The sequence below is a fragment of the Amblyomma mixtum genome, chromosome 10 (genome assembly GCF_055824585.1).
Source record: "Amblyomma mixtum isolate Tamu chromosome 10, ASM5582458v1, whole genome shotgun sequence".
NCBI lineage: Eukaryota > Metazoa > Arthropoda > Arachnida > Ixodida > Ixodidae > Amblyomma > Amblyomma mixtum.
In genome coordinates this window covers 77,649,796-77,721,884 of record NC_143021.1, presented here as the reverse complement: position 1 = coordinate 77,721,884, position 72,089 = coordinate 77,649,796, and the positions used below count along the sequence as shown (strand labels likewise).

General features: G+C 47.4%; 1 protein-coding gene, 1 long non-coding RNA gene and 1 pseudogene across 3 annotated transcripts; 1 reads left to right on the top strand and 2 right to left on the bottom strand.

Moving 5' to 3' along the window:
- Window positions 1-10,305: 10,305 nt before the first annotated feature.
- Window positions 10,306-11,595, bottom strand: LOC149326209 (zinc finger matrin-type protein 5-like). The gene is made up of 2 exons (XM_089563097.1): window positions 11,449-11,595; window positions 10,306-11,219 (listed from the first exon to the last, which is right to left on the bottom strand). Exons 1-2 carry the CDS (start codon window positions 11,593-11,595, stop codon window positions 10,866-10,868), a joined length of 501 nt encoding a protein of 166 aa, XP_089419223.1. The 3' UTR covers window positions 10,306-10,865.
- Window positions 11,596-13,164: 1,569 nt separating this feature from the next.
- Window positions 13,165-13,976, bottom strand: LOC149326208 (uncharacterized). Its single transcript, XR_016286437.1, has 2 exons — window positions 13,839-13,976; window positions 13,165-13,308 (listed from the first exon to the last, which is right to left on the bottom strand). It is a non-coding gene; the product is annotated as an uncharacterized LOC149326208 (long non-coding RNA).
- Window positions 13,977-43,190: 29,214 nt separating this feature from the next.
- On the top strand, window positions 43,191-71,576 carry LOC149326207 (uncharacterized; annotated as a pseudogene). The gene is made up of 12 exons (XR_016286528.1): window positions 43,191-43,209; window positions 48,176-48,498; window positions 49,792-49,935; window positions 55,777-55,835; window positions 58,560-58,597; window positions 58,706-58,860; window positions 62,502-62,674; window positions 64,494-64,709; window positions 64,986-65,063; window positions 69,426-69,545; window positions 70,573-70,870; window positions 71,398-71,576. The product of XR_016286528.1 is annotated as an uncharacterized LOC149326207 (transcript).
- The last annotated feature ends 513 nt before the right edge of the window (window positions 71,577-72,089 follow it).

Genomic DNA, 72,089 nt, shown 5'->3' with positions numbered 1-72,089 from the left:
TTAAGCATGACTGAGACTTGATAGTTCTTAAGCCTGTGTCGGTGGACTTGAACTGACCTTCCCATGAATCCAGAAAATTGTGCAAGTTCGTCAGTGCAATAATGGCCGTTGGCTCAGTTCCAATACGTCTATAAATTTGTAGCTATTTGCCCGTTTTTCTGGAGGGTAAGTGTAGTAGTCATCTGCATGCAGAATTAAAAGTCGGGAAATTTTACTTTAAAACTCACTTCTATTCAGACTCGCCCCACTGATTATACACGACCTGAAAACGCTTTTTTACGAGTGTGTATTCCATAATCACCGCCTTATGCAAATAACACCATGTGAGCTTTTGCACTCTTAATCTTTTGTCCTAATGGATACAATCTGGCTTTCACATGCAGGTTCGAGCTGCGGGGACCACAAACATGGTGTACTTTCATGGCAGAACTCACCAGGTTAGAATGTGCACTACTTCTCCTTATATGCTTTCCTGAAGGCTGTTTTTCAAAGAGCAGTTTGTAGGATACGGAAGCTTTAGTTTACTGAACTGTGGTGAAGGATGTGCCTTCGATATTCTGGAAAGTTGTTTTCTCTGATATGTGAACTATACTCGCTGAACTATGATCGATGTGAGTTCTGTTCATTGCCGCAAGAAATCATACAGGAGAATAAGGCCTCGTATGGCTTTTAGCCTTTTCCTCCTATTGGACACGGTCTGAGGAGCAAATAAAAGGGAAAAAAAATGGCATTGTGCATTGGGCTAAGCATAGCTGACTGCCACTTGTTTTGCTGCGAAGCCCACCAGTGACTGGAGAGACATCTTGACTCTAGAGACATTTTGTTTTAGGCCTGAGTTCCCTGTTGCAGTTCTGTTGAATAAAACTTCATAGACATCTACAGCTTTTGATGAATGTGTCCTATGCATTCAACTTTTCTTCCTAGTTCCAAGTGAACTGTGGATTGTTCGTTCATGCATTTTATTTGAATTACTCTGCCTGTGCAACACAGGTTCAGTCGCCACACAGAGCGACCATGGCGCACCTGCTGTGCAAGATTCAACCAGTGAAAGGCACCGTGCGAGCCACTCCATGGAGTCTACTCCTTCTGGCATGGGTAACCACCGGGGTAATCCCACAGGAGATAAGCTGCACAAATGCACCCACTGCAGCAAGTTATTCACAAGAAGATACCATCTAGTGCAGCATCTTCGACTCCATACAGGCGACGGCCTATACTATTGTAACGACTGTGGAAATAGCTTTGCACAAAAGCACCATCTGAAGAGACACCAGCACACTCACACAGGCGAGCGACCTTACCATTGGGACAGCTGTAATCGCAGCTTTGTACAGAAGGTCCATCTGGAGGCACACCAGCGGACTCATACAGGCGAGCGTCCTTACCGTTGTGACCATTGTGGTAGCAGCTTTGCACAAAAGACCCATCTGGAGGCACACATCCGTACCCACACGGGTGAAAAGCCGTTTCACTGCCATCTGTGCCCCATGACTTTTTCGACACAGTCAACTCTTGCAGGGCATATTAGATCTCATAAGGGCGAAAAGCCTTTCCAATGTGACTTGTGCCCAAAGGCATTCAGTAAAAGGCAATATTTGAACCACCACAAGGAGGCTATTCACCAAAAATAGCAGTGGTGCGTGATGCCCTTAGTCGATATGTTTTGCTAGCTACCATTTTGTATGCAAGCTAACGAGATTCTAGCTGTGTACCCGATGAAAGGCATTGGTTGCTAGGCTACGTCATTACCTATATCTAAGTTTTGTTCACTTTGAGGAAGCTTTCTGAAAACAACGTTTGCTGTTCCCTTAGACTCCACATTCACGTTCGGTATTTCCTGAACACTGAGACTGAGCCTGCTATGCTCGTAAACTTGCATGAATGTAAATAAAATCACTGTCATACCTTTGTGGCATCACTTCTTTTTGGGGAGAGACACTTTCTAAAACTTGATATCCAATGTTCATCGCTACTGGCAGTTTTCAGCCTGCCTCACTGAAGAAATTTTGTAGAGTAAAAGTGCACAAAATGATTATTTTTAATCCTTAAGCCTGAGTAAGCTCATTTTTGTGACAATCAATATAAATCAATCATTTATGTCACTGAACACATAGATGTTGGTATGACAGCCGAGGAAAACTTGTTCTTGTGTAAATCTTTGTGTGTTTATTCCAGCAATGTTAGTGGCAGGAATGAGTGAGGACAAGCAGGTGTCCAGCCTCAAAATGATGTGTCTTGCGTTAGTTTGGTGGTTTGAAGAGTTCTCTTGTTTGGATCGAGAACTAACGAAAGGGTTCACTAACATCTACTTTACCATTACTCAGAGCACTGCCTGTGCTGGATATAAATGGTACAATATTTGTGGATCATTGTGTCCGCACCATTTTTAATCTTTATTAATTGTCAGAATATCAGCGGTTTGTGACCATTTCACATTGTGCTAGCTTCTTTGTTGTTTTGTGTTATTTGAAAAGAGCTTTCTCTATTTACATAAGGTGTTTATTATAACACGCTGCAAGAGTTGTGGCTGCTGAAACGAATAATACTGTGATTAGTGCCTATGAAAAACTGTAATCTTGTAATGTATTGTAAACCTCGTAATTTGGCTCCATTGTGTTAAATTCCATAGTGCACATGAGTAGTATTTTATAGCAGTTTCCATTAAAAAATGTTGAATACATTCTGGCTGTTTGTAAAACTAACTTGCTTAACATATTGTGCATTAAAATTCAAAAGCAGTGCAGTTCTTCGAAAAGCTGCTGTTCATTTTTTTTTATTGTTATACTTCGAGCATACTTAGACATCACTGTGCCTTGCATCCCGGTAAGAACTATCACTTACAGATGACGGCACTAGTAGCATCATTAACTGATAGCAGTAACTTATAGATTGCAGCAGTGAAGAATACCGCAAACACAGGTAGTGTTTTTTCAGAAGCTTCTCCAAGTTTTTGTCCCGTACTACAAATGGGTCATATCTTGAAAGAAGCCGAACACAGTATTGGATGGTAATGAGCTGGATTACCAGATGAGATTTGGACGTTTTTTGGGATGAGGTTGCTCGATCTGTCTGGAAGAGCGCAGGGTGTATTTGGGGTGAGCGAGAGAGACTTTTGTTGTGATGTGGATTTAGTTCGGTTCACAGAATTGAAGAGAAAATGTTTGTCAGTAATTATACCAGTTGCCTTGTTTCCATGAAGCTACACTGAAGCCGCCATTCCAGCAGAGTGGAACACTGCCGTTTTCTTCGTAGACCTTTGACCGTATAAGGTTCAGGCTAGAAGCATATCATCCGGTGCACTTAATTTATTCTTTTACCCTCTCTTCTGAGTGCAAAGTACGAAGAAGAGCAACATAACAGCTCCTATTGGACAATTCAAACTGGCTGGAGTAAATGGACACTGAAAGGGCGAGTCTACCTCCGCTTGGGCTCCAGGAACCACTGAGTCCCGGTTTGTCAGTCTACGCACATCCCCCTTACGCATGGCTAAATCTACGAGCCTCGTGATGACGAAGGCTCCAATTCAAAAAAAAGGAAACTAAAGTGGTTGTGATGCATCACTGTATGCAACAGTGAATAGAAAAAGCAGAATGTTGAGAAGTAGGGGTATGAATGCTTCTATAGTCTGAGCTTAGGTCAGTGTTACACTCCTATAGTTATGTGCTGCTGTCGGCTTGTGACTGAAGAACGATCATAAAAGAACAGTGGAAGAAAAGAAGGAACCCAAGACGCTTCCCACTAACAAGCCAGCAATGCGTGTTGTTTCAGGAGGAGCATCCATCTTGCGAATGTTGCTTTCAAAACTTTAGTGCGATCAAATAGAGAGAAAATACTGATAGGGGAGGTATGGGAAACTTCCAGTTAATCTTCAAAAGATGTGAGAAAGACGATGCTACAGCAGAAAAAATTTGTGCTTTGAAACCACGAAGAGTTGAATGCATCAGAGGGAGTGCATAGTCATGAGTATGCACCGACAGGTGATGTGATGGCTCAACAGAAGTGGTGGCTCTTCCTTTGGTTTTGGGGAAAAGTGGTCTTAAAAAAAATTTATGCTAATAAAGAAATGATTATGGAATCTTCATGGAAGATGTTTTCTTGCCTACTGATTCCAAATATGTAATTTAATTTTTTGTGGGAAAAACTTCTTGTACACTTTGTTTTGCCGAGAGCTTTCAAGACATTTTTCTGTACAGAACTTGCTAGAATGCGTGCTATTCGATTCTCTTGACATTAAGCTTTGCAAAAAGGGTAAAATTATTATCCTGCCTATCATAGAAGTTAAAATGTTTTTAAGTTGCCACTTGCTTCGTGAACGGGAAGAGAAATGTGTATTCCTGTTTCTGAAGTGTGAACTTCAAAATCCTATAATTTAACTTGTATGACAGGCAGGACGAGAATTGTACCCTTGTGGCATAGCTTGTTGTCAAGAGAGCAATGGCTTGCGTTCTAGCAAGTTCCTCGCAGCAAAATTTCTATAAACGACGCAGGAAATAATAAATAAAATATTGCATTAGTTCAGAAAGACTTATTGTGCACAAAATTAAACACAGGAGTGCAGGGAAAAAAAACTGCAGTGAAGCAGCCACAAAGGTCGAAACCCACACCAGGCAACGCGTGCATAGTGCATGTAATGGCCTTTCATAGACTATCGGCCAGAGGGTCTCCGAAAGCACGATGGCCGCGTGCAGCACGCTGCATTGCTTCATCATCGGTCAGGATAGCTAAGGTGTACGGCCGTTGCATACGCTTATACTACCGGCAGTTTTGTCACACTGAAATAAGGGATTTTGACCGGACCGTAGTGCCAGTTTGTAAATACGGCAGGTTTGAATTAGGCGGTTTTCATGTGCGTACAGTACAAACCCTCTCTGGCAATATTGGACCTTAGCAGCTGAAAAACGTCCGAACAAGAAAAAATTAATCTGACATTATTAGGTGATGCAAATTCAATCAGCCACTGTTCTGCTTGAGGAAAGATAGGTCAAACGGTAAGACAAGACTGTCAAATTTACCTGTCATCATTTAGGGCCGTTTGTTAACAGGTAAAACCCGATATTACCCAGTTTGTGCAGCTGAAGCATACATCATGAAAACCAGGATAAACCCAATTCCTGCTCAAAAAATTGCTGATGGTTTATCTTTAGTGAAGCCTGGCGTGTAAGCAAAAGCTTCATTCCCCTGGCTATGCTAAGAGTGCTGCTTGTGGTTGAAGCAATGACGAGACTCATAGTTTGGCTTAGGGGAGACACATTGATTCTTTGCTTTTGGATATTCCGATGAAGGCACTCCGATGGTCAGTGAAGAAGTGAGACTTGGTGGTTAAGTGAGCAACCTCTCATGATCAACCATTCAACTCTCATCAGGGTGGGCGCGCCGACTATCCAGTGTGTGCAATGCACTCAGTGTTAGGTGGCAAGCCACGTCTAGTTGCCCGATGCACCACAGCTTTTGCTCCCTGACCAGACTGAGCAGCAGTTAAACCATAGGTAATTTACTACAAGTAATTATGAGCAATGAGGCTCTTGCGTGAACCACAAAGCTAAACCACCAGTAATTTTTTTTTGACCTTACGGCCACCTTGGTGTTGCACCAAAGCAACACACCATGGCTCTACTATGGTTTGAGCTCTCAATCGCTTGAGGGTGAAAACCACAAGCGCCGCAAAGAAAGCCCGAGGTGCCGTAGTGAAGCTTTCGCTTCAAAAGTGCGTTCAGGAGAAATGTAGTTTGCCAGTGCAACGGGCTGAAGCTACCATATAGAAATTGGCAGACGTCTAGAACATTGATAAACTTGCCACATGATGATTTCCATTTCATGTTACGTGGTATGAATTACTGTGGAACACTGTTCTCTTTATGCTCTTTTAGAGTGCAGTTTAGGGTGATGCCAATTTCACAAACTGCCAGCGAGAGCCAAGTGCTAGAGAATCCACCTCATTTGCAGTGGGTTGGAATCCCAGTAGTGCTAGGACGGCTGCCTTGCCTTTTTCGAATACCTACAAAGACCATTCAATTCAAAGCACACAGATTACAATATTCAGCAAGAGCTTCCCAAGCACTGTCAGCACTCAAATGCTGAATAAGGTGGCTGTATATGTAGAAGCATCCCACACCAAGGGATGGTGTAATTAGAAAAGGCGCTACCTACCTCTAAAAAAGTTGAAATTGGCCCCTCATATGCATTAAAAGTAGACATGTGCAGTGCTCACAAACATCCTGTTCATTACCTGATTTACATTTTCACTCGGCTTCAGTACCCTTTTAGCAGTGGTCTGAGAGCAACTTGTTGGTGAAATTTCTTGTCCTGAATAACTTTGAGCAGCATTTTCTGCTGCAAGGGCATAAAGAGGAAGGCAATATGCGGCTCTACACAGGAAACAATGTGTTGGCTGGGTATGGCCTCAAAAAACCCATTGTTTTGTAACTTGGTTTTTCTATAGGGCCAAAGAAGTTGTTATAATCTAGTTATGCACTTCATTAATTACTGAAGAGACATGTTGGTAGGAATACTTTATTTGGCACAGAACTGGCCGACATGGGTCCACTGTCACTCTGCTTGTGGGCCAAGGTGCAGACCTGTGAGCACGTTCTTGAGCCAGCAGCCTGGATCGATGAATAAGTGCCTAGGACCAGAGAATGACGCGCCCTGCAAGGTCTGTTGCTGCAGTCCATCCACTAGTGTCAGTCATATGCAGGGCTGGATACCATGAAAAGAGAAAACAAGTGTGCAAGCTCTGAAAAGTATGATGCAACTAATAAAGAGAAGTTGACAACGAAATACCGAATGTCGGATAACTGGTAATCACTCAATCCGTGCACACCAAAAGACAGAACAGAAAAAATGCTCACAGCAGCTGCCACAGACCGTCCAGACTATCCAGAGTGCTACCTAGAAAGCAATGCTCGGCTCGGCTCAAAGATGACTCAAACAAAAAAATTACCGAACGTGACGTCATTTTGAAAATAACGCTTCTTTTGCACAAGCCAAAATTTTCAGCGTCAATAATACTTAATTCAAGTTCTCTGCATGGTTTTATTAAGTTTTTTTGTTGTATTTAAACTTGCCCACTCCAACCATGCAGGTGATTGCCCGATTGCGCAAGCTGCATCGCGGTTAGTATCAACAATCGCACGACGCCACGACCATGACCACGACGCACCGCGGTGTAATTCCTGTGGAAATGATTTGTTGTTTTTGTAACTCGATTATCGAGATGTCAAGGAATAGCAGTGATGCATGTAATGCATACCTTCACCGTCCATGACGTGTGCAAAGGCGCAAGAGATTAGCGGGACAGTTCGCGTTACTCTATTGTTCAGAGAAAATTATTGCTCTCAAGTGCTGGCACTGGGCCCCCAAAATAGCAGATGCGCTAGGATGTATATTTGCCTCGCAGCTCACTGCTGCAGCACTTTATGCACACTGGAGGCGAAATTTTAGATGCCCGTGTACTGTGCAATGTCAGCGTAGTACGTTAAAGAACCCCAGGTTACCCAGGTGGTCGAAATTTCTGGAGCTCTTCACTACGGCGTCTCTCAATGTCTCTCATAGCCTGAGTCGCTTTGGGACGTTGCACTGACATCGCACAGTACACGGGCCTAGAATTTTGCCTCCATCGAAATTCGACTGGCCTGTATGATGCAAAGGCGTGCATAGTTTTGCAGCAAGCAGCTGTGTTTTTTTTAATGCGATGTTGATTGCCTCAGGGCACAAAACTGTTACACCAGCTGGTTACACAGAGCTCCATATGATGATGATGATCACATACCCACAATTTCTTCCTCACTTATTGTTTGTGCACTCGTCTCATTCCTCTGACCCAATCCCAGAGATGAGCACGGATTTGTCCAGTTGATAAAAAAAATCTGCAAGACATGTTTGCGAATGCCGTCGGACACGTATACATATGCCTTTCCTCTCCTCTTCCGCACGACGCTAAGCACAGTCAATCTAGCACGAATGCACAGTTAGCACTTAGCATGGCAGTTGCCATACCTCTCCTAATAACCTCCTCCTCACCATGCTAAGCACGTGTCCAATTGCACCTTTTAATTCAGTATCTCTTCAAATGTGCACATTAAATGCAATCCTGCATTAATAGGGAAGTTTACATGTGCATTAGAATGAGATTCCATAGGCAGCCTTCTTTTCTATTGAGGCTAATTTTTTCTTACAGTTCCCGCATATTTTATCGTTAACTTCTTTGTTTACTGATACTTCTAAGCACACCTGAATAACATGTACAGTACTCTTCTCCCAGGCCCATATGAGCCCAGTCGGTGCTTGTGTTCTGACAAAAAACTGTAGTGTGACAGACACCAAAGCCCATGAATGCAGATGTCAAGTCCATTGCTTCATTAAGAGACATTGTGTCATTAAAAGATTTAATTGACAGAGTACAGACATGTCAGCCGCAACAGAAACAGTAAAAGCAGCAAAGCATACCAGCACTGTAACTCCTGTAACTAAGTTTTGCAAAGTAGGGGCAAAATTTGGGAACAATTTTCACGTGAAATGTTCCAAGCACTGCAGTTAAGAGGTCTCAACACATCATACTCTTAATCCTGTGCTGCCCAGTGTCGCAAATTGGCAACATACCATCTGCACACTGTGTACTCATTACTACATAATTGGCTTGGTTTATGGAGGTTTAATGTCCTAAAGATAATCAGGCTATGAGGGACACCGTAGTGAAGGGCTCCGGAAATTTCGACCACCTGGGGTTCTTTAGTGTGCACTGACATTGTACAGTACACGGGACATTGTACATTGTACAGTACCGCGGCGGCTTCATTACTACATGAAGCTTCAATACAAATTCTGATGTTATGTTCTGACGAGCCAGCACTTTTCAGTAAAAATGTTTGGCTTTAATGTCAGTAAGCTTTCTGCAGGTGTGAATGTGAGACTTCCACCCAGCATCCAAAAATTACTCTGCTCATTTTCTGACAGAAGTTCAGAGTAAATTACAAAAACATTTGTTCGATAGCAAATTGTACTGTCTCTGGGCCACTGAGTTGGTTTGAGGCCTTTGAATTGGTCTTTCACACAACACAAGACTAGCAGCACCAAGAGGACCGAATGCTAATGGTTGCTAATTGACAATGTGTAGATTCCTGTAATTCACTAACAATGTTTTGATATTGGCTTTTAAGTATCGGCACATTAGCTGGCATAATATGGCGGTAATGGTTTTTTCCACTGATTCCTTCATAATTTAGGCATTCAAAGGTTAACACTATTCATTCATGACAACTACAATAATATCACCATTCGGCATACCACCACCATCATCATCAGCCTGATTACGTCCACTGCAGGGTAAAGGCCTTTCCCTTGCCTTTCCAGTTAACCCTGGTCCTTTGCCAGCTGCAGCCACCGTATACAGGCAAAACTTCATAATCTCATCTGCCCACCTAACTTTCAGACCCCTTCCCCCCCCTCGCTACACCTGCCTTCTCTTGGAATCCACTCCGCTAACCTTAAGGACTAGCGGTTATCTTGCCTTCGCATTACATGCCCTGCCCAAGCCCATTTCTTCCTCTTGATTTCAACTAGGATGTAGTTGACCCATGTTTTTTCCCTAACCCACTCTTCCCTCTTCCTGTCCCTTAACGTTACACCTATCATTTTTTCCCATAGCTAGCGGCGTTTTCCTTAGCATAAGCTGAACCCTTTTCGTTAGCCTCCACAATTCTGCCCCATAGGTGAGTAATGGCAAAATATAGCTGCTGTACTTTGATCTTGAGGGACATTGGTAAACTGCCATATGTGCTCCACCCCATTCTTACTCCTAGTGATTTCCTTCTCATGATCCAGATCAGCGGCCACTACCTGCCCTAAGTAGACGTATTCCCTTACCACTTCCAGTACCTCACTACCAATTATGAATTGCTTGCTGTTCCCTTGAGAGACTGTTGAACATTACTTTGGTTTTTCTGCACGTTAATTTCTAGGCTCACCGTTCTGCTCTGCCTGTCCAAATCACTGACCACATTTTGCAGTTCTCCTGAGGGGTTAGCAAGACAATGTCATCAGCGAATTGCAGATTACTTAGGCATTCTCGATTAACTCTTATCCCCAACTGTTCCTAATCCAGGCCTCAGAAAACCTCGTGTAAACAGGCGGTGAGTAGCATCGGCGAGACCGTGTCTCCCTACCTGACATCCCTCCTCACTGGAATTTTATTGCTGACTTTTTGAAGGACTATGGCAGCTGTGCAGTTCTTATATCTGAGTATTTTCACATAAGACTCTTCTACACCCTGATTGTGCAATGCCTGCATGACTGCTGACATTTACACTGAGTCAAATGCTTTCTCGTTCTATTAGTTGAGCGCTTATAACATCATGAGGAGAATACATTTTTGCCACAAACTTGTCACTGGAAGCTGAAACTTATGCTGTACAACTTCTCTTTCAGTAGGCCTGGCTGTACTGTACACTGATTCAGTAGATTAGAATTTGTTGCTCTTCATCAAGGCTAAAGCAACAGTCCTCTGAACTTCCATTCTGCCATGTAAGTGATCACTCCATTCTGCCATGTAAGTGATCACCTACGTTTGGATGCATTGTTTTCTTGTAACAAAACTGATCAGTCTCCCTTTTTAAGATAACATACTCCGCATTTCATCATGTGGTACAATGCAGGAAAAAGTGACAGAACAGCTTAACCTCTGAAGAAATGTTCAATGATCATTTGCAGTTCATTTTAGGAAATGGGAGCATCACCCTCTGCCTGAGATTCAACCTATGAACAAGAAATGCACGTTTTGACAGCCACTTCGCAGGATTATGCAGCAATAGTCAGATGTTCTGATGACTACATTACATACAGCTGTTCTACCCTAGTACTAGTCGAGCAGTTCAGCCCCAGTGATTTGGCTTGCATGCCAACAAATCGTCAAGGGAAGGAGCACGCACAGAACCACGAGCACTTTTGTCCACACCAACACTACCTTCGGCAATTATGAATTTGTATGCAAATGGCTCTGGTAGCTTTTCCTGGGCTTTCAGTCGCTTCCTAGTCCACTCCATCACTGTCACGTCCGCTGGAAGGGGTGTGGAAATACTCTGCTTCGAAGCATGCTTTTCGGCTTCCGCACGGGCTGCCAGCTCTGCTAATTCACCAGGACTTAGGTGCGAAAACTTGCACGTAGTGCCATAATCACAACCTCCTGCTTGCTGAAACCGCCGGCACGGTTTCTTCGTCGACTCAGCCTGCACCAAGAAAAGCAGTAAATGCCACAATTAAATGCAATTTGAAAACCGTGAGAACGGAACAGTGCAAAAGGAAAACAAGCACACCCTGCAGGCAGCGATAAAACGCAGCCATTGAACATATGGTTGGCGCAGAAGCCTGCACAGCAGCTAACACAGAGTTAGCTACTGTGCACCGATTATTGCAAAGCACCGTCATGACTATCAGATCAAATAATGATTAACAAACCTTGAACACAGTTTCGGCATCGCGAAATGAGTCGTAGTGAAGCCGTTTCATTCGCGTGTGAAACGCGCCCTGCAAATGCTTTATGCGGTTGTTCGCACTGTCAGGAAACGTCTTGTCACAGTAGTCACAATGGTAACGCTTGCCCATGTCTATCTGACGCTCTCCTTACGGATGGGACCACAAAAGCAGCGGCGAAGCCAAGGCGGATGGCCAAGCCGACACATCTGCCGCGGCAGGTAAACATCGATCAACTACTACACCTTTGCATATGACCGCACCAACTGATTATTAAAGGGCCACTTTTTTACCTACACCAGCTACACTAGCATGGCTACATTTTTTTTTTTTTGCCAGCGTCAAAAAAGTGCACACGAACGCATTTCTTTTACGCATAGCGTAGCACAAGAAATCTTTCTACACCACTTATTTTGGAGGTGTAGGCTAGCAGACGAAAAAAGAAGGCGCATAGGAAGGTGTTTCAATTTGGAGGAAGGAAATCATAAGTAAATAAGGCAATTTCTGTGCGAAATTTGAGAGAGAGAGAGAGAAAGGAATTTTAATGAGGGAAAGGTGGAGAGGTCGGCCGGTGGTAACATGGCCCTGCTACTCCACACAGGGGAAAGGGGAGAGGAGGAAAAGGAAAGTGCGAATGAATTTTCATATGGTGAAGAAGAAGGCTGATGGCTGGCACTCGCATCACGGTTAGTAGACGAAATTTGAGCTCGAACAATGCAGCTGGGAGAAGCACTCTACGGCGTGCGCATGGCGTACGTTTATTCCTGCAACACGCGATCATGCATGCGATCATGATGCTATCCATGCGTACACTTTTCCTGTGTTGCCGGTCGTGCCAGATCCTCAGTCTGTTGCTTTATATATATTATTTTTGTGTGTTGTCAGTCTGTGAGAAGAAGAAGCTCTGCAGAAGGAAATCTATGTGCCTACAGAGCAAGGATTACTTCGTGCAACCAGGTGAACGTCACTATTGCAGCGTGCGCATGTGAAGACATGGTCCGTCTTTGTGCGCGTGTTCCCAAATGTCACTGCGCAGTCACCAAAAGGTTCGGGCTTGTTAACGCCTTTACCAGTATGATGAAAGCCGCAGAACTGTGTAGCCACAATGTAGACAAATATGCTTCAGTGAAGCCTGCCGGAGTTACTCCTTTAAACCTGCTACAACACTTGCATCTGCGGGGAAGGAGAAGCAGTAGGCTGCAAAGCTGTAATTGGCGTTAATTTATGAAAAGAGTGATTGTATACGCACGACGTCGTGTTCGCCGACCGCAAGTTTGTAAACGCACGACGTGGGTCGCTTGCGCCGTCTAGCGACGAAAATTGGCGTTTGCTCTCGCCGCGCGTAGTCCCGTGTGGGTGTTTTTTTTTTCTCCCCCATCCTTGCTCGACGGCCTCTACCATGGACGACAGCCGTTTCGGCGTTGCTGTGATGGAGATCTGCTTAGGGAAGACCCAAGCAACCACCGATATCCTTCGCACGGCCGACAGAGGTCTATTTCGGATGTTCTGTACGTCCTCTGAACATCCACAAACAGCCGGTAGACGTCCGTCGGCCGTCCGAAAGGTGGCCAAAGGTATACGGTTCGCCCGCCGACGGACGTCCAGTTGAGTACGTCCATTGGCGGATCTTTCTCGAATATTCGCATATATGGTGCATGCGTGCTTTTTTCACTCCGCGCAATGCAATAAAACCAAAAACAATTTGATGCATAGCACGCATATTTTATTGTGGTTGATGATACATCAGCAGAGCAATGGGTTACATTCGGAAAATTTCTTAAATGTGACTCTTCAAATGTGGCAAGCTTGGGACACACATCCGTAATCTTCCCACCCACAGGATTTCTGAAATAAAAAAGAACGCGGCAAACATCAGTCATGTGAAACAAATGGCACAATTCAGTAGCCCAAGTAAAAACATTGGAACCAATTAATAGAAATGTTTGACAATGTATCTGTTCTTTATTTATTTTCGTGGGCCTTAGGGCACTAACTTGCGCAGCACTGTACGCGACTGTGCACAGAAAGCCGCAAAGCTTCCGTTGCGAACCACTGCGACCTCACGTGCTTCCTATGGTCTGCCTTTCGCGCGTTGTCACTCTTTATATAGGCACAGTGAACATAGCGATGCCTTAAAAATTAACAAGATGCGAAAACACTCCGTCCCGCAACTTTGAAGAGGAGTGGGAATTAGTCGCGCGAGTTGAGGGCTCCCGCTGCTGTGTGATGTAGGCTCCCGAAAGTGTGAGAACAGCACACACTTGGGGAAGCCATCTCCTCGCGCTTACTGCTCCCACTGTCCTGTGAACGAATGTTATACGAGCATGCTGCATTGTCCTAGAAGCGAAGTTCCAAGAAGTGTACTGGATACATACCTTCGTAGGCAATCACATGTGCACTAAGCCTTCTTTACACCAAGGTCGACGCAGTACGGGATTCCGGTGTTCCAGAAGAGCTTCAGGCGCTTCCCGTATCTTTCGAATTGCTTAAGTTACATACAACTTTCGCCCACAGACCGAACAAAGCCACATTTTATAATAACAGAGCTATAAAGATCTGCGCGACACTACGCGACATATCAACAACAGCGCTACGGAGCCGTACTAATGGATTGGATTGGTCTGACCGCGAACTGACATCTATGATGATGGTGATAGCAGAATGCACGGGAGTTTTGATGCTTACGAATGGTTTCAATGGCAAGTTTAGCTAGCAATACAGTGGAGATGTCTCGCAACTCCTCTAATTTGAAGAAGTTTTATAAATATAAAACTAGTCATTGAGTTCTTGCAAAATTCTGCAACACCTGCTTCTCCTCTTAGATAAATTTAGCTCGTTGGCGGCTCTTGCACTGCAGGTAGGAGTGGAATCGTACCAATTTACAAACGTCTTCGCGTCAAACCCTCCAACTGATGCAAATAAAACAGTATACATACACGAAAGACTCGAGTTTTCTGTGAAATAAAAAACGTCCATACTCATGGCCTGGGAAAATACTCGACCTTACATCCTTCGGAAGTCCACCTCGTCTCTCATGCGGATATACAAAAGTGGACACTGTCCGTACGTCCGGCGGATGTACGAATACGGATATCCGAAATCGGATTGTGTTCGTACGTCCGATCTCGGCAAAGGACGTTCGGATCTAGCTCGTACGTCCGACGGATATCCGTGGTTGCTTGGGGAAGTATGACAGCTTTGCGCAGTTTGCGAAACAAGCGTTCAGAGATTTTCCGAGTCAGAACGAATACACTGTTCGTGATAACCACAGCGTTGTGAACGAGCACTTTTTCGGCTTGCCTGCATGACGCGAATCTCAAGTTCGGAAATTTCTAACGAGTGGTTTTCACTAGTGCGAGACGTCAGAGTTATAACGTATGTTGTTTGAACCATTCCTCTTCCCTCACCGCCACCTCCCGTCTTTCGCTTCCTTCGAGGCGCGCCCTAGGCGCTCTCTAATGGTACACCGCTTGCCTCTTTCAAACTATTCTGTTAGATACCGCGCGACATTCGGCAGCGTAGTCCACCCTGCCATCGACGTGCATCGCCTTTGGGAGCAAGGCCAACTGTGTAGGGGAGCATAAATGCACGCTTGCTTGCTTTCTTTCTGTTTCGTATTTCGCCCATCATTGAAACTTCTAAAACGAAGCCGCGCGCGGGCGCTCGCGGTCGCGCCTGCCGCCAAATGCGCCTGCGTCTAGGCGGCCAATAACGATTATTAGCGGCTTTGTTTTATGGAACACGCCTCTGTACAGGCGAGCGCGCGCGCGCGCGCGCGCACACACACACACACACACACACACACACACACACACACACACACACACACACATTTTGCTCGCGACGCAGCAAGGCTGTAGCAGCATAGGAAACATTGGACTGACAATTTTGTGAACAAACAAGTTCAAACGCGCTGCGTAGAAGCGGACGACTTTTCACCACTCCCTCCGCCTTTCCTCTCGGGCCCGCAGTTAGGAAAAATAAAAGTACAAAAATACAAAAATGCGAGCGCAGGGACGTTACGTAATTGCAAAGTGTGTGGAGTGTCGTATTACTGGCCGGGTCGGAGCGGTGGGACCATGGAGGCCATGGAGGAAGGAAAAATTTTCCTTCCTCCAAGGGTGGGACCGTGGCCTCCGCGATAGAGCAGAGAGCAGCGGCGCGCCGCCGGAGCCGATCACGGAGGCCACGCAGAAACAAAGTTGATATTGGTTTTTCTCGTCAGACGGCGCAAGCGACTCAAGTCGTGTGTGTACAAACTTCCGGTCGGCGAACACGATGTCGTGCGTATACAATCACTCTTTTGGCAAAGGGGATGCGACCGTGCGTGCGCTAGCTTTGCATGATTTTGGTATGCGCATGTTTGCGCGTTTTTTTTCTTGTTGAGCACAGATTTGTGCTCATATATGCCTCGTTCTACGCGTTTCTGCCCATGCTTCTTCACACCACCGCGCACGTTTCAAGGACCGGCACTTTGGCTGTGCGTAAAATGTATCATTGTCTTTCAAGATAGCGTTAGCACTTTGGGAGGGATTGAAACACTTTTTATTCGCCGCGGTTTTTGCTTGGCCCTAGACTGTTGAACCTTAGGTCGTGGGGTCGATCCTGATGGCAGTAGCCGCATTTCGATTTAGGTGAAATGAAAAAAAGAATGCCCCTGTGCTGTGCGATGTCAGCTCACGTTAAGAAATTCTAGGTGGTCTAAATTAATCCGGAACCCTCCAATACGATCAGTGCCCATTTTCCTCATCTGAATTCAAACCCCACTATAAAGAAAGCACTGTCTCAGGTTGCAGTTACCAACGAAAGTTAATTTCCGGCCATCAGGATTTAATTTTTAAATCAGTATGTGAACATTTTTTTATGATGCCGATAGCGTTTCTGGCTACCCAGAGTATAGGATCTTGCATTTCGGTCACTCTGCTTTGTTTGAAAATTGGTTTCTGAGGAAAAGAAGTGCCGCAATAATTGTCTCAGTTATTACTATGTTTATCTACGCTTTAGAACGCAGATTTGTTTTGCTCATAGCAAGATTCCTTTACTAGTGCTAGGGGAACTGATGAATTTTAAACAGGGTAGTTTTCTTTGTATTGAGGCGTATACTTGGGCAAGTATATTTTTCCTGATCTTTTTACATTCATGTGATATTCACTGTTGGACCGAGTTCGCATGCTAGTTTTTGTTCTCCTGTCAAAGTGATAATGGGAAATTGGTATCCGCAGGTGGCACATCTGTCTTCCAGTACGAGTCAATGGCATGGATTTTGTGGCCGCCATAGGGAGTCAAAAGCTGTGTTGTAAGTTGTTACTGCATTGTGCTTTGTTTTTGTGGTTGCCATGAAATGTTCTCTTACTTTCATTGCTTTTTATGCGAAGCATATTGCTAGAGCTACCACTCACGCTGTCGGCGTGGGACCCCTAGACGTCACACCACGTGACACCGTGACGTCACACCGCGTGCCGCCACACCACGTGACACCGTGACGTCACACCACGTGACATCGGATGAGAGGCGGCCTCCACCTCGCGCCGTCGCCATGGGACCCCTAGCCGTCACGCCACGTGACACCGTGACGTCGTCGTGATGATGCCATCGCACAGACGCCGGAATGTCCTCGAACGGCATTCCAGCGCATTTCGAACGCGCGTTCACACTCGGTGTAGGTGAAACGCTCGCTCCACCGGGCAGGCAGACGCTGCTTTCGTAGCAATCCAAGCGCTCACCCAACGCGCGTCTCGTGGTTAGTCGGCGTTCCGCTGTAGCCATGCCGTTGTGACGACCCCACATAATGCGCAGGTCCGCACGGGACGGAGAGGCAAGAAGACACCGTATGGCTCAGTTTAAACAAAATGATGTAATCAATAATTATACATTGTACATCAGAGGCTGGGGTGTCCGAGCTTACGTGGCGACGCCGTCATGGGGGCGATGGAGGGGCTCCGGAGTTGCGATCCGTCGGTGGCTGGCAGAAACCGCGCGCCGTCCGGCTTCGGCGCTCAAGGACCCTTTTTTGTGTACGATGTCGTCCCTGAGCGTGCCTTTCGTCCGCACTGGCCAGCTAAATCTGCTGCGCCCGCCACGTCCTATCTCCTCCCTTCCAGGCTGGATTGTTTCTTTCTTCCTCCTTTCCACGGCGGCGCCCTGCGGCATCCCCGACCTCCCTCGTTGGAATGTCGTTTGTCTCCCGCCGGCAGCTTTCTTCTCTTGTCGGGTTGTCAGCCTCTCCTGTGCCCTTGTACGGCCAGGCAGCCTAATTGGGCTGGCTTTCCCTCCCGCCGGCGCCTTTGTACCATTGTACCCCTTCAGTGGCTTGCCGCCGCTGGGGGCTCCGTCAACGCGGCGCCGCCGAACGCGGACCGTTTAAGGGGAGACAAGGGAGTAGGACGGTTGAGCACAGAGGAGATTCCGCCGAAGATATGGGCCCTGGTAGGTCACGCACGGAACGTCACACTCGCTCACCCTCCAGAAGAATGTTCTCCGAACATTTGAGTCCAGGCAGCTCCCCTTCTTTTTCTGAATCGCCTCGCACATTCCGTCCGACAAAACACTTTTCGCTGCACACAACACCACTGCACTGCACCATATGCTGCAGCTGTCATAACTGGCGTCTCCAGGGGCAGCACTGATCTTCTTTCACAGACAAACATGAAACTCAGCACCCAAGCCTCTCCTTGCTAGTCCAAACTGGACGAAATAAATTTACCACAGTTACAAAGGAGCAGCCACTTCCAGCACAATCACGGCACAGACAAAAAAATATATAGATAACGAAAGGAAGTCGGGCATGTTCTGCATCCTGTGTAAAAGTGTTACTTAATGACAGAAAGGCTTAACTAGCAACTCCGATATTTTAACACATAAGCACATAGCAATGTTATGAGCTGCAGCATTACACAGTCTTAACCAGTCCCCAACTCCGCTCTGTTTACGCCATTAGTCCGACTTAGCTTTCCGATTTCGAAGCGGATATCGGCGTTCATGAGTCGTACCAAGTAATTCTGTGACCCCTTGTCTGCTCTGAGACTCGCGAGGGCTCGTGGCAGGAGCCTCTCTTGGCGTTATCTGCGCGGCAACCTCGCGCGCTCCTTCCTCCAGCAATGCATGAAGTAAATCCGGTGGCATTCCTGCCGTAACCTCTGGCGCTTGCCGAACAAATGCAGGAGAGGGCGTTTCTTGCGAACAATCTGCGCGCTCCGCTTCACTTCGGTCCCGCTCAAAATCTGCGCTTTCCCCCTCCTCATTTCGTGAATACTGAACCGGTGCCGACTTGAGGCGATTTGCGTGTATCCTTATCAAGCGGCGGTTCACGTCTCGGACCCTGAAGTTTACCGGAGAAAGCTTCTCGACAACCTCGCACGGTCCTCTCCACCTCGTCTGGAACTTACGAGCCAACCCAATCTGTCTTTGGCAGTTTTCGATGTACACGCTGTCCCCCACGTCAAACGGCGCGTCTCTAGCACCGCGATCGTGCACCTCCTTCCTGCGCTTCGCCGCTTTCTTTAGGGCCTCCTTTGCGATGTCCCTCGCCACTTGCAAGCGCGATTCTAGCTCAACCTTATAGTCGTCCAGTGAAGCGTATGGGTCACGACGGGGGCCCTCTGGCACTTCACTAGGCTGGTCCGGGTCTCGGCCGTAGAGAAGAAAGAATGGCGATTCGCCCGTGCTCTCGTGTGCTGCGGAATTGTAGGCAAACATTGCATACGGGAGCCACAAGTCCCAGTCCCAGTCCAAAATGCGACAGGAACCCGGCCACGGTTTGGTTCAGTCGCTCCACCGCGCCGTTGCAAGCCGGATGGTACGGTGTTGTCTGCTTCTTAGTGATCTTAAGCAGCTCGCAAACTCTCCTCATTAGCTGCGACACGGAGTTCGTTCCCCGATCTGTCAAGAGTTGCCTCGGAGATCCATGTCGGAGCACGATCTGCTCGACAAATGCTCTTGCAGGCGTGTCTGCTTTCTGATCTGGGAGTGCTACCGCTTCCGCGTATTTTGAAAGGTGATCGACAAATACTAAAATGTACCTGTTTCCAGAAGTGGTCGTGGGCAATGGGCCCATTATATCCATACCTGTCCGCTCGAAAGGAGCCGAAACCTCAGGGAACGGCTGAATTGGTGCTGACCTGCGTCCCTTGGGTGTTTTTCTTTCGAGACAGGAATGACACTTCGCACAGTAGTCTCTAACATCCTGTCGCATGCCACTCCAAAAGTACAAACGCTCGAGCGCCTGCGTGTCTTCGCTACGCCAAAATGACCGGCGCATGGTGCATCGTGGAACGCGCGAAGAACCCTTTCTGTCCACGACCGAGGTATGACGACTCTCTCCCAAGCGGTTTTCTCTGGTCTCCCTTTCCTGGTTGGCCTCGTGCGCCGACACAGGGTGCCGTCTTTGCCAATGAAATAACCTAGCTGTTCGGGGTGAGATGGTGCGCCCTCTAAGCTTTCGATTATTCGCTTCAGGTCAGGATCTTTGCACTGCTCTGTGCGTAATTCGGCGGGGTCGACTACGGGGACAAACTCATCTATAGTTGACACGGCAGCTGTGCGGCTGAGCGCATCAGCATTCAGATGTGTCTTTCCTGACTTGTGCTCCACCTCAAAGCAGTATTCCTGCAGCTGTAGATTCCATCTAGCGAGTCGCGAGCTAGGGTCCCTGACACTCATCACCCATTTCAGAGGATGGCAGTCTGTGACTAGCTTGAATTGGCGGCCGTAAAGGTAGCATCTGAAGTGCTTTACTGCCCAGACAACGGCGAGGCACTCCCTTTCTGTAGCTCCGTACTTCTGCTCTGTGGGGCTCAGCTGTCGGCTAGCAAAAGCCACGGGATGTTCTTTGCCCTCGATAACCTGAGATAACACAGCACCAACTGCGAACTTTGACGCATTTGTGGCCAAAACGAAGGGCAAATTAAAATCCGGGTGGCGCAACAGCCGTGCACTCATTAGCTTCCTCTTCAGGGCCCCAATAGCATCCTCCTCGTTTTTGCACCAGCGAAAGGCGACATTTTTGGCTGTTAAGGCAGTGAGCGGCTTAGCGAGCTTGGCGAACTCCTCTATGTGCCTTCGGTAGTAACCGATCAGGCCGAGAAACTGCCGGACCTGGCGGACACTAGTCGGGGATGGAAAATCCGAGACACATCTTAGTTTCTCAGGGTCCGGTCGCACGCCGTCAGCTGAAACAACGTGCCCGAGGTATTTCACCTCGTTTTTGAGGAATTGGCACTTAGAAGGCTTCAGCTTGAGACCAGCTCCTCTTAGTCGCACCAAAGCCTGCTCAATATCGCGCAAGTGTTTCTCAAAACTGTCACTGTATATGATTATGTCATCCATATACACGAAGCACAGCTTCCCCAGAAGACCCGCCAGGATAACATCAGCGGTTCTCTGCCAGACAGCAGGGCTGTTGACCAGACCCATCGGCATTCTTTTCCATTCATAGTGCCCTGAGGGCGTGTTGAATTCCGTTTTCTCAGCATCTGCCGGATCCATTGCTATCTGCCAGAATCCCGCCGCCATGTCCACTACCGTGAAGTACCTGGCAGAGCCCAGCTGAGAAAGCGTCTCCTGTATATTGGGAATGGGGTATGGATCGATGCGAGTTACGGCATTTAGTTTGCGGTAGTCCACCACCAATCGATACGAGCCATCTGGCTTTTCCACCAATAGTGCCGGTGCTCCCCATGGTGACTTTGAGTGTTCGACAATGCCGCGATCAATAAGGTCCTGCACCTGCCGCTCCATCTCCTCACGTTGGGAGTAAGGAATCCTGTACGCACGTTGGTAAACGGGCGATGAAGTGCCGGTTTCTATCCTGTGCTTTATAACGCCACAGCAGCCCAAATCCAGGTTGGACGCGGCGAATACCTCTGAGTAGTCGTTCAGCAAACCAGCCAGAGCCTCCCTCTCCCTGGATTTTACGTGGGAAAGATCGAACAACGCATTTAGAGGAGCCGAAGGACTACCATGCTCCACAGTTGCGAGTACCGTATCGGTGGGCTCACGTTTCTCTATCGCAGATGTGAAGAAAGCCAATGTTTTGTTCTTGGGAAGGCTCAGTGGCTGCTGGCTACAGTTAACCACCCGTAGGGGCACTCTGTGGGCGTCATTAACAGTCACGAGGCACGCGGCTGCCTTCAGGCCATTACTAAGAGAGTCGACCGGTTCAAGCACTCCCACGGCGCCGCTCTCTACATCTGCAGGCACATAAGCGTACAAAATGTGCTCCGACCACGGAAGGACGACCGCCTCATCGACCAGCTTCACGGCAACCCGCGAATATACCTTCTCTAATGATTCCACTGTTTGACGTGTGTCAATATCGGTACTGCGAATCTCAGCCCTGCTCCTGTTCAAAAACGGAACTTTTGAGCCCCCCGCATTAACTTCTTCCTCAGAGAATGAGACTACTACCTTCCCTTTTCTCAAAAAATCCTGCCCTAATATACCTGACACTCCGTTTGGCAGAGACACCGTGTCCGGGCATACGTAGCAGGGGTGCTCCAATGCAATTCCGCCGAGAGTGAAGTGTAACCGGTAGAGCCCACTTATGCCAAGAGGATCCCCCGTTATGCCTGCAAATTTGGTTGCCATACCACCAGACGCTTCCAACACCTCGCGATCCCCTTTCCTTCGAAGCGTGTTAAAGCTGCTTTCCTTAAGCAAGGTCACCTTTGACCCCGTGTCTATCAACAATTCCATGCAACAACCATTTAACTTGCAACGCACAACAGGGCATGCCTCGTCGGCCACACAAACCACCACCACCTCATTACCCACTGCTCCCTCCCCACACTCATCAGGATGGGGAGGACAACCTAGTTTTTTGTCCCTGTATCTGGAGCCTCGCTGTAGGCTTGCTTAGGACGTGTCTCGCCTGCTTCTCTTTGTGGCTCCCCACGGCGCACGTTTGGGCAGAACCTTGCGATGTGTCCGCGACCCTGGCACGCGAAGCACGCGATTTCTTCAAAATCTCGCATACCGCGCCTGTAGCTTTGTGGCGGTCTCCGGTTTCCAGCGAATGGGCGCCGTTGAGCGCCCGCTTCAACCTGGCGTTCCACCTGCTGAGATAGCAGCTGCTCTAAGCGATCTAACCGCTCTGTCAAGAGAGCAACCTCAGGGTTGGGCACCGCTCTCTCTATGACGCGTACTCTCGCTGCGGCCGCCGTTAGCGCCTCATTTCGTTCCTCATCCAATGCGGCCGCCACGGCTTGGTCGAAATTGCTCGGCTTGCGCGAGAGCACGAACCGGCGCACGGGGTCTTGCAGACCAGCCACAAACAAAGCGATCATTTCCTCTTTAAGTAGTTCCTCCGCGTATTTCTTCTTTAGCTGGTCTCCTTCCTCCTCCCTACTCAGCGTATCGCGCGCTAGGCGCTGAAGCCGCGACGCAAACGTTCGCACGTCCTCCCCTACCATCTGTCCGGCGTCACGGAACCTCTGTACCCGCACATGACGTGGTTCAGTGTCGAAATGCTCGAACGCGAGCTTCTTAAATTCCGCAAATGATTTTGTGGATTTTACTTTTTCGTCTCGCCAAGCAAAATCATGAGCAGCTCCTGCCATCTTACACCTCGCCATTCCCAGCATTTGAGCATCGGACCATCCCCCCATTTTCCCAATCTCTCCTAGCATGGAAAAGAAATCGCAGACTGGAACCCCTGTCTTATCTCCCGTAAACGTCGGAATGACGCTTCCTAATGCCAGCATGCTTGCTCCGAGCGACGGCTGTGGAGTGGGAGCTCCGTCAGTTACAGACATTTTTTTTCTGCTCCAGCCTTCCGGTGCCTCAATCCTCTCAAATGGGGGTCAAAGTCCCACAATCAGTCCCGTGATTCCCCTTTGATTACAATTTTGAAGTCATGAATGTCGCAGCATTCAGAGGACATTTGCTTTTGAGACCCCACTTCTGACACCAGTGTGACGACCCCACATAATGCGCAGGTCCGCACGGGACGGAGAGGCAAGAAGACACCGTATGGCTCAGTTTAAACAAAATGATGTAATCAATAATTATACATTGTACATCAGAGGCTGGGGTGTCCGAGCTTACGTGGCGACGCCGTCATGGGGGCGATGGAGGGGCTCCGGAGTTGCGATCCGTCGGTGGCTGGCAGAAACCGCGCGCCGTCCGGCTTCGGCGCTCAAGGACCCTTTTTTGTGTACGATGTCGTCCCTGAGCGTGCCTTTCGTCCGCACTGGCCAGCTAAATCTGCTGCGCCCGCCACGTCCTATCTCCTCCCTTCCAGGCTGGATTGTTTCTTTCTTCCTCCTTTCCACGGCGGCGCCCTGCGGCATCCCCGACCTCCCTCGTTGGAATGTCGTTTGTTTCCCGCCGGCAGCTTTCTTCTCTTGTCGGGTTGTCAGCCTCTCCTGTGCCCTTGTACGGCCAGGCAGCCTAATTGGGCTGGCTTTCCCTCCCGCCGGCGCCTTTGTACCATTGTACCCCTTCAGTGGTTTGCCGCCGCTGGGGGCTCCGTCAACGCGGCGCCGCCGAACGCGGACCGTTTAAGGGGAGACAAGGGAGTAGGACGGTTGAGCACAGAGGAGATTCCGCCGAAGATATGGGCCCTGGTAGCTCACGCACGGAACGTCACACCGTTGTCTTCCCCCACGACGAAGGCTTCTAGTGGTTGTATTAAAATGACCAAGTATGCAACCAAGGAAAGCCATGTATTACCAAGCCTAGCCACCAATATGCTTCGCATCTGACTAGGCTTAACCTTAGCTAAGCCTCAGCCATAATGTTTTCCTTAATGCTACTGCTTGGAGGAGTTTGGATAGCTCTGGCCTGGTATGTTTACATGTTTATATGAGTAATATTAGTTGGCTGTCAGAATGGGCCGGTTGCAGGCCATTTGAAGTTTTACATTCAATATTGCTCGTCTTTTAACCGTTGCATTCTATGCATGAAGTGCGAAATGTCTGCATGTTTTTGACTACGAATATTAACATTATGATGCATGTGTGTTAACTTAAATATGTGTTTTTATGCCACTCATCGCAGGTCACAGATGTAAAAGAAAAAGTGCACACATGAGAACTGGTTTCATTACTGCTGCCTTGTTTTTGCTAAGCATGGAGAGCTGAGCTAATTGGTTCTGGGTAGAATTATGAGACATCATTCCAGTGTACAAAAAACACATGAACGAAGAGAGTAGACTCCATGGACCCCAGACTTCAACTGAGGTTGATTCCACAACATGAGCTTTTTACATGCAAAGTGGTACTAGTGACCCCTGTGGCTGAAAAGTGTTTCCTCGACCAGGTAACAATTATTCAAGGTTGCAAAAACAAAAACATAGGCGTAAGGTTATCTTGTCACTCAAGTTGAATGCATTGGCGTGACTAAAAATTGCCTACCTGGCTGACCCAACACACATTTGCATTGAGATAATCTATTTCTTTTTCTGCCTGCCTGCTCCAGTCGCCTTACTTCGGCATTGACGCTGTCACGCCTCCGTGACAGCATCAATGCGCAAGTAAGGAGACTGGAGCAGGCAGTTTTCACAGGAGAAATTGTAGCCTTAGTGGTAGAAAGCCAGGTTCGAGAGATGAAGTGTGCTGGGCAGCGCAAGCCGGAAGACAACGCACATTCGCAACAGTGACCTGTCATTGTGCCGTATTGCCATCAGGTGTCACACCGCCTCAAGAAGGCCAGTGACAAACACGATGTACATGTCGTATTTTCAGTTTGGGAAAGCTGGGATGCATGTGCCACCTGATAAATGACGTTACGAAAAAGCCTGCCTACAAAACTAAGCACACCAAACCCCTCGTTAAACATGAGGTTGACATGGTGTACAGCATCCTCCTTGCCTACGGCAAACATTACATTAGACAGAGAGGCTTGCATCAATGAACGCTTGCTTGAACATCGCAGGACAGCTGATTCATTAAGTGGCAGAGGTCATTTAGCTGAGCACATTCGCCTTTGCTCGCACTAGCGAGCATGCAAGGCGTTTTTGAAAGAAACACATGCCTTGTGCAAGTTTAGCACTTGAAAGGGCTGGGAAATTTTTTAAGCCTTTTGTATCTCTGCTGAAAAAGAGAATTACGTCAGCAGCCCTTCTGCAGCACTCCAGAAAAAAGAAATAGATTATCGGGGGGCAAATATGTTTGTTGGGTCAGCCAGCTAGGTGATACATAGGCGGGCCGATGTGTTGAATGTGAGTGGCAAGATACCTTTGCCCCTATGTTTTTTTGTGTTTTGGTTTTTGCCGTCCTGAATAATTGTTATCTGGTCGCGGAAATACTTTTCAGCCCCAGGGATCACTAGTACCCCTTTGCACATAAAAAGCCTGTGTTGTGGAATAAACCTCAGTTGAAATATGGTGTCCATGGAGTCTACTCTCTTCATCCGTGTGATTTTGTGTGCCGGAATGATGTCTCATAATTCTCCCTTGTTTGCAGTGAAAAAGGAGGGCTTCTGGTGTCTCTTTTTTTGTATGTGATGGTTATAACAAAGTGGCTACCCATAAACTGTCATTTTGGGCTTAATTGAAGGATCCTTAGAATTTGTTTGACAGCATATTCCATGGGCACTTTCTTGAGAAAAATCAGTTATTTGGTACCCATTTCACTGCATTAACCATTGCTTCTCGTCATGTCTCGAAAGTGATTGATAAGCACAAGCTTTCGAGTACCTGAGGGCTGTGTGAGAAGCCTTCTGACATACTTTAAACTACTGAGGATATCTGAAGACAGATTTTACCAATAATTGTTAGCCAATCCAAACCTCTTGGTTCTATCCCTGACAACCTGAAGCTGACCTGTCAATAATTAAGGCTGGAAACCGTTCTGATCCCCAAACTGTTCTCCTATTTTATTGATGTGCATTTTGCATGAACTGCTAGAGCACGAAATGAGTCCGCATATTACTTGCCACCATAATTCAAACTAATATTTCTAAACCAGTCTTCACGGCTCCAATTCTCTTTACTGATGTGCAATCCAACTTTTTGAATTCACAAGATTTTCACCCAAATTTAGATTATTTATTTTAGGCAAGTGTCATCGACTTGAATTTCTCCAAAGCTTTTCATGTTTGTCATTATAACCTTTCTGCTACACTCTCATGCTTGAGCCTTCATTCTTTGATATTAGTGTAGATTCATTGCTTCCTGTTCTACGGCTCGCCTTAAAAAACTATTGTGCTTCTTGTCTTATGAAGCACAGCATATCAATATGCAAAATCATAAGGCGTCCCTCATCCTGAGTCACTTTGGGATGTTAAACCCCCATAAACCAAACCAAGCATATTACTAAAGTACATTAATATATTAGTCATTCAATAATAGTCTTTGTCTTTATGTCCCAACCTTGTCTTTATGACTGCATTATTCAGAAGGATGCCCCAACTATCTCAGCTACTCTGACTTTATTGACTTTTGCAAGACAGATGAATGGGCTTGTTTGTAATTCATCGTGTCAAAACAGCGCAAAGAAGAGAAAGATGAGGAAGGAATGCGACGGTGCGAGTGCTGACTTTCAAGAAGGTTTATTGGAAATCACATCAAAATATATACATTGTGGCCTAAAAAAAGAATGAAGAAAGGGCGCCTTGTAGCATTCACTTTGGATCTGTCAAAAACAAAACGAAAGTTGAATATGAAGCATTTAAGAGCATGAACTCTTTCTTAGGGATCGATAAAGAAGGTGTGTTAACACATTGATGCGTTTTATACAATTTCAGTGGCCTCGATCATCTCATGCACAAACTTTTCTGTGTCTGTCTAGCACAATGCAGCACGTGAATTACGCCTCACAGCAATCAGGATGTGGCAAACGATCGCAGTCGCGACAGTGAAACATCAGATTCCCCCTGCTAGCTTTGTTCACATCGTAATGGGGGTCTTTTGACCTCTCATTGGCACCTCTGCTAGTTTCTTGCTGAAGTTGATACATTAGCCAGATGGTTCAACTTTAGATTATTACATAGTTTCTTGGCTCTGGACATTGCTATTAACAAATCACCTGCTGTGTGACACTTGAACTCAGGATTAACTGCCTCCGTTGCCTTGGACAGAAAGCCGCCTTTAGACATGACCACGAAACCACCTTCTTTATCAGCAGTTGAATGCGATAGGGCCCACCGTCTTAAACTCGTTACAGTTCAGCCTGCGGGCAAGTTCCTGGCATGGTTCAAACCACGACACCCCGTCAACCAACGCCCCCTGAAACACACCTGTCACGCTCAGGTCCAGGCACAGGAAGGCAAGACGTCAAAGTATGGCAAACAGCTCCAGAATAGTCCTCTTCGAAGGAACAATGGCAAATTTTGGCCCGTATATGCTTCAAGCAGCAGACGAGGCAGCAACTCAGCATCGACGTTGTGCACCTTGTTTTCAGACACTCATGCCTTGGCTTCTCTGCTCCGGGCTAGTGAGCGCAAAGTGGCTGCAAAGTGGCATTCCAGATGGCTTTCACCTGGTCAACGGTGCGTGACACCGTCAACCAGCCACTCCCTGGCTTGTTTTCAGGCACAAGTGTTTGAAAACAAGGTGCACACCTTCAGCTTTGAGTCGCTGCCTCGTCTGGTCCTTGAAGTGCTTATGGACCAAAATTTTCCGTTCCTCCGAAGAGAACTATTGTGGAGATGCTTGCCATGGTTTGACGAGTTGCCTTTTCCACGCCCAGACCTGAGTGTGACAGGTGTGTTTCGGGGTGTTTTGATGCAGTGTCACAGTTTGAACCCTCTTTAGGAACTTGCCCACAGGCCGAACTGTGTCGTATTTAAGAGGGTGGGCCCTCTTGCTTTCAACTGCTGATAAACGGTGGTTTTGTGGCCGTATCGAAAGGCGCCTTTCAGTCCAAGGCCACAGATGCAGTGTATTCTGAGTTTGAGTGCCACTTACTATCTGATTTGTTAAAAGCAAAGTCCAGTGCCAAGAAACATTAATAATCTAGAGTTTAACCATCAGGCTAATGCCATCAACTTCAGTAAGAAAAATTGTCCAGCTATCTTCTTTACCGCAAAGACCCATAAAGGTGACTGCTCCTTGAGGGCTGTAGTTTAAGAGAATGGAACCTGTCAGAAACAAATCGCCTTCTCTTTGCGACATAAAATTTAGTTGCTGAGCATTGATGACTCCTCTCGTGTAAGATCTGCACAGAAAGTAACGCAGTTTCTACACAATAACTCTCGCACCAGTTTCATGGGGAGCTATGTTGACATCAAGAATTTATATTACGCCATCCCTCAATCAGGATCAATAATGTGTTAAGAATTCATTAACCTAAATGGAGCAGTGGCATTCCAAACGTCTCAGGTGTTTTGGTGAATAATTTTGTCGCACTTTTAAGCTCATACCTTAAGTCCACCTTTATTACATTTCAGAATAGCTTGTTTTTGCAAAAAAACTGTATTAGCGCTGCTGTTCCGTGGCTTATTGCAGGATCTCCAATCCTGACGAAGCATTGTCAAGGCGAGAGAGGAGTTCAGTCAAAGCCTCAGTCCACTTTGATTCACCACTGAAATTATAGAGGATATGTCATTACATTTATTGGATCTCAATCTTGGATGGCTACACTTGTTGGGCTTACGAGCCAAGGGAAAACAAGCTACTTTTACCATTTTCTTCGGTTCAGTCTAAGCTGGTCAAGAGGTGTCACTAACCTTTGCTTCAAAAATTTTCGCCAAACGTGTTGCTTTTATAATAGTTGGCTTAGCACAACTGGGCGATGGGAGCCGAGGTAGCATAGTTATCCTGCCAGCCGAAAAATACAAAAAAGAAGCTTTTAGGCAACTTAACAACCCTTGTCATTATAAGAAATTAGATTCAGATCCCACTTCAGAGTTCTGCAAATTGATTCTGAACAAACTGGCAAACTTACTATCAAGAGAACTAATCACGCAGTCCGATTACCACTTCTTAAATCCGCTAAACAAACAGGCAGGACGCTTTTACCTACTTCCCAAAATCCATAAGGTTTCCGCAGAAGACTTGTTTACCGCAGATATCCCCGGCAGACCTATCGTTTCAAACAATAACACGCCCACAGAGAACTTATCAATTTTCCTGAACAACTATCTTGCAGATATTCCCACCCACCTCCCTTCCTTTGTCGAGGATACACCGCACTTTCTCCGCATAATAGAGTCTCTGAATGACGCTTCCATTATCCCAGCAGATAGCATACTTGTCACACTTGACGTCGCCGCTTTGTACACAAATATTCCCATTAATGAAGGTATCGACGCACTCTTAAAAATTCTAACTCAAAGTCCTCACCCGCACGAAACTGAAGTGTACCTCACGCTACTTGAATTGGTACTAACACTCAACTACTTTGAATTCAATTCTTCTTACTACCTTCAAGTATTTGGAACAAGCATGGGCACTCCCTTCGCACCCACCTACGCGAACATTTTTATGGGGCTACTAGAATCTAAACTTCTAAATTCATTTCTAAAACAACCACTCATATACCTGCGGTACATAGACGATATTGTTATGTTGCCCGAAAGGCTAGTCACAAGCAAGGGCGACCGGAGCGCAGAGCGAACAACACAGGAGGCACCGAACAATAGCGCGCGCACACCAGTCAGGCACTTCCTTCTCATCGTCTTCTGTGAATATCCGTTGCATGGCCCCCCCGTCCGGAAAAACACCGTCACGGTGTACTGGATGACGTCGAGCGGCAGGGTGAGAGGTAGGGTTTCAGGCGAGAGACGTGGACGATATCACGTTGAAGGTGGCGGGAGGAAGCGGGCTGGAAGGCTGGAGCGATCTCGTAAGTGACAGCAGTTACCTGGCGCAGGACACGGTACGGGCCAACATAACGGGACAGAAGTTTTTCGGAGAGGCCGACGCGGCGAGATGGGGACCAAAGCAAGACGAGGGAGCCAGGAGAGAAAGAGACTGTGCGGTGACGGCGGTTGTAGAACTCCTGCTGGGAGGCCTGCGAGGCGAGAAGTCGGGAGCGTGCAAGTTGACGGGCGTAGTCAGCACGGGCAATGGCGTCTTGGGCGTATTCAGAGGACGGAGCAGCAGGAGTAGGCAGCAGCGTGTCCAAAGGCAATTGGGGCTCGCGGCCGTATAAAAGGTAAAAAGGGGAGTAACCGGCTGTATCATGGCGGGAGGAGTTGTATGCGAAGGTAACCTACGGGAGAGCGAGGTCCCAGTCGCGGTGGTCGGGGGAAACGTACATAGCGAGCATATCGGTCAGAGTGCGGTTGAGACGCTCAGTAAGTCCGTTTGTCTGCGGGTGATAGGCGGTGGTGAGCTTGTGCTTAGTAGAGCAGGATTGAAGAATGTCGTAGACAACCTTGGACAGAAAGCAGCGGCCGCGGTCGGTAAGAAGCTGGCGGGGAGCACCATGGTGCAATATGAGGTCGTATAGCAAAAAGTCCGCAACATCTGTAGCTGTACTGGTTGGCAGTGCCCGCGTGATCGCATAACGGGTGGCGTAGTCCGTGGCAACTGCAACCCATCTGTTGCCGGAGGTGGACTCTGGAAACGGACCCAGAAGATCCAAGCCGACGCGATGAAAAGGTTCTGGGGGCACATCAATAGGTTGAAGTGTGCCAGCTGGGAGAGTAGCAGGGCGTTTCCGGCGCTGACACTCATCGCAGGCTGCAACATAGCGGCGTACGGAGCGGAACAGGCCGGGCCAAAAGAAGCGACGTCGCGCACGGTCGTATGTACGCGATACACCCAAGTGGCCAGCAGTGGGGAGATCATGGAGTTCATGAAGGATAGCAGGACGAAGGTGCTTGGGGACAACGAGTAGAAGGTTGGGGCCATCCGGATTGAGGCTGCGGCGATACAAGATTCCGTCAGAGAGCACAAAGCGCCGCATCGAGGGATCAGACGGGGTGGAATTGAGGCGGTCGATAATTGATCTCAAATCGTCATCGCGGCGCTGTTCTTCGCCCATGTTGGCAAGGACAGAGATAGAAAACAGGTCGGCTTCGGTGGCAGTGCCAAACAAGTCACACTGGCCAATGGGGTAACGTGAGAGGCAGTCGGCATCTTGGTGTAACCTGCCAGACTTGTAAGTCACGGTGTAATCATACTCTTGCAGACGCAATGCCCATCTCCCAAGCCGCCCTGTAGGGTCCTTCAGAGAGGAGAGCCAGCATAGCGCATGGTGGTCGGTTTTAACCGTAAAAGGGCGGCCGTATAAATAAGGACGGAATTTGCCAACTGCCCAGACAAGGGCTAAGCACTCACGTTCTGTTATGGAGTAATTGCGCTCGGGCGCAGAAAGAAGGCGGCTGGCGTAGGCGATGACACGGTCCTGACCGGATTGTCGCTGAGAGAGCACAGCGCCGATGCCGTAGCCACTGGCGTCAGTACGGACTTCGGTGGGGGCCGCAACATCAAAGTGCGCCAAAACTGGTGTGGTGGTCAGCTTGGCGATCAAAGTGGAGAAGGCTCGTTCTTGGTCAGGTCCGCAGACGAAGGTGGCGTCTTTCTTCAATAGGTCGGTAAGGGGACGGGCGAGGTCGGCGAAGCCCTGAATGAATCGACGGAAGTACGAGCAGAGCCCCAAGAAGCTTCGGACGTCGTGGCAAGATCGGGGAAGGGGAAAGTCTTTCACGGCCCGGATCTTATCGGGATCAGGGTGAACCCCCTGGAAATCAACGATATGGCCCAAAATAGTGATCTGACGTCTCGCGAAACGGCACTTCGAGGAGTTAAGCTGTAGGCCGGCACGACGAAAGAGGGAAAGAATCTGGGAAAGGTCTTCTAGGTGGGATGAAAATGTAGGCGAAAATACAACGACGTCGTCCAGATAACACAGACAAGTGGTCCACTTAAATCCCTGCAAAAGGGCGTCCATCATGCGCTCAAATGTGGCTGGCGCGTTGCATAGGCCAAAAGGCATTACTTTGAACTCATATAGCCCATCAGGGGTCACAAAAGCGGTTTTCTCACGGTCCTTCTCATCGACGGCAATTTGCCAGTAGCCGGAACGAAGATCTATGGAGGAGAAGAATTTGGCTCCGTGGAGGCAGTCAAGGGCGTCGTCAATACGCGGCAGGGGGTAGACGTCTTTTTTAGTGATCTGATTGAGATGTCGATAATCTATGCAAAACCGCCATGAGCCGTCCTTTTTCTTCACTAGTACCACTGGAGAGGCCCAGGGACTGTGGGATGGTTCGATTATGTTCTTGGAAAGCATTTTTGAGACCTCGTTGTTTATGACCTTGCGCTCGGCGTGGGAGACACGGTAGGGCCTGCGGCGAATGGGAGGGGCATCGCCGGTGTCAATGCGGTGCGTCACAGCGAGAGTTTGGCCCAGTGAGGTGGTGTAGACGTCAAAAATGTCGGAGAACGACTGGAGAAGGTCACGAAGCTGAGAAGTTTGGGCGGGGCGGAGATCGGTGGGCATCATGGTCGTGAATGCGTCCGAGGACAGCGGAGTGGACCGCGGTGGGTCTGGTGGGTCGCGATTAGGAGAGGCATCTAATGGAGCCACATGGCACTGGGCGAGTGGGGACAACGTAGCGACGCACATGCCGGCTGGAAGCAGCTGTGAGGAGAAGCCGAAGTTCAAGAAAGGTAGAGACAGGTTGTTGGCTGTGACGGTGGCGATGGTATGGGGCAGGACAACACTGCGGGTCAGTGCGAGGTCAAGGACTGGCGCAACGATGTAGTCACCATCGGGAACAGGGCGAGAAGGTGTGAGGGAAACGAAAGATAAGGCTTGAGGGGGCAGGTGGGCATAGTCGGGGCAGGTCAACCGGAGCGACGAGTCGATGGGGTCAGGATTGAGTTGGGGAAGCTCAAGGTGAAGGACACCCTGCGAGCAGTCAATGAGGGCAGAATGATCCGACAAAAAGTCTAAACCGTGAATGAGGTCATGGGCGCAGGTGGTAAGGACGGTGAACTGAACCGGCGTACTGTGGTCACCGATTGTCACGCGAGCGGTGCACAGTCCCTCGACAGCAGGCATAGCACCATCCGCGACGCGCACACAGGACGTTGCAGGCGTAAGGACTTTGCGTAGGCGACGGCGGAGGGCAGCACTCATCACGGAAATATGGGCACCGGTGTCAATAAGGGCTTGCACAGGAACACCGTCAACTGTAACGTCTAGAAGATTGGGTCGAGTCGTCAGTAGAGGGTTTGAGGTCCGGGTCGTTGACGCAGCGTCACCTCCGGGAGCTGCATCACTTAGTTTTCCCGATGAGAGGGGCGGTAGGACGCAGCAGTCGAAACACGAGGCGACTGCGGTGAGCGTGAGCGGCGGGCTAGCGGCGAAGGCGAACGGGAGGACTGTCGTGGAGGTTGATCGGCGGCCTCAGACGTCTCGGATGGGCGGCGGGGTGAAAAGCGGCGTGTGTAGTTTGGACGGTAGTAGGAGGTGTCTCGCGGGGGTGACGACCAGGGGCTGCGGCAGTGGCGGGCAATGTGGCCGACCCGAGAGCATTGAAAACAGATTGGGCGGTCGTCTGGCGTGCGCCACTCATTCGGATCGCGGTAACGCCGTGGTGAATAATAGGTGGGACGGAAAGGGACTGGAGGTGGTGGCTGTGGGGACGAGTTTCCGATTGCGCACAAAGCCGGAGGGAGGTTGAGATGGGCGAGTTCTTGCCGCACGACAGCCTGAATAAGCGACACGGAAGGCAGTGTGTCATTAGGTGTGGTCGATGATGTTACCACAGGGGCTAGGGCTTCGAGTTCACGGCGAACAATTCTTGTCACAGTGTCGGTGACAGGAGGAGACTCTGAGGGCACTTGAGTTTGAAGTCGTTGGTCCTGGCAAGAAGATGTAGCGGCTGTGTTTGGAAGTCGGGAAAACTGCTGAGAAATGCGACGGCTTTTGACTTGTTCGAAGCGACGGCACTCCTTGATAATGCTGTCAACAGTTGTGCAGTCTTTGCAAACGAGCAGATGAAAGGCATCGTCAGCAATGCCTTTCAGCACGTAGCCCACCTTGTCGGACTCGCTCATGGTGGCATCGACTTTGTGGCAAAGTGCCAATACGTCCTGTATATAGGCCACGTAACTTTCCGCCGACGACTGCGCACGAGAAGCAAGCTGTTTTTTCGCAGTGATCTGCCTATCATCAGGTCTTCCGAAGAGTGCTCGCAATTTCTCTTTGAATATATCCCAACTGGTAAGTTCTTCTTCGTTGGTTTCAAACCACACCCTCGCCGTTCCATTCAGATAGAAAATTACGTTAGCAAGCATTAACGTTTGATCCCACCCGTTATATGCGCTTACTCTTTCGTAAAGGCTTAACCAGTCGTCGACATCGGTGCCGTCGTTTCCCGAAAATGTACCGGGGTCACGGGACGAAGCCATGACCACGAAAGGAGCAGCAGAAGTGGTCGGCGACTCGCTGGGTGGGGCCATGATGGTAGTAGCACCGGTTTGACGACCGCTTCGGAGCTCCGTGGTACTGGGAACGATACCCAGCACCTCCACCAAAGATGTTACGTTGCCCGAAAGGCTAGTCACAAGCAAGGGCGACCGGAGCGCAGAGCGAACAACACAGGAAGCACCGAACAATAGCGCGCGCACACCAGTCAGGCACTTCCTTCTCATCGTCTTCTGTGAATATCCGTTGCAATATTTTCATGATATGGGAGCATGGGGCTGAGACCCTGAAAGCATTCGTCACACAATTCAATTCATTCCACTCCAGCATTAAATTCACCTTCAACTCCTCGAAAACGCAAGTCAATTTCCTTGACACCACTGTCCATTTAGAAAATAGCAAGCTCAAAACCACACTTTACAGGAAGCCTACTGACCGACAACAATACTTAGATTTCACTAGCCATCATCCAAGACACTGCAAACAAGGTATATTCGTAGGACAGGCAACGAGACTAAGAAGAATATGTAGCGACGACGATGACTACCTGAAACACCTCCACTCGCTAAAAAACACACTAATCACCAGAAACCATCCACAGACAACCCTTAATAATGCGTTCCAACGAGCAACCACATTGAAACGAGATGTAGTTCTTAAAAAACGAACAAAAGCTAACAGTCAACGACCTCCTGCACTTATAACGAAATACTCAAACGCGCTTCCAAACATAAACAATATCCTGCGGAAATACCACCCCATTTTAACTGGTAACGACCGTCTCAAGAAAATATTTCCCGACGCACCAAGGGTAACATAGAGACGCAACACAAACCTGAGGGACATCCTGGTGCATGCTAGGCTCGGTAAGAAACCACCACCGACAGTAACTTCATGCTCTCGACCTAGATGCAAGACATGCAAACATTTACAAAGGGACACTACGGTTAAAAGTACGGCAAGCGATTTCAGTTTCGATATAAAGACCAGTTTTGACTGCACATCGTCCAATATTATCTGCATGCTCCAGTGCTCCTACTGCCAGAAACAATATATCGGAGAAACCGGACAAACAATGAGTGCCAGATTAAACGGGCACCGGGCTGACACAACACGGAATGAACAGAAGGCAGTGTCGACCCATTTTAATCAACGCCATCACAAATTCGACGAACTCAAATTGTTCATTCTTCAGTCAGGCTTCAAATCGACTAGGGACAGAAAATACAGAGAAGCATTCCTAATCCACAAATTTAAAACACTGCAACCAACAGGGATCAACATGTCCAGAGGAAACCTGGAATCTCCCAGGTACATTCCAGGGTCAGCATAATTTTAAATTAACAAATGTCTTGCACGTGGTCAGACTATTTCCTAGAACCTCACATAAGTATACTGTCGCTCCTTGCACCCTTCCCACGTCATATCTTCCACCCCATTTCCGGCCTCGTCACCCTCTCCCTTTGTTCACCTTTTTTTTCTCCTAATCCCCTGCTACCAGTTCTCGGAAACCATGACACTCCTGTTACCCCCTCCGCCCCCACTTTTTGGCTTTCTCTGAACACGAGCCATTCCCCCCCCCCCTGCCTTGTCCTTCCTTGGAAATGCCCCCCTTCCTTTCTCCTTCCAGTGCCAGCCTTTTTTTTCCTTGTTCTCATTTCCCTGTACCACGCTGACGAATCCTTTTATCTGAGTTTTGCAGGTTCACCCAGCGCCTCATCCCCTTCCCCCGTCGCAGCCCCTTCAAAGCCTTTTGTTCATTACACACCCCCCGGATATAAGTTGTTCCACTATTGCAGCCTAACGAATCATGATTCACCTCCCTCCCCTTCCTGACACGCATCCCCTCCCACACCACTTTCCTTCCCCACCCCCGGGGCCTTCCTCCTCGGAGCGAAGGCCCTATATAATCCCTGCCGATGATGAACGCTTTGCCCAGACGAAGACAAGTCCCCTTGTCGAAACGTTGGCTCTAGCAACCTGAGGTTTTCCCCTCCCTTGTTCATTTTGTGATCGCCAAGGACCATCTACCGCACCCTCTCTCTACCATGGACTTCAGTCAACGGAAGATGACGGAACAAGGTAAGCCTCTCCCCCTTCTTTCATTGGCACATGTAGCGTTGATAGGTGATAGTCAATACAAGCACATCCACAATCACTTTCCTCCCGGAGAACATGCACCATACATTAGTTTTCAGAGCGGCGCCAAAACCAATGACATAAGGAAACTGATAGCCGCTGCACCACAGAACATCACGCACTTCGTCATTCACTGCGGGACTAATGACCTGAAACACAGCAGTGCGGAACAGACCATTGAGGCCATGAATACACTGGTACACGAGGTCCATGCCAACAGACCAAACACGAAACTGCACTTGACAACCGTGCTTCCTAGGGTAGTCAACTTGCACCACAGACACATGCCACAATTCCGCCAACTCGCAGCTCACGCACAGGACTCGTTTAAGCTCAACAATTTTTTGCTGGACATGGAACATTACCAAAAAGACGTTGAAATAATCCACCACGCTCAGATCCATCATGACCCCGAGGCACTCCTGGCCAGAGATGGACTTCACCCTAATTTTTTTGGCGTCCAAGTAATGGCAGACAACATAAAGTACCGGCTGAGAAACACATTTAGGCGGACGCTACAGCCCACTCATGCTCCCTCTCCCACTCTGGCCAACACTCAACAACAGACCACCCACAAAAGCGACAACACCCCTGAACGAACACAGCCTGCCCCCGCTAGGACCCAGGACACCTCCACACAGTTCACTCCAGAGACTCGCGACGCTGGCACACAGACGGTAACCGTGGATCCCACACCAGCGGAACAGCACGTAGGAATCACACCGAAAGTAGCCACTAAACAACAAAGCGACCACTTCACACAGACACCTAAGCGATTAGTGACGCACACTAGCACCCAGATTGTCACCGACGCGGACCTCGACACCGATACCACCCCCAAACAGAAGTCCCCTAAACACACAACACCCGTCAAGAGGTCCTCTCGGCACAAGCGCAGATGACTCACATCTGGCAGCACCAATCGCCCCGAACCCAAAAGACGAATTTTCCTGGTCGCCAGAAAACTAGCCACTAAACAAACTAACTACCGATTCCACCTACACACTTACAAATCCTACTCGCAGCACAGGACAATACCCAAAGGACTTCGAGTTAATGTTAGGTGCTCCCTCGGTGCGCTCAGGCCTGAACTCCTCGCTCGATGGGAAAAGGTTTCAAATGACGCATCCCTTTCATTCATAGCTATTTTAAAAGAACATTGTCAAGAGCAGTTAAATTCCCTCGATGATCAACTTAGTAAGATAGAACTAAATTCGGGCGAAATCCAGGCACTAGCAGATTTTGTAGCCAGAAAGGAACGCAAGCTGCACGATAAACAACAGCATAAACAAATTAGAGATAAATTTCCGCTAGATACGAATACATCTGGACAGTTTAACAACCGCCCTCCAATTTCGATACAGACAAAAGATACGCATTTTCCGCCGCAGGACACTGACAGCAACATTGTCGATATTTCCAAATCCCTAAATGATAGCGACAAACGGATTCTGAAGCATGGCCTTACATTTTGTCCAACTAACAATAATTTTAACGAGTATGAACTTCACAGAGACCTCACAGAATTTGCGCGAAGATTGCGGATTAAGGAATTCTTTGCCGAAAAAGCAAACACCCCAATTACTAACCTAGCTCTTTCCTGTAACACGTGGTCAATACGTGCTCACCCTACTGCAGTAACCAGCCTTAATCCCATCCCTCTCAAAGCCGAAAGCACGTGGACGCCGGAAGCGCAGCAGAGTCCAGAATTAGACTTGTACATTAAATCTGTCTCGAAAGAAATTATAGACCAAACAAAGCAAGCTCGAAAACGCAGAAACGTTACCCCAACGGAACAGGCTACTCTGAACCACTTAGCTTCTAGAACCGATATAGTCATTAAACCTGCAGACAAAGGAGGTAGCATAGTTATCCTGCCAGCCGAAAAATACAAAAAAGAAGCTTTTAGGCAACTTAACAACCCTTGTCATTATAAGAAATTAGATTCAGATCCCACTTCAGAGTTCTGCAAATTGATTCTGAACAAACTGGCAAACTTACTATCAAGAGAACTAATCACGCAGTCCGATTACCACTTCTTAAATCCGCTAAACAAACAGGCAGGACGCTTTTGCCTACTTCCCAAAATCCATAAGGTTTCCGCAGAAGACTTGTTTACCGCAGATATCCCCGGCAGACCTATCGTTTCAAACAATAACACGCCCACAGAGAACTTATCAATTTTCCTGAACAACTATCTTGCAGATATTCCCACCCACCTCCCTTCCTTTGTCGAGGATACACCGCACTTTCTCCGCATAATAGAGTCTCTGAATGACGCTTCCATTATCCCAGCAGATAGCATACTTGTCACACTTGACGTCGCCGCTTTGTACACTAATATTCCCATTAATGAAGGTATCGACGCACTCTTAAAAATTCTAACTCAAAGTCCTCACCCGCACGAAACTGAAGTGTACCTCACGCTACTTGAATTGGTACTAACACTCAACTACTTTGAATTCAATTCTTCTTACTACCTTCAAGTATTTGGAACAAGCATGGGCACTCCCTTCGCACCCACCTACGCGAACATTTTTATGGGGCTACTAGAATCTAAACTTCTAAATTCATTTCTAAAAAAACCACTCATATACCTGCGGTACATAGACGATATTTTCATGATATGGGAGCATGGGGCTGAGACCCTGAAGGCATTTGTCACACATTTCAATTCATTCCACTCCAGCATTAAATTCACCTTCAACTCCTCGAAAACGCAAGTCAATTTCCTTGACACCACTGTCCATTTAGAAAATAGCAAGCTCAAAACCACACTTTACAGGAAGCCTACTGACCGACAACAATACTTAGATTTCACTAGCCATCATCCAAGACACTGCAAACAAGGTATATTCGTAGGACAGGCAACGAGACTAAGAAGAATATGTAGCGACGACGATGACTACCTGAAACACCTCCACTCGCTAAAAAACACACTAATCACCAGAAACCATCCACAGACAACCCTTAATAATGCGTTCCAACGAGCAACCACTTTGAAACTAGATGTAGTTCTTAAAAAACGAACAAAAGCTAACAGTCAACGACCTCCTGCACTTATAACGAAATACTCAAACGCGCTTCCAAACATAAACAATATCCTGCGGAAATACCACCCCATTTTAACTGGTAACGACCGTCTCAAGAAAATATTTCCCGACGCACCAAGGGTAACATACAGACGCAACACAAACCTGAGGGACATCCTGGTGCATGCTAGGCTCGGTAAGAAACCACCACCGACAGTAACTTCATGCTCTCGACCTAGATGCAAGACATGCAAACATTTACAAAGGGACACTACGGTTAAAAGTACGGCAAGCGATTTCAGTTTCGATATAAAGACCAGTTTTGACTGCACATCGTCCAATATTATCTACATGCTCCAGTGCTCCTACTGCCAGAAACAATATATCGGAGAAACCGGACAAACAATGAGTGCCAGATTAAACGGGCACCGGGCTGACACAACACGGAATGAACAGAAGGCAGTGTCGACCCATTTTAATCAACGCCATCACAAATTCGACGAACTCAAATTGTTCATTCTTCAGTCAGGCTTCAAATCGACTAGGGACAGAAAATACAGAGAAGCATTCCTAATCCACAAATTTAAAACACTGCAACCAACAGGGATCAACATGTCCAGAGGAAACCTGGAATCTCCCAGGTACATTCCAGGGTCAGCATAATTTTAAATTAACAAATGTCTTGCACGTGGTCAGACTATTTCCTAGAACCTCACATAAGTATACTGTCGCTCCTTGCACCCTTCCCACGTCATATCTTCCACCCCATTTCCGGCCTCGTCACCCTCTCCCTTTGTTCACCTTTTTTTCTCCTAATCCCCTGCTACCAGTTCTCGGAAACCATGACACTCCTGTTACCCCCTCCGCCCCCACTTTTTGGCTTTCTCTGAACACGAGCCATTCCCCCCCCCCCCCTGCCTTGTCCTTCCTTGGAAATGCCCCCCTTCCTTTCTCCTTCCAGTGCCAGCCTTTTTTTTCCTTGTTCTCATTTCCCTGTACCACGCTGACTAATCCTTTTATCTGAGTTTTGCAGGTTCACCCAGCGCCTCATCCCCTTCCCCCGTCGCAGCCCCTTCAAAGCCTTTTGTTCATTACACACCCCCCGGATATAAGTTGTTCCACTATTGCAGCCTAACGAATCATGATTCACCTCCCTCCCCTTCCTGACACGCATCCCCTCCCACACCACTTTCCTTCCCCACCCCCGGGGCCTTCCTCCTCGGAGCGAAGGCCCTATTTAATCCCTCCCGATGATGAACGCTTTGCCCAGACGAAGACAAGTCCCCTTGTCGAAACGTTGGCTCTAGCAACCTGAGGTTTTCCCCTCCCTTGTTCATTTTGTGATCGCCAAGGACCATCTACCGCACCCTCTCTCTACCATTAATGAAATCCTGTTTGATTGCCATGACATCCAGTTTTGCCCAGCTCATATACCGTTTGTCCTTTACTGGATATTCAGAACCTTTGTCAGTGTCTTTAGCTGATTGCTTTAAGCAGAAGTTGAAACATTCCTTTTGTGCCCCCGTCGAGACTAACTCCCAATAGGAAGGTTGTACATACCTGTTCCCTACATCCACGATTGGTCGCACCAGTTAAATAGGCAGTCGAGTTGGCGTTGATATTGTTTTTCTAAACCTATGAAGTTTCAGTACCTGTAGTCAACCGAGATTATCCATCAGTCTCTTCGCGCACTGCACAGAAGACATAGTGTGTTCGAACGCCTTGAAATGCGGCTATGTTTACATTGGGAAAACAGGCAAGTGTGTCACTGAGAGGTTTAAAAGACCACCACGACGATGTGAACAAAGCTTGGGGGAGAACTTTGATGATTCACTGTCGCAATTGCAATTGTTTGCCAGATCCTAAACGCTGTGAACCGGAATTCACATTCTGCATTTTGCCTGACAGACACAGAAAAGTTTGTGCGTGAGATAATAGAGGCCGCTGAAATTAAAAAGAAACCGCAATCACTGTGTTAGCACACCTTCTTTATCGCTTCCTAAGGAAGAGTTCATGCTCTTAAATGCTTCTTTATCAGTTTTTGTTTTGTTTTCAACTCATGCAATGTGGTTGACACAAGGTGCCCTTTGTTCGTTGTTTTTTTAGGCCACAGTGTATATATTTTGACGTGGTTTCCAATACACATTGGCGATAGTCAGCACTCATGCCATCGTATTTATTCCTTCGTTGTCCTTGTCTTGTCTGCATTGTTTTGTCACAATGTATTGACCTCCTTTCCCACCTCTAGGGTTAATGGTATGGAGAAACCTTAACCAGATGCAGCCCCACATGCTTGGAGCATGTCATGATCTGTGTGCTCTTGCCGTGCTGCGCAGTTTATGCATAAAAATTTTATTGATTCCAAACTCAAGTATTCCCTAGCTCTTTCAATTTTGCACCAAACTGTTTGAAGCTATGCCACCAACTCCCTTTAATCCAACAGCGACACTTGGTACAGCATATGTGTAATCAGTCATCTCATTTGACCACCAGACATCACTACATAAAAGGGGAAATCGCTCGTTTAGGTGTGTTCCATGTACTCTACAATACTTTTCCACAACTTAATGTTAAATGTTGCTGCCCCGCTTCAGACCAGGATGCCAATACCACTAAATCAAGAAATATTTCCTGTTCCCATTGAATAATAAATTGGCTACCTCAGCCCATTTTCATTGCATGTGGTCCCTCAAAATTATGGAAATAAGTGATATCGCTTAGAGCATTGACACTGGTTTGTTTTACCTTTTGTTTGCTGCTGTTTTTATTTTTTGCAACTGATGTATCAATGGAGTGTATGCCTCTTTTCTTAGTGTATCGTCTGCGATATCTCAGCTGTGCTACTGCAGTCACCCTTCTGATGTTACCTTTATATTGTCCCTCTTATTAATACCCCACTAAAAGCCTTCAGAGGACAAAAAAGATGGCTTTTTTATTTTGCTCATTATGGCACACGTCAGGCTTATGTTTAGGGATATAGGAGAGGCCTTTGTCTTGCAGTGGTACTAGTTATGCTGCTGATGATGGTACTTAATGACGAGCATATGATATATTGAATAAGAACCTAAAATTATTTTTCTTTTTGAGTGTGAATAGCTTCAGTGGTTCTTGATTTAGGTTCACTTTATTCCTGTGGCCACAATACGGAGTTTACTTTTTTAGCACTCTAATACTGGCAAGAATAAAAACTTGTGGATTATAATTCTTTCATTTCAATCTTTTCTGCAGAGTGCATCGCCCAGTTTTCCCAAGCCCTCATGCACCGGTGGTACATCAACAAGGCTGTTTCATGGGGCCCAGCTGCATTGGCAAGTGGCTAAAGGAGAGCAAGAGGAGCATGAACACAAAATAAAACTGGCTGTAGGAGCTTCATCTATTTTGAAATTTGCTGTCTCATTGCGACAGACGTAACATTGCCGCATGGCCCCTGCCCCAACATCTCCCAGTTGTCCCAACACCTCCCAGTCATCCCAATATCTCCCAGTCATCCCAATACCTCCCAGTCAATTCAATGTACCCAATCATTCCAACGTGCCCAGTCATTCCAACGTGCCCAGTCATTCCAACGTGCCCAGTCATTCCAACATGCCCAGTCATTCCAACGTATTTTCCATTACCATAATCCACCAAGGTTTCCAGTGTTGGTTTCCAATTTTTCCATTGTTGCCTTTTTTTTTTCAATAGCGGTCAGTATCGTTGCCGCCTTTTGTAGTCTCGCACGAACTTGGGGACGGGTCACGCTTGATGCCCAAATACAGATATCATCGGCGTATATTGAGATCTGGACTGATTGTGGCAATGAGTCAACCAGGCCAATGAGAGCTATGTTGAAAAGAGTTTGGCTCAGCACTCCACCCTGCGGGACTCCGCGCGAATTTAGATGCGAAGAGGTAGGTCCGTCTTCAGTCTGGACAAAACACGACCTCCCTGACAAATAGCTGTGTATCCAGCTGAACATGCGGCCTCCAATCTCAGCAGCTTCTAATGCGTCCAAAATGGCCTGATGCGTTACGTTGCCGTAGGCGCCCTTGATGTCCAAGAATAGTGCCGCAGTCAATCTTTTCAAGTTTTTTTGGTGCTGGACGGACGATACAAGGTCAACCACATTGTCAATGGAAGAGCGGCCATGTCGAAACCCAGACATAAATGCAGGGTAAATTTGGTATCGCTCCAGGTACCATTCCACGCGTGTTAACAGCATTCTTTCCATGACTTTCCCGACACTGCTGGAGAGTGCAATTGGTCGGTATGCTGAAATGTCGAGTGGTGATTTTCCCGGTTTAAGGAGTGGTACGAGACGACTGGTCTTCCATGCATTAGGAACTATGCCCTCGCACCATGACTTGTTGTATGTGTCCAGAAGAACCCGTCGAGCCTCTTGGCCAAGGTTGGCGAGCGCGGATTATGTCACACCATCGGGCCTCGGCGATGACGACCTTCTGCAACAAGCCAGCGCAGCGTCAAGTTCCTCTATGGAGAACAGGTTATCCATTCGTGAATCCCGCGAGGGTGGAACATCACTGCAGTGCAGCGTTGTGGATGGGTTCGGTTGGCCTGTTATCCTTGCTCAAAATTCTTCGGCTACCGCGACCTCGCTGCGTTTTTGGTGGAGCGCGAGGGATTTAAACGGGTGGCGCTGTTGAGGGGACGTGCGAAGGCCACGGATCACACTCCAAACGCGTGACAAAGGCTTTCGTGGGTCAAGTGTCTCGCAAAATGTTCTCCAACGTTGTGTCTGCAGGGCTTGAATTCTGTGCTGGAATTTCTTCTGCAGGCGTCTTGCATCTCTGAGGTCTAAGCGCGACTTTGTGCGTCGGTATCTGCGCTCTGCCCTGCGCCGTAGTGCCCGCAGTCGTTGTAATTCAATATCAAAGTCGGTGTACTTTGCGACGGTGTTGTAGCAACACGTTGCGCTCTCCATGACCTCCTTAATTTTTTGTTCAAGACCTGTCGAGAATCCTTCCATGCATGCATCCTCCATACGCGCTTTAAAAACTGTCCAATCAATGCGCTGCATACGTGTGGCAGAACGGGACGTGCAATGGCCGGTAAAAATCAGGTAGGTTGGGATGTGGTCACTGCTATGGGTTTCTGCATCCGAAAACCATTGGACGTTGCTGGTTAGGCATCGTGAAACGAAAGTCAAATCTAGGCAGCTGCTATAGGTCACCCCTCGAATATACGTCGGGGATCTGTCATTTAGGCACTGGAGGCCGTGGTCAGAGGCGAAGGAGACGAGTTTCCTTCCACTAAGGTTCATCCTAACGCCTCCCCACATGGTGTGGTGAGCATTGAAGTCACTCACCCAAGGACCGGAGGTGACTTGCATCAAATCACTCAACCTTTTTTCGTCAAAGCGCCTTGACGGCGCCATGTACACAGCCAAAAGCGTAAACGTGAGGTCACGGCTCTTCATTGTGAGGCAAACATACTGGTTGTCATTGTGTGGGGGAACCGAATGAAGCACATATGTAAGTTCACGTCGAATGTACACGATGACTTTGCTGGTTCACACGACGGACCGTTCGCCCGCGGCCCGCGCACTACGTGTGCATACGTCAGCACTTTGAGAGGCGCGCTGTCGGCCGCCATCCAACCATGCATCTAGCGCGCCTCTCAAAGTGCTGACGTATGCACACGTAGTGCGCGGGCCGCGGGCGAACGGTCCGTCGTGTGAATCGGCCTTTAATGATCTTCGGTGCCATGTCAGCCGTAAGTCTCTGTACAAAGACATAGTTACAAGTTTAATAAAGAAACTGGATTACATTGCTATCGATATTACGATACGCGACGCAGCGTCTGCCTTCGTTTCGGCGCTCGCGTAATGCGATGCTCCTCTGCCGTCTCGTGATCGCCGTCCCGCATAGTTGTCCACGAAGGAGCCGACGAAGCGGCGGAGAGGCACGTGCAATCATGCCAACACCGCCAACACCTGCCTGACCATAGTTCCTTCCTTCCTCCATGCTGACGCTCCATCCTCAACATTCGGTTGGAATGTCATTTGAGCAGAGCAGAATGGTGGGCCTGTTGGTATGGCATGTCAAGGGAGAAAACCAGCCAAAAAAGACCTTGTCATTTGAGCAGGCCCTTGGTTTCCCGCCACTACGGCCACTAGATGGCAATGTGGCTGCCACAGATCCTTCCGTCCGATTACGATAACATCTGTTATGTACAGGCTGGCAATGCAGGCGGTGAAATTAAAAATGCAGTCATGGGTAGAAGGGAATAGGATACTCGGAGAACTTCAGAATGGGTTCAGAAGGGGTAGGCGGTTAGATGATAGCCTGTTCGTGCTTACCCAATGCATAGAAATAGCTAAGGCGGAAAATAGACCTCTGTTTATAGCCTTTCTAGACATAAGCGGTGCATACGATAACGTGAACAGGGAACTCCTGTGGAGCATATTGAAAGATTTAGGTATTGGTGATGAGGTAATTGATTTTCTACAGGAAATCTACCGAGATAATGAAGTTGAAATTACATGGGAAGGGAAAAAAAGTACCACAACTGTAGGGGTGCACAAAGGATTAAGGCAAGGTTGCCCTCTATCACCGCTGCTGTTCATGCTTTACGTGATAAATATGGAAAGAAGGCTAGAAGAAAGTAATCTGGGTTATAATCTATCGTACAGATTAGGCGGAAATGCAGTTGAGCAGCGACTCCCGGGTTTAATGTATGCGGACGATATTGTACTGTTAGCAGATAGCCAGGAAGATTTACAAACTTTGGTTAATTGCTGTGGAGACGAAGGAGACGCTCTAGGATTCAGTTTTAGCGCAACTAAATCAGGTGTGATGATTTTTAACGATACAACTGATCAGGTGCTTACAATACAAGGCCACGAAATACCCAAAGTGGCCGAATACAAATACCTCGGGATATGGCTAAACGAAGGGCAGATATACACGGAAAAGCATGAACAGGCTCTTAGGGCAAAAGGACGAAGAGACGCCGGGATAATGAAACATAGGGCATTATGGGGGTGCAACAAATATGAAGTACTAAGAGGTATTTGGAAAGGAATAATGGTGCCGGGACTTACTTTCGGCAATGCGGTTCTGTGCTTAAGGGCAGAAGTTCAGTCGAGATTAGACGTAAATCAGAGAGCTGTTGGAAGATTAGCACTAGGTGCCCACGGCAAAACCACAAACGAGGCAGTACAAGGGGATATGGGCTGGGCATCGTTCGAGGCACGGGAAGCTAAGAGTAAAATACTATATGAAGAACGCCTGAGGAAATTGGACGATAACAGATGGGCAGCTAAGGTATTTAAATACTTATACAGAAAGAGCGTAGACTCACAGTGGAGGAAAAGAACTAGGAAACTAATCAGTAAGTATGCCGCACACTAGGACGCAGAAAGAAAGCGCATTAAACGACAGGTTAAAAACGCGGAAGTTAAAAATTGGATGAATTCAATGGAAAAGAAACATAGTGTAGAACTATATCGATTCTGGAAAAGGCAGATCAGGAAAGAATTTTTCTATGATAACTCAAGAGGCAGTGCCCTACTTTTTGAAGCTAGATCAGGGTGTCTTAGAACGCGCAGCTACAAAAAGAAATTTAACGAAGAAGATGACACATGCGCAGTGTGTGGTAGATCTGTGGAAACAATTGAACACCTCATAATCAAATGTGATGGTATCCATCCGGATGTCGATGCAGGCACAGTCACTCTTTCTGAGGCCCTAGGGTTTAAAGATAACAATGGTCATGTAAATAAATCTGCAGTGGAAGTCAGCAAAAAGCGATTGGAGGATTGGTGGCTGAAAAGCAGAGATGTGGCATAAGGTTAGAATAGTAGGAAACCGTAGGCAAAGTTGATGGAGAATCTTAATGAGAATTGCCAACACAGTAAACAAAAAAAATAATAAAGAAAAGCTGAGCATGGTGGCAATTGCCACCACCCCGTTTCAAAGGGGGCGCTCCTATCCATCCATCCATCCATCCATGAAATGGTCGGTGCGGTGGAAAGTTGGTGGTATTAACCATAGAGTTTCAAAGGGGGCGCTCCTATCCATCCATCCATCCATCCATGAAATGGTCGGTGCGGTGGAAAGTTGGTGGTATTAACCGTAGTAGTAAGAAACTCTATGATACGAACGGAAAGCCACATATCCAAATCCAAATCTAAATCCCTAGGAACATGGCGCCGCGCGTACGACGTGTTGTCGTTTTCCCTCGTGTGTTGTTTCCAGCCATGGTGCCAGCTTTTGGTTGAACGACGCCTGTTTTTCGTAATTGTGGCGAATATCGCATCGTAATCCAATGAAGGTCAAGGTGTAACAGCTGAGAGAAATTTTCCGCGGCGGTGCTCCGCGGTCGTCGCGTTGTGTGTCCGCGCACCGCGACGTGCGAGTCGGCCTGCTACTGATCGCTTGACTGAGTGTCCGCCAGCCACGGCTGGCGTGGAAGAGTGGGTCAGCGATCAGCTGCACTCCATTCTGGGGTTGAGCGATCGCTATGTTGCCCAGTTTCTGGTTAACATGGCCCAGAAGAGCTCCTCTCGGCAGGACCTCGTTGAGAAGATACGTGAAACAGGCACCATTTCGGTGGACGACGATGTTGCGCGATTCATGGGACAACTGTGGGACAAGGTACGCACTGTTGGCTCTGCCCTTGATTGCCTTCGTGATAGGCCAGTGGGGCACGGTGTCCAGATTTATTTGGACTTGAGAGAAGTTCAATGGAGCGATCGCATGTGGCTTCACTTTACCGGTCGTTAATCGTCTTGTTGCTTTGCAGAGGAAACGAAGAAAGATGAGTCTGAAACGGGTTTCAGAAAATTTTGGCTGACTCTTGCTGCATTTTCAAAGCTTGGGGAGGGGCAGTTAATGTGCCACTCCATGTGTGCTTGTGCTCTTCTTGGAGCACAACTGTGTTCGCATACCTAAAGGAAAAAAAAAAAATGTCAATCGATTTGGGTAATTAGGCCAAATGCGGATGTGTACCCTAGTATGACGTCAATTGTCTGTTGGAGCTGCAGCTTAGTTGGTAGTACCAGGCTGCCAACTAATTGCCACAAGTTCTTCCGTTTAGGAACTGTGCAAGCATCATTCGAATCACGTTCTCCTCCTAACTCATTGGTGTTCGCATGTAATGGCTTGCTCTCCTGTGTAGAGTGCACCCACACAGTAGCCGCTGTCAATGGCCCTCGTGCAGCTTGGGCAGAGCTGTATATGTGGTGCTCTGCACTTTCTTCGCAATTTCATGGGGTCGGAGAACTGCATGAGCTTGCACTGAGTAATTTGGTGCTCAGCTTAACCAGAAACAATGTCTGCTTGGCCTTTTCAGGGGCGTTTCACTTTCTGCAGCTTCAGACCTTAATCATGAGAAATAATATGGTTGCTGCTATAAAAGGCGGTCAATTTTGCCATGTTGGATGCTCTTCAAAATCTTGGCATTGACCTCATGTGCTATTGCATCATGTAGGATATAAGGAAACAGCAAACATCCTCAGAGCAAGCCATTCTATTGTCGTTCTCCCATGTATGCATGCATTGTGGTGCATCAATTTTCTCTTTGTCACATCAGGGTGTTTGCTAAAGCATAGAACTTTTTACTAAGCACTGAAATGCCTCGGCTACCCTGAGAGGTTGCATCAGTGCTGAGTAAGGCTGCAAAACTATAGTGGAGGCCCTCCTGTGATGTATGTAGCCAAACGGGGAAGGTTTAAAGGTAATGATGAAAGGGTTGGTGGTAGTGATGATTTGCTGAGCATTGTTGAAAAAGGCGGTAACGTGAGAAAAATAATTTTCTTTTTTCGGAAACTGTTTCTAAACGTGCACTCAGCCAAGCCTTTTCATCTGAGCTGCTCGGGGGTTGTATTACGGGGAGGGTTATTGCTAACTTTCTGGCAGGTGGACGAGAAGTATGCTGCACGCTTGCAGGTACCACACAAAGAACTTCGGGAGAAGCCTGCACGGGCCCATGAGCGGGCCGTGCGTCAAGTGCTCGAGCAGAACGCCAAGTATGCACTGCTGCCTGACAGCGATGATGAGGCGCCCTCGACAGCATCGGCTGGTGCAGCCAAGGTTGGTCTTGTAGATGCTCACATTGCAGATGCACTCGTGGTTGCCAAAGTAGTGGTGTGTCGTATTATGCTTGAGCACACATATGCTGGTCAGAGCTTTCAAAGCTTTCCTTTGTAGCCGTATGGCTGCACTTGGGTGGACGTCAATGAGTTATTACTCCCTTATTACACATATGCTGTAGTAGGATACAACTTAAAAGTTGGCCATGGTCCACGGCATCGTGTGTTACTCCGTGGACCACTCACAATTAGTAAATGAAATCGCCTTTTGTGCTTCGCTGCATCATGCAAGCCAGAAACATTAAAATTTTTGATCTTATTATTTTGTCTTGTGATTAGTTCCTTATTTAAGTAACGATAAAAGCTTTGACAACGGAGTGCTTTTTTTTGTCGCATAGAAATTGCATGTAGTGGTCCTGATTGTGGGCGGAGCTTCACTGCAGAGTTAAGTTGTATCTGGCTACAGCTTTTTATCTGTTCATAACTTCTTTAGTCCGGTGCATTTAGGGGAATTCCCAATGGGGCATGGATTCCTAATGAGGGAATAATTATAAACGAAAATTATTCCCATGTTAGGAACCTTTCCTTCTGACCTGTTACTGTGAGCCAAGTGGTCAGTGTTCTCCACTGAAGGTCGTTTTCCCTTCATTTCCTGTCATTGCTCTCCTCTAATACCGCTGTGGTTAAGGCCCTGTGAATCCGTAAAAAGTCGTGGATTTAAGCATTTTTCACGGAATGCGTTTCCTTTTTTTCCTTTTTTTTATTTTATTGCATTAAAGGCCCCAATAAGGGGTGCTGCATAAGGGGTGGTAAGATTAAGAAAGCGTAGTTGCAATAACAGGAAATTTGTTACATTTTCAATGAACTTGATGAGCAGGTGATGATAGCAGTGTTGTTTGTAAGGCCGTTCCCGCCTGCAGCTGTGTGAGGGAAAAAAATTGGAAAGGTGGCAGGCAGTGCGAGAACGTGGATGGGCAACTTGTAGCTGATGGCCAGTGCGGTGTGATTGCAAACAGGGCGAAGATAATAAGGTGCGATATGTGTAGGGGTGTGAAAAAATTTGTGAAATTAAGAAGGCTGGCAATGCGACCACAAGCAATAGGGGTGATAATCCAGTGCTGTTTTTAAGGAGGTAACGCTGAGTTCATAAGAATACGATGTATGAATGAAACAAGTGGCGTGGTTTTGAACAGATTCGAGAGCATTAATAGGATAAGCTTGACGACGATTCCAAATGGGCAAAGCAAATTCTAGTTTAGACCTGACAAGTGATTTGTAGGCTAATAACTTTACATATTTGGGAGCATGATGTAGATGTTTTAAGAACCCTAACGTCCTGTTCACTGGTGGTATTATGTTAGTAACATGCAAACTCCAAGAAAGATCACTAGAGAATGTTGCGCCTAAATACTTGAATGACTGTGCTAGTTGTATAGGGACTTTACAAATTACATAAGGAAAGATAGGAGTACTACAGTGGCGGTGGATCATAGGAATAGCATGATAAAGAGCACAGTCGTCAGTGAACATATGTATGTCAATCAATCAATCATCAATCAGTTCAATCAATCAGTCAGTTTTAATCTCACAGTACAGCGAAGAAAAGGTGACAAGAAAAAGCCTAATGTTAGATGTTACGTGTGACGGTAAATAGTTAATGTATGTGAGAAAAGAAAGAGAGTTTTAGAATAGGGGGCCACAAGTCCTGCTGCTGGCCCCTATGATACGGACACGTGCACAGTAGGGGTTTTCTCTACACAGTGATGCTAGGCTTGGGTTCATTGACTGCAGCACCATTGCAGTCAAGAAGAGAAATGCTAAAAACTAGAAAATAAACAAGCGAAAAGGTTTTTTTTTCATATATCTGGTTACTTTTCTGCAGCATTAAATTCACATAAAATAACCGAAACAAACGCTATAAACAAGGAATGCTTTTAAAATTTTTTTAGATTTTTTACCACGTGCAGCGCCATCGAGAGTTACCATTGCACCAGAACGCAAAATGGTAACTCTCAGAAATGTAATTATTTTCGTTTCTGTTAACATACACACAAATAAAAATTACTGCATAAATAAGAAAACGGAGTGGTAACGGAATGCCAGTTCTTCGTGGCCCCTTTTTGGACCCATTTGAGCCGCCGCGGTGGCTCAGCGGTATGGTGCTCGGCTGCTGGCCCAAAAGACGCGGGTTCGATCCCGGCCGCGGCGGCTAGAATTTCTTTGGAGGAGAAATTCTAGAGGCCCGTGTACTGTGCGATGTCAGTGCACGTTAAAGAACCCCAGGTGGTCGAAATTTCCGGAGCCCTCCACTACGGCGTCTCTCATAGCCTTAGTCGCTTCGGGACGTTAAACCCCATAAACCAAACCAAACCATTTGAAAGCGGAGATCATTGGTTTGAACCTCCAGTGCTTTCTGACATCAAACGACGTGTACTCGCTATCGCTAAGCCTAGCAGCTCTGTAAACACGGAAGCGATCTGAAAATTTGGCTTGTTTTATGGCTAAAATTTTGTGGTGCGGGCATATTCAGACAGAGTGAAAACTTTGTGTGCCTTTCATTTGCCGTGAGCATGAGACTAGTGTCAACGATGAATCTGTGGTGAATCGAGAGGCCCCGCTTCGACGGGCAGCACCATGTTACCCAAACGTAAAGCGCGTTTGGGCGCACCGGGCGCGGCAAATAGTGTTCGCCGCTAACGTTAACCCATGACGCAAGGTGGGCTTTGCGTTCTGGGCCTGCGTACTGTGACGCCCCAAACTTCTTGGGGGTCCCCAAAGCTTGGGGCCCCCTATTTTAAAACTTATCAAAGTAGTGGGCCAAGCAAAGAATCCTGTGGGACGCCTGACGTTACTAATGGACAGTTTTAGCTTAGCTGGACATCCGTACGGCAAATACGGTAACGCGTTACCGTTGCTACTGTTGCCAGGCTTGCCTAGCTATAGTTGCTGTAGCTGCCGTGTTTGGCATACAGTGGGGCTAAAACTCTCAAATACCTGTTCCACATGCAAGTGAAAAGGCTAGCGAATCCGGCTGCGGCAGCGCAAAAACCTGTTATGAGTTGTCGCAGAGGTGAGCAGCGATGTTCCAACAAGTTGGAAATTTTCACTATGACATCCACTCAGTTGCTTAGTCACTTGCATGCAAGGCAGCGAATTAGAGTTTCTATTGTTAACAGAGACTAACTGGGAAGGATTATTCAAAAACTGTTCATTCCACTTCAAAATATCGAGGTGCAAGTTTAATCGCAAAAGTTTTTCCAGTAGGTGTTTATGGGTACTTTATCAAAGGCTTTAGCAAAATCTAAAAGTATGATGTCAGTCTGGAAATGAGAATCAAAGCTAACGTGCAGATCGTTGGGTCAAGTTGCGCAAGTTGGGTTAAGTGGCAAGTTGGGTCTCACAGGAGTAACTCCGGCAAAACCTGTGCTGTGCAGGATGGAAAAAATTGTTAGAATCAAGAAATGTCATGATATGGGTGTAGAGGACACGGTCCATGTTTTTGCAAGGAACACTAGTTAGAGAGATGGGGTGATAATTTATAGGTGAGTTCTTGTTACCTGATTTGTAGACTGGAACGACCTTCCCGTGTTTTTAGTCTTTGGGCAGATGGCCTGTGAGGAGTGGCTGAGTGGACAACAAGCACAACAGAGATGAACATGTATCTCTGCTGTTCTTCAATATTTTAGTGTTGATATTGTTGATGACGGCGGAGGATGAAAGTTTAAAGTGTGCTATTGGATTTACAGACATGAAAAGTGACGACAGTTTGATGAAACAAATGGCTTTTATCTTATTTGCACTAATATAACGCGAGAGAGCAGTTTGAGAGCTCGGGTGAATTCTAAAAAGAAATATAAAGATTTTTATGCAATCTTAAATATTTCATGCCAACCATAGCCACGGGCCTCCTCAAAAAACGCAGATAGCGCGTTAAAATACAGAAGCAGTGGATATGACAATGTATATAAGATGCAATGCTTCAGATGCGCGTGCCACAACTGAGCAAAGGCAATCCTCTGATACTTGAATGCATGCAGCCTCCCACGCGACAGCCACCGCCCAGTGCTGCCTCTCTTTGCTTTCCCAGCACTCAACTCTTTCGGTGGCTTCTCTTCCTCAATGACCCCCACCGCCTCCTTTCCACAGTTGCCTCACGGTAGTTGAAAAGCTGGCTTCTCCTAATGGCTCCTCCCAAGCCTGGTGGTGAAGGTCACTTTAGCTATCTTGAAAAGCTTGGGGGAAAAAAAAACGGGAAGAATTGACCCTATGTTCATACCCTTGTTCTGAATATAATGCGAGGGGTATTCTTGGTTTGTCTTTGTTGTGTTCACATACGAGGATGATTGAAGGGCTCTTGTCAAGGGTTGAACATTAAGCTTAGTTGGTAGGTCGGTTATCTTGCCTTCGTTCTAACTGCCAGTGTGGTCCTTGCCAGCGCTTATGTAAGTCTGTGGCGCCGGACCGCTACGGATCTTGCACCGGTTAATTCAAACGGACTTCCGAAGGGAGGCCCGCATCCAGGTATGATAGGTGCGTCCAGAGGTTGTCGAAATAGCCCTACTTAGTATTTGTTCCATGCCGTGTATTCACTCGTGCACCTCTGGTGGCAGGCATGACGAATGATGGACAGCGCCATGTTCAAGAACAGTCCAACCACTTAGTTTCGGTTTCGCTGTTCTGAGCTTTGCGCCAGCCCGTGGGGACGGCAGCTCAACCAGCCACCATCAGAAAACCAAGCCAACCTAGCTGAGCACATTTTAGATGCTGACTGGTGCGTCGCTGGTCCCCCCCCCCCCCCCCCCCCCCCCCACTTGCCTTTTTTGCTTGCCACTTCAGCACCATTTCCTTCGCTTCTGTGCATGTGGTTCGGTTCATCGTCTAATTTTGATGTTTCAGTGCTCCTGACAGTATGCACGCAATAATGCATTGATAGAAACATTAAGAAAGAGTCATTACTGTGTCATTCTTCTCTAAAGCAGGCACCCATTGCCTAGTCTTTTAATAAATAGATATACCGTGATGCAGGCAGTTGTTGACAGTCTTTTTCGGGGTCATTCAAATGTTTTTTTCGGTTCCTTGAAGTTCGAAGCAGTGAGCTTTTACTGTATTCGCATGGTTGTGTAAGGTTGTCACTGTGGGAACAATACAACATAGTTACTGGCGGCTACCGTTCGGCCACAGAGCCCCTTTAGCTTAGGTACTAGGCTCACCTGCAGTGTTTTCCTTGCCATAAACGCATTGAAGAACTTCAGGAATGGCCAGTTGTGAGCCTGAAAATTTCACTTCAATGATTTCACTGGCTGCTGTCATTGTGCCTGTTGGTGCTTCTGAAGGCCATTGCAGGAGCAGTGGTACACACCAGATGCTGGGCGTGTGGTGTCAGGTCTTGCGTCTTTCACTTTCAAGTTAAAGGTTGCTTCATAGATGCACCCTAATTTGGCCACCTGGACGGATTGGTTTTTCATGTGCAACACTATAAGGGCTCTGCCAAACGCAATTCAGAAGAATGCGTGACTTTTTTTCAACCAGTACATAATCGTCATGTGTTATTATTCTCAATATAGCCTCTCTTACCTGCAGGGCTTTTGTATGTATTATTAAACTCGTGTCCATTCAAGAATATCGGTTGTGTTTGGTATTGGCCAGTTCTTCCTAGCTGCATTAACCCATTGTGCATTACTGACTCGTCTCAGAAGAGTGTGCAGTGTTATTTTACACTTGCGTAACTGTGTCACATTAATTGATGGGATGCAGCGTGCTAAACCTGGCACCATCATATCATTGGAAGGGGGGCCTTTTGCAGTAAATGAATGAACTCATTATTCTTCTTTGTTTTTTGCAGAAGTCACCGAAAAAGAGGCACCTTCGTCGGAAAGCAGATGATGGCAGCGACGAGGAGAGGTATGCCCTGCCATTAGTGTGAGATTTTTAGTATTTTGGTGGGCATTGAACACAACCTTTTTAGTGCAGTCTCGAGGGGATTAAGTAGTACTACAGCCTAGCGCCAGTGCGAATTCGAATCCCAGTCGTGGATATTTATTGCATTTTTGTGTTTATTTCACTTGGCACAAACCCACAAACATCGCAAGATCCTGCTCGGGGCCACGGCTGCGTGCGCTTTTTGTGGTAACAGTGTGGCAAGTCGAGACAAGTTCCTAGCACATCCAAAATGAAAATGGCATTGCCACCCCATGCTCCACTTTGTGAGTTGTGTGCAGGGTTGTCTCACGTTTCTGTGGTGTATTGTTTCTGTTATAAAACAATTATACAAATAAAAGACTATACATAACAGGTGAGATCATATTGACATATAGCTGCTTTTTTTTTCTTTGACTGCTTTCTTTCTGAAAAAAGTCCAAGGTGCACAAGTGACTTTTAACCACATAGAAATACCACTTATGATATCAAGGAAAACAAATGGTAATTCATCCGTAGAATATACCTCGCATAATTTGTGACTGCACATAATCTGCGCACGCCCAACCTTTTACCTGGATTTTTTAAAACAAAACTTTTACTCGCCTATTTCGCACTCCCTGCTGGGCCAGACCACAGCGTGTGCGTGGATGCATGCAAGGCAGGCTTGGAAAAATAGGCGTGGCCGCGTGGCCACATGCGGTTGCGAAAGGTGTGAGTGGCGAGGGCATGAAGTGTGCACTGTTTATCCAGCTGGCAGTTGCTTTCCCAGGCGAACAGTTGCACGCACGCCCGAATCCAAAAGTGCCGAGCATTTTGCTCTGCAGTTTGCCACTAGTCAGACGGGCTGCACGTGAGGGTGTCGTTTTATCGGCCGTTGTCTCCTTTGCTTCCCACTGCTGGCTTCGCGATTGTATCCTTGTGCAGTTATTGCCTTGAGCTGCGCACAGGCTGTCATGCCACCACACGGGGAGCAGCAAAACGTAAGGCAGGGCGGGAGGGGTATGCGTCTCATATTTGAAGTCAACCTTTTTTTTTGCCCAGCGAGGGGTACGATAGGGGTCTACGTATAGGTGGCAATATGTATTGTGCGTTATGTGACCCTTGTAGAGTTTTTTAGGACATGTTCACCAAAATTTTTGCATAATTTGCGCACTCTCTTTTGAAACCTGAATTTAAAATAAAAAAAAAACGGAAATTACGCGACTAAATACGGTAATACCCAGGACCAACCAGACACCATTTTCTGAAATGAACGCCGAACGAAGTGTTCCTAATTCTAAAAAATAAAAAGAGGTTTCCAACCCTTAGGGATGATTTGTCAAGAAAATATTATCCCTGGCTTGCATGACAGAAGGTTTGGAGACGTAACTTTTTTGTTGTTGTCTGCTGCAAGCCACCTGTGAGTAGGGTGAAGGAGGAACCGAGCTGGGACTCGGGATCTCAAGGAACGGGACGAGTTTGCAGCCCGGCTGCGTGATCGGGGGAAAGACAAGACGCGCAACATCGTCGAGCGCTCTGACAAAAGGGCATGTGGCATTCTCTTTACTGCTCACCTTGTCTTAAATACTGTTGCAGTTGCCAAGTTTCAGTGCTTGACTCTGTTTTTTTTTTTTGAGGATTCTGCCAAGAAACCAATTATAGGAGATTCCCGAGTGGTCGGAATCCCCATGAAATGAATAAAAAAAAACATTAACAGTTGGCAGTAAGACATTGTGTTCAGCTGACTGGTCTTTAGATGATTGTGCACATCTTACAGAGATGTGAATTACACTTCACATGAGAAGAATATAGATAATGCAGGTAATTTACGCTCTGGTCGTATTCCATACATTGATTTCGCCCAATTTTTGCTATCTGTCATCCCTGTAACTTGGACAGGTTATTACCTTCAGCATGGAAGTGATGCTCCGCATGTGTTCACGTTTTTCCTGTGTTCACGTGTTCATGTGTTCACGTGTCGTCCTGTCTCCTTCTCTGTCTTTGTCCTAGTTTTATGCGCTAGTCTTTTAATTAACTATGTCAAACCAACTAGCCCAGCTTTCCGCTTTGATCGCTTTGATTGAGTGTTCACGTTTACTGTTTACTCAAATATCGCCAGCATCAGCCCCACTGTGCCCATTGCAGGACAAGGGCCTCTCGTGTGTGTCCCCTTCCTTTCGTCGTCGTTTCTTCTTGCACAGTGTGCAGCTACTCCAGCTCGCCCTGTCTGGCATCCTTGTGGAAGGGGGCCTCTCCCATATCCCTCCAATTAGCCCTGTGCTGTGCCAGCTGTGGCCACCTAATCCTCTTAATCTTCTCATCTCATGTACCCACCCAACTTTCTGCTACGCTTGCCTTCTCTTGGAATCCATTTCGATATCCTTGACCACCATCGGTTACCTTACCTTCGCATTACGTGCCCTGCCCAAGCCCATTTCTTCCTCTTGATTTCAACTTGGATGTCGTCAACAAACGCATGTTCTCTCACCCACTCTGCCTGCATCCGGTCTCTTAACATTACACCCATCATTTTCCTTTCCAAAGCTTGCTACGTTGTCCTTTAGCTGAACCCTGTTCATTAGCCTCCACATTTCTGCCCCATGGGTGAGTACCAGTAAGGGGCAGCTCTTGTATACTTATCTCTTGAGGGATATTGGTAAACTGTCATTCGGTCATCTCAGGCAACCTGCCAAATGTGATTCACCCCATTCTTATTCTTCTTTTCAGTCTCGTGATCCGGATCTGCGGTCACTACCTGCCTAATAGTAGGTATATTCCCTTACCACTTCCAGCGCCTCGCTACCAATTGTACACTGCTGCTTCTTTCCGAGACTGTTGAACCTAACTTTGGTTTTCTGCATGTTAATTTTTAGACCCACCATTCTGCTCTGCCTGCCCAAGTCATTTATCATGCTTTGCAGTTCATCCCTTGTCAGGCAGTGTCATCGGGGAATCGCAGATTACTAAGGTATTCTCTTTTAACTCGTATCCCCAATTGTTCCTAATCCAGGCCTTTGATTTCCTCCTTTGAACAGGTGATGATTAACATTGGTGAAATCGCGTCTCTCTGCCTGACAACCTTCCTTATTGGATTTTTATTGGTGACTTGATGACGGACTATTGGGGCTGTGCAGCCATTGTAGATATCTTCCAGTATTTTCACATAAGGCACGTACATCTACACTCTGACTCTGTAATGGCTGCCGAGATTCCGACTGAGTCAGACACTTTCTCATAACCTGTAAAGGCTGTAAATAGGGGTTGGTTATATTCTGCTCATTTCCCTATCACCTGACTGACAGTGTGAATATAGTCTGTTTTCCAGTATAGCCATTACAAAAGCTTTAAAGTGATAACTGTGAATATTATCAAGGACAGTTATCATTAGGGGTGTGCAAAGTTCGAAATTTCGAATACAAATCGAGTAGTTATATATTTGGTTCATATCCGTATTAGAGAAATTGATATCCGAGAATTTCCGAATATATTGTAATTCCCAAATATTTGAAAATTTTAGAATATTCGCCAGCGACCATGTAGACCTTTCCATCGGGCGAGGAGGATGCCGAAACGGCTCCTCTCTGGGCTGTTGTGAAAACCGGTTCCACTGCGCTGGTGCGAGGCACACACAACCGCCCAAGGAGCCCCTATGGGAAAGGTTTTGCGGTGCTAACTCAGTCTGATTGTGTTGAATTCAGTTGCAAAGACTATACTCTGTTTTGAAAAAATAAGGGCGACAGCATTTGCCTGTTTATCATTTTACGAAATTTTTTTTATACTGCACAGATATTCAATATTTGTTGCAATATTGGAAGCCATTTCTTTCTTCATATTCGTATTCAATTCGTATTTAAAAAATTTCATTGTTCACACGCCTCCACTTATGAACTTCTGAGACAGGACTGTTATGGAGTGACTGTGAGAAAGCACTGACTGACTTCTTTCTTGTAACACGCAAGAGTACTATTTTCTCTGTATTTAACACCATCCTCCGTTGATTGCAGGGTCCTTCATTTGCAAGAATACCTCCTAATAGGTATATCACTGGTGACCACGTCCACTAATTCATTAACATAGATAAGAAACAATACCAGTCCTAAGTACTGCTCCGTGGTACATCTGACAACAGGGAGCACATGCGATAAGCAGTGTTTAATTCCACAAACTGACTTCTTTTGCAGAGATATGCACTTACCCATGCTTTGGACTACCTTCCGTTATTGGAAGGTAGTCCAGAGCACTGTAGTTTAAGCGGTAGTTTATCATGAAGCACTGCATTGAAGGCCACAGAGGAGTGTCTGTCTGGCCAGAAACATGAAGTACCCTCGGGGACTCGTGCACAGTTGACAGCAGCTGAGTCCCAGTAGGCGTTCCTTTCCTGAAGCCATGCTGGTATGAAGGCAACGCTCTCTGCTGTGTTGAAAACTCTTGAATGCCGTGTGCTCCAAATGCTTACAAGTACTTGTAATTGTGTTGTGAGCACTAGACAACAAAGCTTTGAAGCAGCCGAGCAAACACCTTTTATTAAAATCACCTAAAATGAAATGTTGCAATAAAAATACTATTGCTTGATTTTGTGCATACAGAGGAAAATTCCATGGGTGAAGTCCTTTAGTGATGTTTTCGTGAAGACACTTTGCAGGAGAGATGTGCGACACAATTTGGCGCCAGATATGAAGAAGCATTCAGTCGCACCATGGAAGTGGAAATAATGATAGGCTCATGAAGATTCACCACATACCTAAACTGATGCTATGGCTTGAAGATGTGGCTTATAGCACTATTTTACTAAAATTTCAGCATAATGCTGTATTGACAGGGCCAGCTGTTGATAATTGTTGTGATTGTGGGTACACATCGAGAAGAGGGTATCGAGCATGCTCGGTTGTGCATGTTGATTGACTTACTTGGTAGGAGGAAGAAAAAAAGCCTACAAGTGCAGTGCAGACCTGGCATGATAACAAATGCTTGTTATCATCGATAAGTTATCATCGACAAGACTGCTTGAAGTGTTTGGGCAAGGTGGTTCATTCCTTCAGAGGTATAACACATTCGACATGTGCACGGTACAACTTCTGTGTTATTTCTTTGAAACGAGCTGCATTTGTACCATCTAGGGAGATCACAGAAGGCAGTCACATGTGTCTTTCAAATCAACTTAACTAAATTCTGATGATACCCCTATCAAAAAGCAAAACGTTTTGATGGGGTTAGCGAGGGAAGTAGGAGGCAAACGAACATGATAACAACAACACATCGTAGCAAAGGCAGAGTCAAGAATTAACCCGATGACATGAAAACAATACTAAAGCGGCCGGTCAACAGGTTACAAGGTGCCAAGCAAGGCAGAGTCATAGAAAACCGAAGCGAACCGAACATGCTGATAAACAACAAGCATGTTGTACAGCAAGGTCACACGTGTCCGTCTAAGAAGGTTTACTGCTGAATCTAAGGGCCTGAGGTTTACCTGAGGAATGCCTTAGGGCTACTCCATTCAATTCCTGGACCTGAAAATCCTTTTGTAATTCATTGTGTATTCCGTGCTATAAATACAATCCACGCAGAAAAAAAATCAAAGAGCCATCTTCCCTACAAAAGTGCACATTGAAAGCTGGTCTAATGTGGAATAGTAGCTGGAGTAGTACTCGCCAAAAGCTGCCCGCACTTCACAAACAGCAGCCTTAAAAATGAGGTTAAGCGCCTCGAGCAACCAGGTTATCCCACCAATGTCATCGGCAGTGTGTCTTCTGCAGAAGATAAAAGAATGGAACACGAAGACTTCGCAGCCCAAGACAGGGAGTGAATGTGATTCCTTAGCCTCATAAAATTTCTCACAGCATGAAGAAGATTGGCACCAGATGTGATGTCAGGGTGCTGTTTTCTGCGCTCAGTAGAGTGTGTAGTATTTGTACAGTTCTGTCCAAGAAATGAGGGACGTGCGAAGAAGCATGAAAAGTGCTACACTCACCCGATATGTCAGGCATATAAACTCTGCACCATGTGCATAGCATTGAATTTGAGTCTTCAGCGTTGGAGAGGTCACATTAGTAAGAGGCCGGGATCTGAGCTGAGGTGCTTCTTTTTGCTGCTTTTCTAGGCACTCTGAGCTCTATTGCATGGTTCGATGATAGATATGACTATAGCTAGTGCTTAACTAGGATCCTAACAGGGTATCCCCCTTGTCCCCACTTTACTTTAGAAGGACACTGCATTTGTTCATTGTCTCACTGTGCAGCCAGTCATCGTGCACGTAAGGAGCACCTTTTGAAAGAGGCTGAAAAGATTGACACTGGCCGATGAGTTTTGTTCCACTGGCTCCACTATGATGAATTCCATCAAAAACTCGTCCGTTGAAGTCTTTGCTTCGTGACATGGACAACATCACCACTCAAGAGTGGGAAGGCATTTTTTCTTGCGACAGTATGTTCTCCTTCAACTCTGTACACTGGGCAGCAAATTAGCCTGAATGTTTCGTTACAAACCACTGAGAGCGTGGTGCTCTCTGTCCATGACTTGGTGTTTAATAGGAAATGGCATCTTCTGGTAATGGGGATCATTTTGTCTTGCACGGTCTTTGTGTCTTACTCCCTTTTTGTTGCTGCTGCTTTTGCTTTCGTAGTGAGTGAGGCCCAGTCCTGCACTTGCTGAGGCAGCCTTTTGCACGCGCAGCCATTTGAGGAGGCTGCCAAACGGCTGAAACTGGAGGCGGAAGACAGGCACTGGATCCTGCCTTGCCTGCGGGTGGAGTCACGTCGCAAGTATTGGGAGAAGCGGAAAGACGACAAGCTGGTTGAGCTGGAAGCCGACATCCATGGCGAGCAGTTCCTCTTCCCTGACGTCAAGTGTGTGCTGTTTCATTCAGGGCCCTACAAACCTTGGCTCTTTGCATTGGTGAAGCCGGTCTTCCTGCCACTTTCTTAACGAGAATAACCGGTAGACGGTAACGAGTTTCAGCAAGGAAGTGGCTTAGAACAGTCTGCTGGAGGATAAGCGGGCAGAGTAGCGGCCAGTGTACAGGTGCTCACGAAAGCCCCGTTTTCCAGCTGCCTAGAGCGAGCAGTTGAGGTCCCCCCGCACCTTTAAGTTCTTGAGCACATGTTTAGACTGCCAAAAAATTGTGTGGTTTCCATGTTCTGAAAACTTTTGTGGGCACCTGTGCATGGCCTCATTTGTAGTGCATGTGTTCTTCAGTGGGAAAATCCTCCGAATAAGATTATTCCAAGTTACAGCTGGCAATGCACAATGTTCATACTACATAATGCATGGTTGAAGAGATTGTTGAAAAAGTATGTGGCAGCTTGTGCTGATTAGCTGAAAGAAAGCAAGTTGGCACCTTGTTATCTGCCAAAAAGACAAACTGTATACAGGGGTTCTCAGACTGGGTTCCTTGAAGTGCTTTTTGGGGTTTTCTGAGTACCTAAACCTATGCACCCATGCCTTACTTTCACTGACTTTATTGTCGGACTTGTCACACTGTAATTGTTCATTTCAGAATATTCTACTGTGCAGCCAATCATGATTAATCGAATTTGGAGATTTTGCATGCATGTCGGGCTGGAAGGAATGCAAGCCAAGACATGTGGGGTTCCCTGAGGCTGAAAAGATTAAGGACCCCTGCCTTATATTAAGTGGCGCAGTGGTGGGAATGTTGCACTGTCTGCACTGCTCTGGAGTCTGCTGCATGTTGCTACGAATGGGAGGTGGGCCAGTGTGCTGCCAGCTCCAACTGACTTAACGAAAAGGTGCTGAGCCGCCGCATTGGCTCAGTGGTTATGGCGCGCAGTGGCCGAATTTCGATAGAGGCAGAATTCTAGAGGCCTGTGTACTGTGCGATGTCAGTGCACGTTAAAGAACTCCAGGTGGTCGAAGTTTCCGGAGACCTCCACTACGGCGTCTCTCATAGCCTGAGTCGCTTTGGGACATTAAAGCCCCCTTAAAAAACAAACCGAAAAGGTGCTGAGGGTGGCCACTTCACTTTCCCACCTGCTGTTAGTGCATGCTGTGATAGGGCGTGCACATGCACGTGGACCTTGGCTGTTACTGTAGCCAGTACTATGCCACTCGTAATACTAGAGTGAAAGAACTGGGAAGATAAGAACGCGGCATTTGGCCTCACGAGGAAAGTATACAACAGCTGCATCCTACCAGTACTCATCTATAATAGGGCAGAAACGTGGAGGCTGACAAAAAGGGTTCGACCTAAATTCAGGACAGTGCAGCAAGTTATGTGAAGAAAAATGATAGGTGTAGCTTAGGAGGCCGAAGTGGACAGAGTGAGTGAGGGAACAAACGCGGGTTAATGACGTCATGGTTGAAATCAAGAGGAAGAAATGGGCTGGGGCAGGGCATGTAATGCGAAGGCAAGATAACCGCTGGTCATTAAGGCTAACGGGGTGGATTCAAAGAATAGGCAAGCGTGGCAGCTGGCAAAAGGCAGGGTTAATTGGAGGGACATGGGAGAGGCCTTTGCCCTGCAGTGAGCATAGTCAGGCATGGTGCTGCATGGTGCATGCTTTACAGGCATGGTGCTGCATGGAGCATGGTGCTGCTGCTGCTGCTGCTGCTGATGCTGCTGCTGATGGTGGTGGTGATGATGCTTACTTTGAACAGCCCTTTTACCCTCAGTTTGCAAAGAATGTAGGGTTAACTTTGGGGAATTGTGTGCATTGAAGATTCTTGCCCTCTGTTATACACTTTTTTGGAAGTGCATCATCACCAGTTGGCCTTGTGTTGTGTGCTGCAGGACGACATTGAAGAGTATGTCGAGGTTGATGAGCGGGAGCAGGTGCCGCAGGCAGAGCAGCGCAAGTGGGAAGAAGAGCGCATGGGCATTGCCGCTTGCGCTTCGGTGCCAAGGATGCCAAGGAGAAACGCAAGGTGAGCGCCACCTTTGGCCAGAGTGATGCAGTTGTGTAGCAGATAACTAACTTGACTCAAAGCTGAAGCTGTGTAGAGAAGGCTCTCCTGTACGTGAAAGGGAACGCTCACACAAGAGCGAATCCTGCTGTGAAAATCTCTCTTGGGCAGGGAGACTGCTGAGATCCCATGTAGTGCCTTTATCACTGTAGAAACAGGGATGGAGGCGTCTTTTTCCTTTCTTTCACCCCTGGGGTTTCTCACCTTCTTTGGGGCGTTTTTGTTTCTACTGTCCAGGAAGAGAAGTACGACCTCATTCTGGATGACGCAGTTGAATTTGTCCAAGCACTTCGTGTACCGGGAACAAAGCATAAGGTGAGTTCCCTCTAGGAAAAATGAAAATGCTGTGCAGCAGCTACTTGTGACAGTAGATGTCTGGCTGCGTCATCCACCCTGTGTGTGGAGGGAGCGATGCTGCCAGGAGCCGCATCCATTCTTGAACGGGGCTTGCATTGTGCTTTCAAAGGTATGCACCAATAACAAGCTTTACAGTAGAACCCCACTAGAGTAAAGTTGCTCGGACCAGCAAAAATCTTTATTACTATACAGTTGAATCCCGGTACAACGAACGCCGCTTCAACGAAATTTTCACCACAACGAAGTAATTTGCATTCCCCGTGAAACCCCCATAGGACTTAATGTATTAAAATTTCCTCAAAAACGAAGTACTTTGCGAGCTCGTGTTCGCTTCTACGAATTTTTTTTGCGAATTTTCGCGGGTGAGTGGCCCCTCTGTCTTGTCTTTCTTCAGAAGTTGAGTGCTGAAGAGCGACTTTCCCGTTCCCGCCATTAATTTTTTTGCATCGCAGACCGCTGGGGGGTGCGCGCACTCAATCGCACATCCTCCTCACGCACACCGCTCGTTTGCTTTTTTTTTTTTTCCTCCAGGTGCCCACGTGATTTTTGAAGTGACGTCATGCCCCGCTCATTGGCTCTTTGCTGGGCTTCTTCGATTGATGTAGCTCGCTGTCATGGTGCTCGCGGTTTCCTGTCAAGCAGGAAAGCGCGTCATGATCACGTGCGAGCGGTGTTGGCTGGTAAGCGTTCGTGGCCTCCAAGCGAAGAGGGGCTCCTCGAAAGCATGTGTAAAATGCGCCAGCGCACGCCATCTGCTAGCGTCTTCGGTCGCGTCCTCCGTGGCCGCGTCGTCTGCTAGGCACCGAGCGCGTTTCAGGCAGTCTGTGGACCGGTGGGCGGAGCTTCGTGCCCTGTCGGAGAAAAAAAAAAAGGAAAACGCGAGGCGGGCTGGAATTCACCGGAAGTCAGTGCAGGAAGAAGCCCACTCCGCATCACCATTTCTTCCTTCGTGTGTGCACCGTTTAGCGTGGTCTCGTCGCGTCTCTGCTCTGCTGAATTCCTAGGATGTCGCCGCCAGCGAAGAAGCGGAAGTTTCTTTCGCTAGAAGAAAAAGCGCGTATTATCGCCGAAGCAGAAAGCGGGAAGAAGAAGTCGATCATTGCCGCAGATTCTGGCATCGCACCGAGTTCGTTATCAACGATACTGAAGAGCAAAGAAAACATCGGCAAGGCACTTGCGTCGGGCACTTCAGCTCAACACAAGAAGGTGACGCAGCCAACTTACGAAGAGCTCGATAAGGCTGTCTACACCTGGTTTGTCGAAACGCAAGACAAGAACATCCCGCTTAGCGGCCGCATTGTTCAGCAGAAGGCCCTCAATTATGCCTGTTTGCTAGCCCTGGATGACTTTAAGGCCAGCACAGGTTGGCTCAATCGCTTCAAAGCGAGGCACAACGTCGTCGGGAAAGTTTTGTGCGGGGAAGCAAGTTCCGCGGACACTGGCGGCGCCTCAGAATGGGTGGTGGACAACGTGGCTGATATCATGAGTGGCTACGTGCCGTCCGATATTTATAACGCGGATGAGACGGGCCTCTTTTATGAGATGCTGCCAGCGAGGACACTAGATTTTAAAGGGCAGCGTTGCCAGGGTGGCAAGCACAGCAAGAAAAGAGTAACTGTGCTGCTGTGCACGAATATGGATGGGCCGGACAGGCGTCCCCCGTAAGTTATTGGGAAAAGTGCTAAACCGCGCTGCTTCAAGGGAAACAGAAGCCTTCCCGTCAAGTACGTTCCTAACGGGCGGTCGTGGATGACCCGTGCCATATTTGCGGACTGGCTTACGGCAGGTGGATGACCCGTGCCATATTTGCGGACTGGCTTACGGCACTTGACCGCGACATGAGCAGGCAGAACCGAAAGGTTTGTTTGCTCTTCGACAATTTTTCTGCCCACCGCATCGACGACGTCAAGCTGTCAAGCGTTGAGGTGAGATTCTTCCCGCCTAACTGCACTTCGATCATTCAGCCGCTGGATCAAGGCATTATCAGGAGCGTGAAGTGTGCTTATCGGGAGAGGCTGATTCAGCGTATTCTTTTGAATATCGAGACGGGCAGGGAGACGAAGGTGGACCTCTTCATGGCTCTTCAGATTATAGCTGCTGCGTGGAACGTGACGCGGTCCACCTTGATCAACAACTGCTTCAAGCACGCCGCGTTTGTTGACCAGGAGGCGACCAGCACAGCTGCAGCCGCAGAGGATGACGCTCCATCATCGTTGACTCCGGGGATCAGTACGGCCTGGAAATCCCTCCAGGATGCAGGAAACGTCCCTGGCGATATCGAGCTGGACGATTTCCTCAACGCTGATGCGGATGTGCTTGTTTACGAGGAGCTGAGTGATGAGGACATCATTAAAAGTGTTTGCGAGCCAGAAGAGCCGCCGTCCGAAGCTGAAGACGACTCCGCCCAGGATTCATCCGCCTTGGCAACCTCGTCGCAGGTGATGGATGCCTTCGATCTTATCAGGAAGTTTCTGGGCTCTCACGACGACGACGTTGCGATGGCTCTCATAACAGAGTGTGAGTGTCGCGTGACACCGCTGCTGGCAGCAAAACGCAAGCAGACAAAGCTTACGGACTTCTCGAAATAAATTTTTTTTTTCGCTTGACTCGTCTGTAATTTCTTGACAACGAAATTCCGCGACAGCGAAATTTTTCGTACGCCCCGCCGATTTCGTTGTGGCGGAATTCAACTGTATCAGGGTCCTTACTATATCAGTAGTTGGTGATGGCATGGCTCTGACTATGCACTCTCGCTGCTTACTGAGCACGAAGTGTTGGTTTATAAAAGAAACACTTAGGAATACCTTACATCCTGCTCTTATCATCCTTTTATGTGATAATTATTTATTATTAGTTATCATACATTACGATGTTTTCGATATCATTTAGGTTTTTTGGAAGAACTGCGTTTATATGAATACAATGTGGCTATCAAAATAAAGCAAGTTTGATTCCATGTGAAAAGCCAAAGCTTTTCATGATCCTGGCATCGTTTTCTGTGGCTTCAGCATCATTTAAAAGGCAGTAGCTAAGAAACGTGCGCGGCAAAGTCAAGCGCAGCAAAACCGCCTACACAGTTTCGCCGCACCTCCGCTTCTTGTCGCTGCTTCCCCGTGCTTTGCGCTGCCGTGCTACGAACACACGCCCTTTCTTTCCCTAATCCTCACTGTACTTGTACTGGCTTCCTTTCTCAGTGACCCGTACCGCCTTCTTTCTACGTTCATAGCCAGCTTTTCTTTTTCTGTGCGCGCCACGCGCTTTGCCTCACGGCCTCAAGGGCTTTAAAAAGTTACCTTCTCCTCGCGGCTCTGGAGCGTGGTGGTGGAGCCACCTCAAGGAGCGCATTCGGTATCTATTTGTCTCACGATGGCATCATTCCGTGGGGAGTACATCGCCACAGCCAGGCGCTTTTTACTATAGCCGTTTCTTTTTTCGAAGAAAATCTTTACTATAACCGAAAAAAAATGTGCAGTAGTCTTTGGAAGATGAAATGGGACCGCAGCTTCACTTTATTCTATCAGAGACTACTCTATCGGAGTTTTTACTATAGCCGAGTTTACTATAGCAGGGTTCTACTGTATTGCAGTTGCATTGTTCTTTGGTGATTGGGAATGTTGAGGGGGCTTCTGATGTGGTTTGTGCCTTGAACTCGGAAAGGCTACTTATAAAGTGTATGCAGCATGACTCAGGTCAAGTAAGAAATAGCTCCAGTGCTTGTGCATGTTTGTCAGTGAAAAAACTACCTCAGTAGTTTCTCATAGCAGAGCAAAAGTCATGAGGCCTGTGCAGGTAGAATCGTGCGCTGTGAAGTAGTATCATACCAACACTGATGGCTCGTTGCATGAACAAATTGGCTCTCTTTCTTGTACAGCTCCTCCAAGTTACTGCACAGTTAAACTGTGTTGCTACATTCAAATGTGGAGATGTCCACAATAATGTGTGACCCAAAGCCGGTAAAAACGTGTCTCAAGAATTAAGTATGGCGGCTTTCAGTGGCACTTTCACTTGCAAAAGGTGTTGGTTGGCATTTGTTGGCAAAGAACTGTTATAGTGCTTGCAGGCTTTTGTCTGAAATCTAGAAGAAACTTTGCAGCGCATGCAGTCTGGTGGCCGAAAGTTGCTGGGATCATCTCCTAATTGTCATTTTCGTATGCGCCTGTGTCAGGGGAAGCACAGCGGAGAAGCCATTTGTGGTGCTTCTGATGTCGTGTGTGTCGGTCGCCACTGAGTTGTGAGCTTACTTTCGGCACTTTTATTGCTAGCGATTGTATCAACAAGCTTCTGTCAGATGAGAGTCAAACGAGGGGTGCCATTCCACAGGACAGCGGGCCCGAGCTGAGCGAGCAGAAACGCAAGAAGCTGACCATCCAGGAAACACGTCGTAGCCTCCCCATTTACCCCTTCCATGAGGACCTACTCGAAGCTATTGCTGACCACCAGGCAAGTGTCTGATATATTGTTATGCAGCTGCAGCTTGTGGGGCCCACATGCTGTTAATGGGGCAGCATTTTGCGCAGGGTGTGTGAATGTTCAAAACAGTTTGCACCGTGCTTTCACTATTGCAGCTATTCAAACCTCCTAAGCTTTGAGAAATTGCGAATTTATTTTTCATCTAAACTTGCAGTGAAACAACGTGATAATTCCAAGTGGCAGTATCTTGTCACATGATTTAGCATGCTGTTCACCCATAGAATTGTTTGTCAGCTTGCAATAACGCACTCATGGCAAAAGCACAACCATCATTGCGTTGTGCCACAATGCAATAGCTAGCCATGAACTTGATTGGCAGGGATCCCCTCTCTCGATTTAGATCACGATGATAAGAGGCTGCTTCGTGGGCATTATGTTTGGTCGTTGTGGGAGAGACTGACAGCACGGGCCAGCTAGTTGGGCTGGGCTAGTTGGGTATGCATGTTACACTTGAAGAAATAAGGCGCTAAAAAACGCGAGACGAGACAGGGCACCTGTATCGTCATCCTGTCTCGTCTCGTGTGTTGTGTAGCACCTCATTTCTTGAACTGTTCATCTCCATAACAACAGTAGCATCAAGAAAGAAAATGAGGCTCCTATCACACCAATGTGCGAAAAATGCTTGAATGTGTGGTGGCATCGGGCTGCCGAAGCGCGCGCCTGCAGAGATGTGCTTCACCCAGGAAGCGTCTGGCGGAGGTGCTGGCATCAAAGCGCCTCCCACCTTTAGCAGTGTCAGTCTTGTGGCACGACCATTCTTACTGCGTGTCCACGGTGGGTTGGCTGCAGGCAATGCCAACCTGCGCTGTTTCTTTGTGTGAGGTGCCCTGGTTAAGGGTAGGTGAATATGTTCTCACAGTCCGAATGACTTTGTTTTACTGTATAAATTTCTCATTGTAAAATTGCACCACCAGTGCAATTGCACCAGGGCCAGGGGATGAGGCCTTTGTCCGCAAGCGAGGGGTGGCGGAAGAGTTGTTGTTGCCCACCAATGCAGGTGCTTGCCCTGGAGCAGCTGTATGCCCTTGGTGCCCTGAACCACCTGGGTGAACTGACCAAGCTGGGTCGCCGCATGGCTGAGTTCCCTGTGGACCCCATGATGGCCAAGATGCTGCTGGCCTCGGAGAAGTACATACCGCTGCTCGGAGGAGCTGCTCACCATTGCCGCCATGCTGTCGGTGAACAGTGGCGTCTTCTGCCGACCCAAGGACCAGGCTCTGCATGCCGACACAGCACGCAGGAACTTCTTCTCCCCCACAGGAGACCACCTGACACTCATGAGTGTGTACAACCAGGTATTGGCCAAAGTGTGCTTGGGTGCACTGCATTCGTTCTCTGTGCGTGTTTTATTTCCTGACATGCTGGCCACCCTTAGATTTAGTACACAGTTTGCACCTTTGCTCTTTTGTGCAACTCTTGTACAACGCTTGTGGCTGTTGTAAACAACGTGCTGTCGGGCTTTCATGCGGTCTGCTTTAAGATGTGTGGTTTGACAGCTGTGCACCCCATAGTGCTCCGTCGGTGCGTATTCCGCTTTTGAATTAAATCGGCCTCACTGTTCTTATAATCCTTACTGTTGCCAAAAGTATACCTCGCAAGCATCGTCGTGCTCAGAACGTGTCCTGTCTCCAGTTTTTAGAACACCCACAGGGCCTGATCGGCCCGCATCGCTCGCGTGTTCACTGCCGCATTGCTTCTACCTGCAGTAGGTGCGTTCGCCTCTCCCTCCCTCTTTTGCGGGGACATCAGAGCGCGCCTTTACCCTTTACGCGCTCGCTCTGCCGCGCCTATTTCTATTCATCTGTCCGGAACTGCCCTGCAGCTCTTCGGTCGGCTGAATACTCGCCCCGGCTCCTCACGCTGCAGCCGTGCGAGGCGGCGGTGGTCGGCCCGCTGGTTGTCGTATATCTTCCGGCTCCAGTGGCCGTAGTTTGGCGTCATCACTCCGAGGTCCGGTGTGTGCCTGCAGCGAGCTGAGTGAGCTTCGTGCAAGCGGGCCCCGATTTTCTAGAACCAGCGTTTTGCTAGAAATAATAATAATAATGATCCTTTCATTTGTGTCATATAAAGCTAGGACACTGGAGGCCGGCAGTAAAAGCTGTCATGTACGACAGCTTCACAGAGCCGCAGGCCCCCATTACACTAAACAGCGTCACGTCACAGCGGCATTTTTTTTTCTTACAAGAGGAGAAAAGTACAATACATGCTCACAATTGGCAATTCTCTTTCCTACAGTAAATGTGACCGACATGAATATGGTGGAATTGTGGCAGAGGAGACAATTACAAAGTTACAGTTTTTCTGATGCAATCGAAAACCAAGAAGAGATACACAGTGACGGAGCAGTCGACCAAAGGAACAATCACAAATGCAGTTTCAATTATTCAGCAGAAATAATAACAATACATATAGAGTGATGGGGAGGTAAGAAAGAAAAAAAATGAATAAAACACATATTGCCATTTGAAACAAGTGAAGAGAGGACGGAAACTAACAAGGCACACTATTGGGAAA

Excerpts from the sequence above, each read along its gene's own strand:
- LOC149326209 (XM_089563097.1), bottom strand. The coding sequence starts at position 11,595 with ATGGGCAAGCGTTACCATTGTGACTACTGTGACAAGACGTTTCCTGAC. Across the intron at positions 11,220-11,448 it reads ATGCCGAAACTGTGTTCAAG|GCTGAGTCGACGAAGAAACC; the intron begins GTTTGTTAATCA and ends TTCTTGGTGCAG.